Source organism: Nerophis lumbriciformis, linkage group LG29 (assembly GCF_033978685.3).
Source record: "Nerophis lumbriciformis linkage group LG29, RoL_Nlum_v2.1, whole genome shotgun sequence".
Classification (NCBI taxonomy): Eukaryota; Metazoa; Chordata; class Actinopteri; order Syngnathiformes; family Syngnathidae; genus Nerophis; species Nerophis lumbriciformis.
Genome location: NC_084576.2, coordinates 25,939,234 through 26,011,322, shown reverse-complemented (window position 1 = coordinate 26,011,322; position 72,089 = coordinate 25,939,234). Strand labels below are relative to the sequence as shown.

General features: G+C 38.6%; 2 protein-coding genes across 2 annotated transcripts in view; both read right to left on the bottom strand.

The window, feature by feature from the left end:
- Nucleotides 1–17,511: 17,511 nt before the first annotated feature.
- taf3 (TAF3 RNA polymerase II, TATA box binding protein (TBP)-associated facto) lies at nt 17,512–46,898 on the bottom strand. The gene is made up of 7 exons (XM_061924625.2): nt 46,213–46,898; nt 36,841–37,083; nt 31,195–33,071; nt 31,044–31,126; nt 28,515–28,779; nt 28,338–28,444; nt 17,512–18,589 (listed from the first exon to the last, which is right to left on the bottom strand). Exons 1-7 carry the CDS (start codon nt 46,376–46,378, stop codon nt 18,475–18,477), a joined length of 2,856 nt encoding a protein of 951 aa, XP_061780609.1. The 5' UTR covers nt 46,379–46,898; the 3' UTR covers nt 17,512–18,474.
- Nucleotides 46,899–56,922: 10,024 nt separating this feature from the next.
- Nucleotides 56,923–72,089, bottom strand: part of tasor2 (transcription activation suppressor family member 2) — a 21,210-nt gene continuing 6,043 nt past the window's right edge. Inside the window, exons 4-17 of the mRNA XM_061924626.1 lie at nt 70,684–70,779; nt 70,538–70,610; nt 65,972–66,063; nt 64,295–64,432; nt 64,073–64,215; nt 60,647–62,367; nt 59,911–60,571; nt 59,486–59,831; nt 58,313–59,407; nt 58,119–58,241; nt 57,894–58,047; nt 57,711–57,816; nt 57,467–57,648; nt 56,923–57,384 (exon numbers count right to left, since the gene is read on the bottom strand). Coding sequence (XP_061780610.1) covers nt 57,308–57,384; nt 57,467–57,648; nt 57,711–57,816; nt 57,894–58,047; nt 58,119–58,241; nt 58,313–59,407; nt 59,486–59,831; nt 59,911–60,571; nt 60,647–62,367; nt 64,073–64,215; nt 64,295–64,432; nt 65,972–66,063; nt 70,538–70,610; nt 70,684–70,779 — 5,007 coding nt within the window. The 3' untranslated portion in view covers nt 56,923–57,307. The remainder of the gene's footprint in view (nt 57,385–57,466; nt 57,649–57,710; nt 57,817–57,893; nt 58,048–58,118; nt 58,242–58,312; nt 59,408–59,485; nt 59,832–59,910; nt 60,572–60,646; nt 62,368–64,072; nt 64,216–64,294; nt 64,433–65,971; nt 66,064–70,537; nt 70,611–70,683; nt 70,780–72,089) is intronic.

Genomic DNA, 72,089 nt, shown 5'->3' with positions numbered 1-72,089 from the left:
TTCATGAAGTCACATTAATGTGTGTTCCTACATTTGTGTTCCACGTCTTAGATGAAGAGAGCAGTTATGATTTTGGTCTACATAGTAAACGACTAAAAACTAACGTTTTGTTTTCTCTAAACACATACATTTGTCTGAATATGGCCAAGGACACGCATTATTGTGGGTTTCCTTCATCAGTAAAGGAAAAATCTAATCGACGGGAGAGAATTCCTCTGACATTTTCAAGTATTTTTCTTTTTTTTTGAGTGGTCAGCTTGAAGCGTCCCTCTGTCTCTGACTCCCTCGTCGTCATGTGACATTTTGCTTACTAGTTTGGTTAATGTTTCTCCCTAACCTTAGCCAATTGTGACTCATCATAGGAACACCAACCAATCATTATGGATGTTCTCATTCATCCAGCTCTTTGGATTTCATACATATTTTCTTTTGGCTTGGATTCACAGTCCATTTTCTCTCTTTGTAGCTTTGATGTAAGCTTCCTCGCTACACGGCTTTACATGGGATCGCGCTGGAGCCTACCCCAGCTGCACTCGAGGGTGGAAGGCGGTGTACACCCTGGACAAGTGGCCACCTCATCGCAGGTCCAACACAGATAGACAACATTCACCCACTAGGGTCAATTTAGTGTTGCCAAGCAACCTATCATCAGTTTGCCCTGCGGAGCGGAAAGCTTCTCCGAGATGTTGTCCAGGTCTTTGGAGGTGGGAGGAAGCCAGAGTACCCGCAGGGAACCCACGCAGTCACGGGGAGACAATGCAAACCGCCGAGCCCGGGTTCGAACCCAGGACCTTGGTATTGTGAGACACACTCACCACCGTGCTGCCAATTTCACCGCATATATATTATTTTTTGGCAACATTAGCACCGGTTTTTATTTACACGCTAGTAATCGGACCGAAAAAAAGAGGAAGCTAACGGTGCTTTATTCCCATGCGAAGCGGCTCGTCCACCTGCAACAAGAGCAAGTGTTTGTTTTTTTGTCAATGTAGCATTCTTATAAGTAATATAGCGACCCACAGAAGCGTATTTCTTTACATTTTAATGCCAACACCAGCTTTCATAACATCACCGTTAGCACCACAGAGCTAGCCTAGCCTGTAGCCACAACAACACAGCACTTCCGTATTGTGCACCAATCACGGTGCCGGCGAGTGAGGTTGCGTTCAGGAACAGACGGAATTATTGTTATCGGCAAACTTTCCGACCGCAGTGGTTTATTAAACATACTGTATGTTCTATCTTGCTGCAATATTTATTAAAATTGGTTGCAGATTTTATTTCTTATTTTTGAATGCCGTACTTAATTATAATTTCCTTTATATCACTGTAGTATTTACATAAATGACTAATCTAAACTAAAATGTGCATTTTTTTAAAGCACCGGCATCGTTTTTAAAGTACTGATTTGGTACTAGTATCAGTTAAAATCTACACGATACCCATCCCTTGTTGTACCTGACTTTTTGAATTTATACATTTTATATTTGCATTTATCTTACAAGAAAGGTTCACTACTAGGGGTGTGACGAGACGAGATCTCGCAAGATTACAAATGTGACATTCCTCGTTAGAGAAAAGCTATTTCAATCATGAATGTTTTTTTGGTTTTTTTTGATAGTCAGAAGCGTATTCGTTGGCAAGGCGCGAGGGATTGGAACCGCACACTACAAACCAAAAGATAGCATTTCTTGCTTGCTCTCGCTGAAGGCAGACGCTCCTCTCTACCTTATCTTTTCCCTGCCTGGCTTCTTCGTCTCGTCCTGACTCTCTAAGAGACTCTTTTTGCACGAAATTTAAACCTGATCAACTGGTCTCTCAACGCAATTGACAAGATCTTCTCCACGAGAACTTCTGGTTCGGGGGGAACCTGGATACGCGACGGACTCGTGGGAGAAGTGGCGGGTCGTGTGCCTGGCGATGAGGACATTGAAGATGTCTATCTATTTGGAACTGCGATAACACGTCATCTGCTGATTGGATTGAGTGTTGCTCGGGTCCATCGAAATGTTCGGAAGACAATGGCAGCCGTACAAGGAGCCCAGAGGGTGCCCGTCAGGATTGATGGGATGGGCACTGAGACTTTGGGGATTCCTCAACTGAATCGCAAAACTGGACAACATCTTGGAGAAACTTCCTGCTCTGCAAGGCAAAAAGGATGAAACAGTTTGATAGCCAGAATGGACAACTATGGTAGACGGACCTGTTGGAATGCGTCTGCTCCAATTCCGCTCCCTTTGCAATGTCCTTGGCAAGGTCATGCTGTAAACACACCATTGCGGCGAAAGATGCTCTGCAATATCTTCCCCCTTCCTTCAAGTACACCTGGGATGTGTTTTTTGACACTGTTAGGCGATACCTGGAAACGCCTCCATAGCAACAAGCTGTGTTATTGTTAAATTTGACAGCACTATTGATTCATTAGTATCGCGGTACTATACTAGTACCAGTATACCGTACAACCCTAGTACATTTAGTATGTTCATAATGAATAAAAAATATAATTAAAACATGAATAAATAAATAAAATGTTTTTTTTTAATAATTTTTTTTTTTTTTAATTTATTGGACAATTATATATATATATATATATATATATATATATATATATATATATATATATATATATATATATATATATATATATATATATATATATATATATAATTGTCATATTTATATATGTGTATATATATATATATATATATATATATATATATATATATATATATATATATATATATATATATATATATATATATATATATAAAATTGTCAGGACATAAAGGACATTTTATTTATTGGACAATTATATATATATTATATATATATATATATATATATATATATATATATATATATATATATATATATATATATATATATAATATAATATAATTGTCCAATAAATAAAAAAATATAATAATTATAAAAAACAAACATTTTATTTATTTATTCATGTTTTAATTATATTTTTTATTCATTATGAACATACTAAATGTACTAGGGTTGTGCGGTATACCGGTACTAGTATAGTACCGCGATACTAATGAATCATATTCAGTACTATACCGCCTCTAAAAAGTACCGGCCCCCCTCAACGCCCCGCCCTCCCCGTCATCGTCACGTCCTGTCGTTGCTGGTCTATGAGCAGAGGAGCATGTTCGGCAGCGCACACACACGGAGTACTTACAAGCAGACACAGTGTGGAGGCAGAAAAGGGAGAATGGACGCATTTTGTCTTAAAAACTAAAGATAAGGGTGAAGTTATAACACTGAATCGCAGTGGGCAGTGTTGTAGCTACTTCTAAATCACTAATCCTCGTCTCCATGGCGACAAATAAAGTAAGTTTCTTACAAGTACCATTATCACTGGAGGACGAGGAATAGCTAAACATGCTTCACTACACACCGCAGCTCACCGGCGTCAAAATGTAAACAAACGCCATTGGTGGATCTACATCTAACAAACACTGTAATGATACCAAGTACAGGAGCGTATCTAGTGGATACTACTATCGATATTTTTTTATCTTCTTTCATTTAAAAAAAATATATTATGTGTATGAACACAGGAAATACGTCCCTGGACACATGAGGACTTTGAATATGACCAATGTATGATCCTGTAACGACTTGGTATCGGATCGATACCTAAATGTGTGGTATCATCCAAAACTAATGTAAAGTATCCAAACAACAGAAGAATAAGTGATTATTACATTTTAACAGAAGTGTATATAGAACATGTTAAAAGAGAAAGTAAGCAGATATTAACAGTAAATGAACAAGTAGATTAATAATTTATTTTCTACCGCTTGTCCTTAATAATGTAGACAAAATAAAAGGTGTATAAATGACACAATATGTTACTGCATATGTCAGCAGACTAATTAGGAGTCTTTGTTTGTTTACTTACTACTAAAAGACAAGTTGTCTTGTATGTTCACTATTTTATTTAAGGACAAATGTCTTCTTTAATTGCGGTAAGAAATGTGTGTTTATTGTTTCTGGTAAAATAAAGGCAATAACGACATTTTTTTGTGGTCCCCTTTATTTTGAAAAGTATCGAAATACATTTTCTGGTACCAAATTATTGGTGTAGGGCAGGGGTCGGCAACCCAAAACATTGAAAGAGCCATATTGGACCAACAAATCTGTCTGGAGCCAGAAAAAATTAAAAGCCTTATATAAGTGTTATAATGAAGGCAACACATGACATAAGTGTCTATATTAACTATATTAGCCTACTATCAAAATGACTTTAAAAGTCTGATATAAGTGTTATAATGAAGGCAACACATGATGTAAGTGTCTATGTTAGTTATATTAGTCTACTATCAAAATGACTTTAAAAGTCTTATATAACTGTTATAATGAAGACAACACATGACGTAAGTGTCTATATTAGCTATATTAGCCTACTATTAAAATGACCTTAAAAGTCTTATATAAGTGTTATAATAAGGGCAACACATGACGTAAGTGCCTATATTAGTTATATTAGCCTACTATCAAAATGACTTTAAAAGTCTTATATAAGTGTTATAATGAAGACAACACATGATGTAAGTGTCTATATTAGTTATATTAGCCTACCATCAAAATGACTTTAAAAGTCTTATATAAGTGTTATAATGAAGACAACACATGACGTAAGTGTCTATATTAGTTATATTAGCCCACTATCAAAATGACTTTAAAAGTCTTATATAAGTGTTATAATGAAGACAACACATGACGTAAGTGTCTATATTAGTTATATTAGCCCACTATCAAAATGACTTTAAAAGTCTTATATAAGTGTTATAATGAGGACAACACATGACGTAAGTGCCTATATTAGTTATATTAGCCTACTATCAAAATGACTTTAAAAGTCTTATATAAGTGTTATAATGAAGACAACACATGACGTAAGTGTCTATATTAGTTATATTAGCCCACTATCAAAATGACTTTAAAAGTCTTATATAAGTGTTATAATGAGGACAACACATGACGTAAGTGCCTATATTAGTTATATTAGCCTACTATCAAAATGACTTTAAAAGTCTTATATAAGTGTTATAATGAAGACAACACATGATGTAAGTGTCTATATTAGTTATATTAGCCTACCATCAAAATGACTTTAAAAGTCTTATATAAGTGTTATAATGAAGACAACACATGACGTAAGTGTCTATATTAGTTATATTAGCCTACTATCAAAATGACTTTAAATGTCTTATATAAGTGTTATAATGAGGACAACACATGATGTAAGTGTCTACATTAGCTATAATAGCCTACTATCAAAATGACTTTAAAGGTCTTATATAAGTGTTATAAGGAAGGCAACACATGATGTAAGTGTCTACATTAGCTATCTTAGCCTACTATCAAAATTACTTTAAAAGTCTTATATAAGTGTTACAATGAAGGCAACACATGATGTAAGTGTCTATATTAGTTATATTAGCCTACTATCAAAATGACTTTAAAGGTCTTATATAAGTGTTATAAGGAAGGCAACACATGATGTAAGTGTCTACATTAGCTATCTTAGCCTACTATCAAAATGACTTTAAAAGTCTTATATAAGTGTTATATTGAAGACAACACATGACATAAGTGTCTATATTAGTTATATTAGCCTACTATCAAAATTACTTTAAAAGTCTTATATAAGTGTTATAATGAGGACAACACATGACGTAAGTGCCTATATTAGTTATATTAGCCTACTATCAAAATGACTTTAAAAGTCTTATATAAGTGTTATAATGAAGACAACACATGATGTAAGTGTCTATATTAGTTATATTAGCCTACTATCAAAATGACTTTAAAAGTCTTATATAAGTGTTATAATGAAGACAACACGTGATGTAAGTGTCTATATTAGTTATATTAGCCTACTATCAAAATGACTTTAAAAGTCTTATATAAGTGTTATAATGAGGACAACACATGATGTAAGTGTCTACATTAGCTATAATAGCCTACTATCAAAATTACTTTAAAAGTCTTATATAAGTGTTATAATGAAGGCAACACATGATGTAAGTGTCTATATTAGTTATATTAGCCTACTATCAAAATGACTTTAAAAGTCTTATATAAGTGTTATAATGAGGACAACACATGATGTAAGTGTCTACATTAGCTATAATAGCCTACTATCAAAATGACTTTAAAAGTCTTATATAAGTGTTATAATGAAGGCAACACAATAATGCCATTTTTTGTGGTCTCCTTTATTGGGAAAAGTATCGAAATACATCTTTGGTACCGGTACCAAAATATTGGTATGGGGACAACACTAAAATCTACTCTGCATAACTGACAAGCACATTGACTAGCGTTGAAGCCAACGACTACTATTACTAAAACGTAATTGCGAGCCTGTCATGGATGAATCCGTATCTCCGGGGACAAAAGTGGGCATTATTACACGTGTGGATAAATTTGCAGGGCGTAAAGCTTATCCGAGATGTTGTCTGGGTCTTTGGAGGTGGGAGGAAGCCGGAGTACCTATAGGGAACCCACGCAGTCACGGGGAGAAAATGCAAACCGCCGAGCCCGGGATTGAACCCAGGACCTTGGTATTGTGAGGCACACGCAACAACCCCTGGCACCACTGTGTGGCCTATTTCACCTATTTCGACTTAAACAAGTTGAAAAACTTATTGGGGTGTTACCATTTAGTGGTCAATTGTACGGAATATGTACTGTACTGTGCAATCTACTAATACAAGTTTAGATCATTCAATCAAAAACGTCTTGGTTCCTCCTCGCATAACCAACTTTTTGCAGTCATTGCAAATTGCCAGTTTTTTTTTTTTAATCCGTCAGAGACACTTTAAAATAATCCCGAACCATAGACGTGGTGTCGTTAGTTAGTCACCGAGCGAGCTCGCTTGTTAGCCACGGCTACAGCACCGGCAACAACACTCTCTTGTTGTTGTTGCGGTTGGGGACATCTCTGCGCTGCTGACCCGTCTCCGCTCGAGATGGTCTCCTGCTGGCCCCACCATGGACTGGACTCTCACTATTATGTTAGATCCACTATGGACTGGATTTTCATAATATTATGCTAGACCCACTCGACGTCCATTGCATCCGGTCTCCCCTAGAAGGGGGGGGGGGTTACCCACATCTTCGGTCCTCTCCAAGGTTTCTCATAGTCATTCTCGTCGACGTCCCACTGGGTTGTGAGTTTTTCCTTGCCCTTATGTGGTTGCTGAACCACGGATGTCGTTGTGGCTTGTGCAGACCTTTGAGACACTTGTGATTTCGGGCTATATAAATAAACATTGATTGATTGATTGATTGATTGATGATTCTTGAAGAGAATTGCTCGTATTAAAAGGAAGATGTCCTCGCGTAACCAACTTTTTGCAGTCATTGCAAATTGCCAGTTTTTGGGGCGGTATAGCTCGGTTGGTAGAGCGGCCTTGCCAGCAAATTGAGGGTTCCGGGTTCGATCCCCGCTTCCGCCATCCTAGTCACTGCCGTTGTGTCCTTGTGCAAGACACTTCACCCACCTTCTCCCAGTGCCACCCACACTGGTTTAAATGTAACTTAGATATTGGGGTTCACTATGTAAAAAAGCGCTTTGAGTCACTAGAGAAAAGCGCTATATAAATATAATTCACTTCACTTCTTTATCCGTCAGAGACACTTTAAAATAATCCCGAACCATAGACGTGGCGTCGTTAGTCAGTCACCGAGCGAGCGGGCTTGTTAGCCACGGCTACAGCACCGGCAACAATACACTCCTGTTGTTGCGGTTGGAGACATCTCTGCGCTGCTGACCCGTCTCCGCTCGAGATGGTCTCCTGCTGGCCCCACCATGGACTGGACTCTCACTATTATGTTAGATCCACTATGGACTGGATTTTCATAATATTATGCTAGACCCACTCGACGTCCATTGCATCCGGTCTCCCCTAGAAGGCTCCCGTCCAAAGGCAAAACCCAGTAACTCAATTTTTGTCAAAACTGAGCTGATAATAATTTTGGAGTTACTAGGTGATATGCTGAACATTCTGAACGAAAATTGCAGGCTGGAATTGCGGATACCAATTAACATCAACAAAGCAGAAATCAAATCTCTGTGAATGGATGGGACTTTAATATAAAATAGATTGGTTTTCGTTTGTTTTATCAAAATCAGCTAGAAGTGAGTTACTAGGTTCTGCTTTTGGACGGGAGAAGGTGGGGGTTACCCACATCTTCGGTCCTCTCCAAGGTTTCTCATAGTCATTCTCGTCGACGTCCCACTGGGTTGTGAGTTTTTCCTGGCCCTTATGTGGTTGCTGAACCACGGATGTTGTTGTGGCTTGTGCAGCCCTTTGAGACACTTGTGATTTCGGGCTATATAAATAAACATTGATTGATTGATTGATGATTCTTGAAGAGAATTGCTCGTATTAAAAGGAAGACGTCCTCGCATAACCAACTTTTTGCAGTCATTGCAAATTGCCAGTTTTTGGGGCGGTATAGCTCGGTCGGTTGAGCGGCCTTGCCAGCAAATTGAGGGTTCCGGGTTCGATCCCCGCTTCCGCCATCCTAGTCACTGCCGTTGTGTCCTTGTGCAAGACACTTTACCCACCTTCTCCCAGTGCCACCCACACTGGTTTAAATGTAACGTAGATATTGGGGTTCACTATGTAAAAAAGCGCTTTGAGTCACTAGAGAAAAGCGCTATATAAATATAATTCCCTTCACTTCTTTATCCGTCAGAGACACTTTAAAATAATCCCGAACCATAGACGTGGCGTCGTTAGTCAGTCACAGAGCGAGCGGGCTTGTTAGCCACGGCTACAGCACCGGCAACAATACTCTCCTGTTGTTGCGGTTGGGGACATCTCTGCGCTGCTGACCCGTCTCCGCTCGAGATGGTCTCCTGCTGGCCCCACTATGGACTGGACTCTCACTGTTATGTTAGATCCACTATGGACTGGATTTTCATAATATTATGCTAGACCCACTCGACGTCCATTGCATCCGGTCTCCCCTAGAGGGGGAGGGGTCACCCACATCTGCGGTCCTCTCCAAGGTTTCTCATAGTCATTCTCATCGACGTCCCACTGGGTTGTGAGTTTTTCCTTGCCCTTATGTGGGCTCTGAACCGTGGATGTCGTTGTGGCTTGTGCAGCCCTTTGAGACACTTGTGATTTCGGGCTATATAAATAAACATTGATTGATTGATTGATGATTCTTGAAGAGAATTGCTCGTATTAAAAGGAAGACGTCCTCGCATAACCAACTTTTTGCAGTCATTGCAAATTGCCAGTTTTTGGGGCGGTATAGCTCGGTCGGTAGAGCGGCCTTGCCAGCAAATTGAGGGTTCCGGGTTCGATCCCCGCTTCCGCCATCCTAGTCACTGCCGTTGTGTCCTTGTGCAAGACACTTTACCCACCTTCTCCCAGTGCCACCCACACTGGTTTAAATGTAACGTAGATATTGGGGTTCACTATGTAAAAAAGCGCTTTGAGTCACTAGAGAAAAGCGCTATATAAATATAATTCACTTCACTTCTTTATCCGTCAGAGACACTTTAAAATAATCCCAAACCATAGATGTGGCGTCGTTAGTCAGTCACCGAGCGAGCGGGCTTGTTAGCCACGGCTACAGCACCGGCAACAATACACTCTTGTTGTTGTTATGCTGCGCTCGCTGCGATTTAATGAGGTCATCAGGCGTCGCTGGTAAGCATCTCATGCTGCAGTCGTCAACTCCTGTGTTGAGTGTGGGAGAGGGGGGAGAGGGGAGGGGCTGCTGACTGGGATATGTACAGCGGCGTTTTAAAAAGTCGTTAATTTTACTTTTTGATACCGATAATTTCCAATATTACATTTTAAGCATTTATCGGCCGATAATATCGGACATCTCTAGTACTAACCCACCTAAACGCCCTTTGGTGACTTTTTATTATCCCTCCCACCCCCTCCTCCGACGAGCACACACACACAATAAATCCCAGTAGAAATTAAACTCCTGAGTGCGAGTACAGCGCGACATGAATTCATTAGAAAAAGGGTCACGAGCGCCATGCACCGCCGCTGCTGCTCCACTTCCTCTGATCACCGAGCTTCCTTTCTGCTTTTTTTTTTTTTTTTTTTTTTTTTTTTTTGCTGACATGAATATTTTAGAGAGCGATGTCGAAACCTTGTTGCCTGCCGCCGCTTCGTATGAACGTCAGGCCCTCGGCGCCGCTCACAGGGACGTCGCTTTTAAGATGCACGGCGTGCGAGGCCGACATGCACTGGGAACCGTGGTGGATGGGTTCTTGCCGTCTGATCGTTTGATCCTCTTAAAGGTGAAACGTGATACAATACAGCGAGGCTACTTCCTGTCAGGCCGCGCCCACAGGAAGTGGAAATGTTGTTATTGCCTCGGAGGCCACATTATATGATGCTTCACAGAGAGAGATGCTAAAGGTGTCATTTAACTACAAAAACCCAAAACCAGTGAAGTTGTCACGTTGTGTAAATGGTAAATAAAAACAATGATTTACAAATCCTTTTCAACTTATATTCAATTGAATAGACTGCAAAGACAAGATATATTATTCTTTTTTTTGGGGGGCAAATAATCATTAACTTAGAATTTAATGGCAGCAACACATTGGAAAAAAGGGGCATTTTTACCACTGTGTTACATGGCCTTTCCTTTTAACAACACTCAGTAAACGTTTGGGAACTGAGGAGACACATTTTTGAAGCTTTCCAGGTGGAATTCTTTCCCATTCTTGCTTGATGTACAGCTTAAGTTGTTCAACAGTCCGGGGGTCTCCGTTGTGGTATTTTAGGCTTCATAATGCGCCACACATTTTCAATGGGAGACTACAGGCAGGCCAGTCTAGTACCCGCACTCTTTTACTATGAAGCCACGCTGTTGAAACACACTGAAATAAGCAGGGGCGTCCATGATGACGTTGCTTGGATGGCAACATATGTTGCTCCAAAACCTGTATGTACCTTTCAGCATTAATGGTGCCTTCACAGATGTGTAAGTTACCCATGTCTTGGGCACTAATACACCCCCATACCATCACACATGCTGGCTTTTCAACTTTGCGCCTAGAACAATCCGGATGGTTCTTTTTCTCGACGTACACAGTTTCCAAATACAATTTGATATGTGGACTCGTCAGACCACAGAACACTTTTCCACTTTGCATCAGTCCATCTTAGATGAGCTCGGGCCCAGCGAAGCCAGCGGCGTTTCTGGGTGTTGTTGATAAATGGCTTTGGCTTTGCATAGTAGAGTTTTAACTTGCACTTACAGATGTAGCGACCAATTGAAGTTAGCGACCAATTGAAGTTACTGACAGTGGTTTTCTGAAGTGTTTCTGAGCCCGTGTGGTGATATCCTTTACACACTGATGTCGCTTTTTGATGCAGGGATCGAAGGTCTGTAATATCATCGCTTACGTGCAGTGATTTCTCCAGATTCTCTGAACTTTTTGATGATATAACGGACCGTAGATGGCGAAATCCCTAAATTCCTTGCAATAGCTGGTTGAGAAATGTTGTTCTTAAACAATTTGCTCAGGCATTTGTTGACAAAGTGGTGACCCTCGCCCTGTCCTTGTTTGTGAACGACTGAGCATTTCATGGAAGCTGCTTTTATACCCAATCATGGCACCCACCTGTTCCTAATTAGCCTGTTCCAAATAAGTGTTTGATGAGCGTTCCTCAACTTTCTCAGTCTTTTTTGCCACTCGTGCCAGCTTTTTGAAACATGTTGCAGGCATCAAATTCCAAATGAGCTAATATTTGCAAAAAACAACAAAGTTTACCAGTTGGAACATTAAATATCTTGTCTTTGCAGTCTATTCAATTGAATATAAGTTGAAAAGGATTTGCCAATCATTGTATTCTGTTTTTATTTACCATTTACACAAAGTGACAACTTCACTGGTTTTGGGGTTTGTATTACATGAAGGGTCATAAGGGTAAGTGGTCACATTTTTAAAACTATTATTAACATTCTTGAGAATACTTAACATAATAGGAAAAGAGCTAAAGGACAAAAAAAGTCCTCTGGGAGTTAAAAGTGTATCAAAAAAAGGTGGTGTAATTCCTTTAGCTCAAATCTTTCAATCAACTTCAGCCCTAAATAAAAATAGCAAACATGTCATGTTTATTTTATTTTAACTCTTTCAATGCCAATTTGATCACATTATGACTGTTTTGTTTTTTTTAATTTGGAAAGATTAAATAAACTGGGTTATCATCCATAGAGTACATGTTTAAGTTGATTGACAAATTTGAGCAAAAATAAATAAAAATAAAAATAACTGAGCATTTTCTTATCTTTAGGCTCCTCCATTGGGCTACAATTATTTCCCAGTGCTTTGAAAATATGAAAATATTAAAATAAAATATGAAAAAAATAATTTCAGGAAAAAAAGACTTCAAATGACAAATAAATCCATAATATATCCCCCCCGTAATTTTACATTTCATTTTAATGTTTTTTAAATATAACAATTTAGATCAGGACTGCAGCCGCTTTTAGAGCTCGGGTCACGTGTGCTGCCAGGTGGCCACCCTATGCGCTAGGTGGCGCTGTGGCGTGACGCGACTCTGACTGCACCCTAAATTTAGGCGGCGAGCCAGCAAGTGTCGACTTGATCCTTTTTGTTTTTGTTTGGCTTTGAGGTTTAAAAGGCGAATATTGTTCAAACTTGTCGTGTTTTTTGTGCATGAATCTTGTCTTTGCAGTTTATTGTTGCAATAGCTCGATAAAAGTGTGTTTTTGCTGCCCGTGTACAGCGTTTGTTCGTATTATTTTTTATGAATTTAAGGGTTTTTACAGGTATTTACTTTTTAAGAACAAAAAACATGGATATTAACATTAATATTTATAGACCTTTAATAACTATTTTGTGTGTGTTTTTATTTACTATATATATATTTTTAACTTTCCTTCCATTATTTCAATCTGGTCATAGGAAAACATCATTGCATTTATTTTAATATTCCAAGATAACATTGAAGAAGTGTGACTTCATTCCATAATGGACGACAGTGGGTTTTTTTTTTTAGCACCACTTTTTTAAATATTTATTGTCAAGTAGGTGTGCAAACTTAAAAAAAAAAAAAAAAAAAATATATATATATATATATATGTATATATATAGGTATATATAATTTATTTTTATTTTTTTTTAAATATTTTTTTTAAGTTTGCACACCCACTGACAAGAAATATTTTTAAATTGGTGCTAAAGCTAAAACATAAAAAAAATGTATGTATATATATATATATATATATATATATATATATATAATTTATTCTTTGTATTTTTAAAAATAATTTTTTTAAGTTTGCACACCCACTGACAAGAAATATTTTTAAAGTGGTGCTAAAATTAAAAAAATAAAATAAATACAATACAATATATATATCAATCAATCAATCAATCTTTATTTATATAGCCCTAAATCACAAGTGTCTCAAAGGGCTGCACAAGCCACAACGACATCCTCGGTACAAAGCCCACATACGGGCAAGGAAAAACTCACCCCAGTGGGACGTCGATGTGAATGACTATGAGAAACCTTGGAGAGGACCGCATATGTGGGTAACCCCCCCCCCTCTAGGGGAGACCGAAAGCAATGGATGTCGAGTGGGTCTGACATAATATTGTGAGAGTCCAGTACATAGTGGATCCAACATAATAGTAAGAGTCCAGTCCATAGTGGGGCCAGCAGGACACCATCCCGAGCGGAGACGGGTCAGCAGCGCAGAGATGTTCCCAGCCGATGCACAGGCGAGCGGTCCACCCCGGGTCCCGACTCTGGACAGCCAGCACTTCATCCATGGCCACCGGACCTATGCCCCCCCCCCCTCAAGGAAAAGGGGAGCAGAGGAGAAAAGAAAAGAAACGGCAGATCAACTGGTCTAACAGGGGGTCTATTTAAAGGCTAGAGTATACAAATGAGTTTTAAGATGGGACTTAAATGCTTCTACTGAGGTAGCATCTCTAATTGTTACCGGGAGGGCATTCCATAGTGCTGGAGCCCGAATAGAAAACGCTCTATAGCCCGCAGACTTTTTTTGGGCTCTGGGAATCACTAATAAGCCGGAGTTCTTTGAACGCAGATTTCTTGCCGGGACATATGGTACAATGCAATCGACAAGATAGGACGGAGCTAGACCGTGTAGTATTTTATACGTAAGTAGTAAAACCTTCAAGTCACATCTTAAGTGCACAGGAAGCCAGTGCAGGTGAGCCAGTATAGGCGTAATATGATCAAACTTTCTTGTTCTTGTCAAAAGTCTAGCAGCCGCATTTTGTACCAACTGTAATTTTTTAATGCTAGACATAGGGAGACCCGAAAATAATACGTTACAGTAGTCGAGACGAGACGTAACGAACGCATGAATAATGATCTCAGCGTCGCTAGTGGATAAAATAGAACGAATTTTAGCTATATTACGGAGATGAAAGAAGGCCGTTTTAGTAACACTCTTAATGTGTGATTCAAAGGAGAGAGTTGGGTCGAAGATAATACCCAGATTCTTTACTGATTCGCCTTGTGTAAATGTTTGGTTGTCAAATGTTAAGGTGGTATTATTAAATAAATGTCGGTGTTTAGCAGGACCGATAATCAGCATTTCCGTTTTCTTGGCGTTGAGTTGCAAGAAGTTAGCGGACATCCATTGTTTAATTTCATTAAGACATAAAAATAAAAATTATATATATATATATATATATATATATATATATATATATATATATATATATATATATATATATATATAATTTTTATTTTTTTAAATTATATATATAATATTATATATATATATAATATTATATATATATATATATATATATATATACACATTATTTTTATTTTTTTTATCTTTAGCACCACTTTTTAAAATATTTCTTGTCAGTGGGTGTGCAAACTTAAAAAAAAAAAAAAAAAAGATATATATATATATATAATATAATTATATATATATATATACTTATATATATATATATACTTATCTATATATTTATATAAACCTTTTTTAAAAATGTTTATCTTTAGCACCACTTTTTAAAATATTTCTTGTCAGTGGGTGTGCAAACTTAAAAAAATAAAATAAAAAATAAATTTTTTTTGGGTTGATGCACTAGTTGAAAGTGTATCGTGTGTTTTTTTCTATGTTGATTTAATAAAAATAAATAAATAAATAAATAAAATAATAAAATAAAATAAATGATTTATATATATATATATATATATATATATATATATATATATATATATATATATATATATATAAACATTTATTTTGTATCTTTAGCACCACTTTTTAAAACATTTTCTTGTCAGTGGGTGTGCAAACTTTAAAAAATAATAATAATAAAAAAAAAAAATATATATATATATACGTATATATATATATATATATATACATATTTAAAAAATAAAGGATGCAAGGGCCTCTCTTGCTATTTGTAAATTAAATACACTATATAATAGAATGTAGGTCAATATATGCTAAACTATCTGAGTGAAACATCCCTGTTTAGCTTTGTGTTAGACAATTAGTGTACAAATCTAATCAAACCTCCTTGATATTTTACATCTCATTGTTTTGTTCTCTATTTTTTTTTTCTTTTTGTGTAAAGTTCTAATCTGAGACATTATTTTGTTTTTTTCAATGTGTCACGGGACAATTAAAAAAGAGTTTTGGACACCACTGATTTGGGTGAATGAAAAAAAAAAAAACCTTTAGCAGCGCTTAAAAGTTGGGGGGACAAGTGCAAGGAGAAAACCCTACGCATGCACGGCGAGAACGTGCAGAAATAATTTCCGCTTCTGAAACCAGGTTTGTCCAAATTATTTATATTTTTGTATACGTATAATTTATCCAAAAAAAGGATGCAAAGGCCACTTTTGCATTTCGCACATGAAATATACTAAAAATAATAGAATTTAGGTCAATATATGCTAAACTATCTGAGCAAAACATCCCTGTTTTAGCTTTGTGTTAGACAATTAGTGTGCAAATCTAATTAAACCCCCTTGAGATTTTACATCTCTTATTGTTGTTGCGGCACAATTAAAAACAAGCTTTGGAAACCCCTTTAGTAGCGCTTAAAAGTTGGGGGACAAGTGCAAGGAGAAATCCTACGCATGCACGGCGAGAACATGCAGTAAAAAAAGTCAGCTTCTGAAACCAGGTTTGTCAAAAATCATTTCTATTTTTGTGTTCAGCAAATGCAAAAAAGGGTGAAGACAAGGATGAGTACAATTGTGATGGTCGTGCGTTAACCTGTGCGTTATATAGAGGATCTTTGACTAGCTTTTTTGCATTAGGTCCTAAAATAAGCCAAGTGCTCCTGTAATATAGAGGATCTTTGACTAGCGTTTTTGCAGGATGTTTTACAATCAGCCAAGTGCCTTTGCATATAAAGAATCTTTGATTATTGTTTTTGTCCTAGGTCTTTAAATAAGCAAAGTGCTCCTGTCACTTAGAGGATCTTTGACTTGCAATTTTTCACAAGATCTTAAGACAAGTGCGTTATATAGAGGATCTTTGACTAGCTATTTTGCACTAGGTCCTAAAATAAGCCAAGTGCTTCTGTCATATAGAGGATCTTTGACTAGCCTTTCCCCCCACGAGCTCTTAAATAAGCAAGGGGCTTCTGTCATATAGAGGATCTTTGACTAGTTGTTTTTTTTGCAATAGGTCCTAAAATAAGCAAAGTGCTTCTGTCATATAGAGGATCTTTGACAAGTGTTTTTGCAATAGGTCTAAAATAAGCAAAGTCCTTCTGTCATATAGAGGATCTTTGACTGTTTTTTCCCCCATTGGCTCTTAAATAGGCAAAGTGCTTCTGTCATATGGAGGATCTTTGACTAGCGTCCCCCCCCCCCCCATTGGCTCTTACATAGGCAAAGTGCTTCTGTCATATGGAGGATCTTTGACTCGTTTTTTTTCCCATTAGCTATAAAATAGGCAAAGTACTTCTGTCATATAAAGGATCTTTGACTAGAGTTTTTTTTCATTGGCTATTAAATAAACAAAGTGCTTCTGTCATATTTATTTATTTATTTATTTATATAGAGGATCTTTGACTAGCATTTTTTCCCCATTAGCTCTTAAAAAGGCAAATTATTTCTGTCATATAGAGGATCTTTGACTAGCGTTTTTCCCCCCCCATTGGCTCTTAAATAGGCAAAATACTCCTGTCACATAAAGGATCTTTGACTAGTTTTTTCCCCATTGGCTCTTAAATAGGGAAAGTACTCCTGTCATGTATAGGATCTTTGACTAGTGTTTTTGCAATAGGTCCTAAAATAAGCAAAGTGTTTTTGTCATATAGAGGATCTTTGACTAGTGTTTTTGCAATAGGTCCTAAAATAAGCAACATGCTTCTGTCATATAGAGGATCTTTGACTAGAGCTATTTTTTCATTGGCTCTTAAATAGGCAAAGTGCTTCTGCCATTTAGAGGATCTTTGACTAATGTTTTTTTTTCCCCCCATTAGCTCTTAAAAAGGCAAAGTTCTTCTGTCATATAGAAGATCTTTGACGGGCGTTTTTTGCAGCAGGTCCTTTAAAACAGGAGCGCATGCTTGTCATATACAGGATCTTCGACTGGTGATTTCTATTTTGTTTTTGTGTCGCGGGACAATCAAAAAGGAGTGTTCATTTGGGTGAATGAAAAAAAACAACCTTTAGCAGCGCTTAAAAGTTGGGGGACAAGTGCTAGGAGAAAACCCTACGCATGCACGGCGAGAACATGCAGAAATAAAGTCAGCTTCTGAAACCAGGTTTGTCAAAATAATTTCTATTTTTGTGTCCAGCAAATGCAAAAAAGGCTTTGAGGGTGAAGAAAAGGATGAGTACAATTGTGATGGTCGGGAGATTTCCGTCTTAAAGTCTGCGTGAGCGCACAGACTGTTTTCACCTTTAATGTAGAAACATGACTGAAATGATTCATATCACAAGCTGCAGTACGACTGCGGGGCACACACACACGCACACACACACACACACACACACACACGCACGCACACACACAAAACATGAGGGGGGGAGAAATAAAATACAAATTTTCAATTTTAAAAAAATGTACAGAAATGACACGGGCTTCATTTGGGGTTAAAAAGCGATGCAAAGTTGGATTGATGGAGTTATTTGCTGTGGGCGTGGTGATATTTACACGTTTATACGTTATTATGTACATGACGGGGAGGAAGACGGGAGAGCAGGGAAAAAAGACGATGGATGCTCGGAGTCGTCTTCGTGCACAGAAGCGCTCACGTCGCCTTTCAGCCAGCACTTTTTTGTTTTTTGCTGCCTCATCGATAAAAATCACCCCCCAGTTTCTTCCTCTGAGTGGCAACACAAGTCCCGCCTTCACCTTCCATGTGCCTTCTTGTTGTTTGCATGACTTCAATGCAGCTCACACAAGTCCCTGCCTTCACCTTCCATGTGCCTTCTTCTTGTTTGCATGACTTCAATGCAGTTTGTGTTTCCTCTTCTTGTGTTTTTTGTCCTTCTTCTTGCTGGCACATTTGATACAAAACCACTGCTGGTCTGCAGGGGGCGCCGTGAGGATGCCCACGCACAGCCTGGGGGGGAGAACACAGCGTTGGCAAAAAGGCTTTTATTTTGGAGAGACTTTTAAAGTGTGTGCAGGCATATAGAGGATCTTTGACGGGTGTTTTTTTTTGTTTTGTTTTTTGCAGGTCCTTTAAAACAGGATCATGTACAGGATCTTCGACTGGTGACTTTGCACTAGGTCCTAAGCTAAACATATTGCTCCTGTCTAATAGAGGATCTTTGACTAGCTCCCCCCCCACCCACTAGCTCTTACATAACCAAGGTGCTTCTGTAATATAGAGGATCTTTGACTTGTATTTTTTGCAATAGGTCCTCAAAAAAGGAAAGTGCTCTTGTTGTACTGAGGGTCTTTGACTATTTTTTTTGGATAAATGTCTTTAAAAAAAATACTTCTGTCATATAGAGGATCTTTGATTTTTTTTTGCAGCAGGTCCTTTGAAACAGACGCACACTCCTGTCAAATACAGGATCTTCGACGGGTGACTTTGCACTAGGTCTTAAGATAAACATATTGCTCTTGTCAAATAGAGGATCTTTGATGTGCGTCATTGCAGTATGTCTTAAAATAAGCAACGTGCCTCTACATATAAAGGATCTTTGATTATTGTTTTTGCCCTAGGTCTTAAAAGGAAAAAATTAGAGGATCTTTGACTAGGGATTTTTCACGAGATCTTACGATAAACCAAGTGCTCCTGTCATAGAGAGGATCTTTGATTAGCCCTTCCCTCCCACTAGCTCTTAAATAAACAAGTGGCTTCTGTCATTTAGAGGATCTTTGACTATTGTTTTTGGAATAGGTCTTAATATAAGCAAAGTGCTCCTGTTATATAGAGGATCTTTGACTAGCCTTTCCCCCCCACAAGCTCTTACATAAGCAAAGTGCTTCTGTCATATAGAGGATCTTTGACTATTGTTTTTGCAATAGGTCTTAAAAAGAGCAAAGCACTCCTGTTATTTAGAGGATCTTTGACAAGCCTTTCCCCCCCACTAGTTCTTAAATAAGCAAGGTGCGTCTGTCATTTAGAGGATCTTTGACTATTGTTTTTGCAATAGGTCTTAAAATAAGCAAAGCGCTCCTGTTATAAAGAGGATCTTTGACTAGTATTTCCCCCCCACTAACTCTTAAATAAGCAAAGTGCTTCTGTTATATAGAGGATCTTCGACTATTGTTTTTGCTATAGGTCCTAAAAAAAGGAGCGTGCTCTTGTTGTACCGAGGGTCTTTGACTATATTTTTTTGGCTAAAGGTCTTAAAAAATAAATACTAATAATAAAAGGGGGTCTTTGATGGGACGTTTTTGCAGCATGTTAATGTTTTAAAATAAGCAAAGTGCCTCTGCATATCAAGGATCTTTGAATATTGTATTTGCTCTAGGTCTTAAAATAAGCAAAGCGCTCCAGTCATATAGAGGATCTTTGACTAGCTATTTTGCACTAGGTCCTAAAATAAGCCAAGTGCTCCTGTCATATAGAGGATCTTTGACGGGCTTTTTTCTGCAGCACGTCCTTTAAAATAGGATCATGTACAGGATCTTCGACTGGTGACTTTACACTAGGTCCTAAGCTAAACATATTGCTCCTGTCTTATAGAGGATCTTTGATGTTGCAGTATGTTTTAAAATAAGCAAAGTGCCTCTGCATATAAAATGATCTTTGACTATTGTTTTTTTCCCCTAGGTCTTAAAAGAAGCAAAGTGCTCCTGTCAATTAGAGGATCTTTGACTAGGGATTTTTCACGAGATCGTAAGATAAGCTAAATGCGTTATATAGAGGATCTTTGACTAGCTATTTTGCCCAAGGTCCTAAAATAAGCCAAGTGCTTCTGGCATTTGGAGGATCTTTGACGGGCATTTTTTTTGCTGCAGGTCCTTTAAAACAGGATCATGTATAGGATCTTTGACTTGTGACTTTGCACTAGGTCTTAAGCTCAACATATTGTTCCTGTCCAATAGAGGATCTTTGATGTGCATTGTTGCAGTAAGTTTTAAAATAAGAAAAGTGCCTCTGCAATTCCATATAAAGGATCTTTGATTGTTTTTTGCCCCAGGTCTTAAAATAAGCAAAGTGCTCCTGTCAATTAGAGGATCTTTGACTAGGGATTTTTCACGAGATCTTAAGATAAGCTAAATGCGTTATATAGAGGATCTTTGACTAGCTATTTTGCACTAGGTCCTAAAATAAGCCAAGTGCTTCTGGCATATAGAGGATCTTTGACTAGCCTTTCCCCCCGCAAGCTCTTAAATAAGCACGATGCTTCTGTCATGTAGAGGATCTTTGACTAGTGTTTTTGCAATAGGTCTTAAAATAAGCAAAGCGCTCCATTAATTTAGAGGATCTTTGACTAGCCTTTTTCCCCACTAGCTCTTAAATAAGCAAATAGCTTCTGTCACATAGAGGATCTTTGACTAGTGTTTTTGCAATAGGTCCTAAAATAAGCAAAGTGCTCTTGTTATATAGAGGATCTTTGGCTAGCAATTTTGTACTAGCTCTTATAATAAGCAAAGTGCTTTTGTCATATATGTTATTGTCATTTATTATTATTATTATTATTATAGAGGCTCTTTGACTATTTTTTGTAATAAGTCCTAAAGTTAAATTTTTTTCTCCTTTCATATAGTGTGGATCTTTAGCTAGTGCTTTTGCAGTAGTTCTTAAAACAAGCAACATGCTCCTGTCATATAGAGGATCTTTGACTAGCGTATTTTTTTTCCATTGACTCTTAAATAGGCATAGTGCCTCTGTCATATAGAGGATCTTTGACTATTTTTTTTACATGTCCTAAAGTAAAAACGAATGCTCCAATCATATAGTGTGGATCTTGAGCTAGTGTTTTTGCAGTCGGTCTTAAAATAAGCAAAGTGCTCCTGTATTGTAGAGGATCTTTGACTCGTGTTTATTTTCCCTCAAAGTCTTAAAATAAAGAAAGTGATTCTTTTAAATAAAATATCTTTGACTAGTGTTTTTGCAATGAGTCCCAAAAAAAGAATGTACCGGTACTCTTGTTGTACCGAGGATCTTTGATTATTTGTTTTGGAATAGGTCCTAAAGTAAAAAACAAGGGCTCTTATCATATAGAGGATCTTTAGCTAGTGTTTTTGCAATAGGTCCTAAAATAAGGACAGTGCTCCTCTCATATAGAGCATCTTTGACTATAGTTTTTTTTCATTGGCTCTTAAATAGGCAAAGTGCCTCTGTCATATAGAAGATCTTTGACTGTTTTTTTCGTAATAGGTCCAAAAGTAAAAAAAAAAAAAAAAGTGTTCCTTTTATCTTTAGCTAGTGCTTTTGCAGTAAGTCTTAAAACATGCAAAGTGCTCCTGTCACATAAAGGATCTTTGACTAGCGTTTTTTTTCTTCCATTGGCTCTTAAATTGGCAATGTGCTTCTGTCATATAGAGGATCTTTGACTATTTTTTTTGTCATAGGCCTTAAAAAAAAAAAAAAAAAGTGCTCCTATCATATAGTGGATCTTTAGCTCGTGTTTTTGCAGTAGGTGTTAAAATAAGCAAAGTGCTCCAGTCACATAGAGGATCTTTGACTAGCGTTTTCTTCTTCTTTTTCCATTAGCTCTTAAATTGGCAAAGTGCTTCTGTCATATAGAGGATCTTGACAATTTTTTTTAAAATCAAATAAAAAAAGTGCTCCTATCATATAGTGGATCTTTGACTATTTTTTTGTAATAGGCCTCAAAATAAAATAAAATAGTGCTCCTAGCATATAGTGGATCTTTGACTTTTTTTGTAATAGGCCTTAAAATAAAATAAAAAAGTGCTCCTATCATATAGTGGATCTTTGACTATTTTTTTTGGTAATAGGCCTTAAAATAAAATAAAAAAGTGCTCCTATCATATAGTGGATCTTTGACTATTTTTTTTGGTAATAGGCCTTAAAATAAAATAAAAAAGTGGTCCTATCATGTAGTGGATCTTTGACTATTTTTTTTTGTAATAGGCCTTAAATTAAAATTAAAAAAGTGCTAATATCATATAGTGGATCTTTAGCTAGTGTTTTTGCAGTAGGTGTTAAAATAAGCAAAGTGCTCCTGTCACAGAGGATCTTTGAATAGCTTTTTTTCATTGGCTCTTTAAATTGGCAAAGTACTTCTGTCATATAGAGGATCTTTGACTATTTATTTGTAATAGGCCTTAAAATAAAATAAAAAGTGCTAATATCATATAGTGGATCTTTGACTATTTTTTGTAATAGGCCTTAAAATAAAATTTTAAAAAAAGTGCTCCTATCATATAGTGGAACTTTGACTATTTTTTTGTAATAGGCCTTAAAATAAAATAAAATAGTGCTCCTATCATATAGTGGATCTTTGACTTTTTTTGTAATGGGCCTTAAAATAAAATTAAAAAAAAGTGCTCCTATCATATAGTGGATCTTTGACTATTTTTTTTGGTAATAGGCCTTAAAATAAAATAAAAAAGTGCTCCTATCATATAGTGGATCTTTGACTATTTTTTTTGGTAATAGGCCTTAAAATAAAACAAAAAAGTGGTCCTATCATGTAGTGGATCTTTGACTATTTTTTTTTGTAATAGGCCTTAAATTAAAATTAAAAAAGTGCTAATATCATATAGTGGATCTTTAGCTAGTGTTTTTGCAGTAGGTGTTAAAATAAGCAAAGTGCTCCTGTCACAGAGGATCTTTGAATAGCTTTTTTTCATTGGCTCTTTAAATTGGCAAAGTACTTCTGTCATATAGAGGATCTTTGACTATTTATTTGTAATAGGCCTTAAAATAAAATAAAAAGTGCTAATATCATATAGTGGATCTTTGACAATTTTTTTGTAATAGGCCTTAAAATAAAATAAAATAGTGCTCCTATCATATAGTGGATCTTTGACTTTTTTTGTAATGGGCCTTAAAATAAAATTAAAAAAAAGTGCTCCTATCATATAGTGGATCTTTGACTATTTTTTTGTAATAGGCCTTAAAATAAAAAAATAAAAAAAGTGCTCTATCATATAGTGGATCTTTGACTATTTTTTTTGTCATAGGCCTTAAAATAAAATAAAAAAAAGTGCTCCTATCATATAGTGGATCTTTGACTATTTTTGTAATAGGCCTTAAAATAAAATAAAAAAGTGCTCCTATCATATGGTAGATCTTTGACTATTTTTTTTGTAATAGGCCTTGAAATAAAATAAAAATGTGCTCCTATCATATAGTGGATCTTTGACTATTTTTTTTGGTAATAGGCCTTAAAATACAATAAAAAAGTGGTCCTATCATGTAGTGGATCTTTGACTATTTTCTTTGTAGTAGGCCTTAAAATAAAATAAAATAATGCTCCTATCATATAGTGGATCTTTGACTATTTTTTTGTAATAAGCCTTAAAAAACAAAAACAAAAAAGTGCTCCTATCATATAGTGGATCTTTTACTATTTTTTTGTCATAGGCCTTAAAATAAAATAAAAAAGTGCTCCTATCATATAGTGGATCTTTGACTATTTTTTTGTAATAGGCCTTAAAATAAAAAAATAAAAAAAGTGCTCTATCATATAGTGGATCTTTGACTATTTTTTTTGTCATAGGCCTTAAAATAAAATAAAAAAAGTGCTCCTATCATATAGTGGATCTTTGACAATTTTTTTGTAATAGGCCTTAAAATAAAATAAAAAAGTGGTCCTATCATGTAGTGGATCTTTGACTATTTTTTTTGTCATAGGCCTTAAAATAAAATAAAAAAAAGTGCTCCTATCATATAGTGGATCTTTGACAATTTTTTTGTAATAGGCCTTAAAATTAAATAAAAAAGTGCTCCTATCATATAGTGGATCTTTGACTATTGTTTTGTAACAGGCCTTAAAATAAAATAAAAAAGTGCTCCTATCATATAGTGGATCTTTAGCTAGTGTTTTTGCAGTAGGTGTTAAAATAAGAAAAGTGCTCCGGTCACAGAGGATCTTTGAATAGCTTTTTTTCATTGGCTCTTAAATTGGCAAAGTACTTCTGTCATATAGAGGATCTTTGACTATTTTTTTGTAATAGGCCTTAAAATAAAATTTAAAAAGTGCTAATATCATATAGTGGATCTTTGACTATTTTTTTGTAATAGGCCTTAAATAAAATTTTAAAAAAGTGCTCCTATCATATAGTGGATCTTTGACTATTTTTTTGTAATAGGCCTTAAAATAAAATAAAATAGTGCTCCTATCATATAGTGGATCTTTGACTATTTTTGTAATAGGCCTTAAAATAAAATAAAAAAGTGCTCCTATCATATGGTGGATCTTTGACTATTTTTTTTGTAATAGGCCTTGAAATAAAATAAAAATGTGCTCCTATCATATAGTGGATCTTTGACTATTTTTTTGTAATAAGCCTTAAAATAAAATAAAATAATGCTCCTATCATATAGTGGATCTTTGACTATTTTTTTGTAATAAGCCTTAAAATAAAAAAATAAAAAAGTGCTCCTATCATATAGTGGATCTTTGACAATTTTTTTTGTAGTAGGCCTTAAAATAAAATAAAAAAGTGCTCCTATCATATAGTGGATCTTTAGCTAGTGTTTTTGCAGTAGGTGTTAAAATAAGCAAAGTGCTCCGGTCACAGAGGATCTTTGAATAGCTTTTTTTCATTGGCTCTTAAATTGGCAAAGTACTTCTGTCATATAGAGGATCTTTGACTATTTTTTTGTAATAGGCCTTAAAATAAAATTTAAAAAGTGCTAATATCATATAGTGGATCTTTGACTATTTTTTTGTAATAGGCCTTAAATAAAATTTTAAAAAAGTGCTCCTATCATATAGTGGATCTTTGACTATTTTTTTTGTGTAATAGGCCTTAAAATAAAATAAAAAAGTGGTCCTATCATGTAGTGGATCTTTGACTATTTTTTTTTGTAATAGGCCTTAAATTAAAATAAAAAAAAGTGCTCCTATCATATAGTGGATCTTTAGCTAGTGTTTTTGCAGTAGGTGTTAAAATAAGCAAAGTGCTCCTGTCACAGAGGATCTTTGAATAGCTTTTTTTCATTGGCTCTTAAATTGGCAAAGTGCTTCTGTCATATAGTGGATCTTTGACTATTTTTTTGTCATAGGCCTTAAAATAAAATAAAAAAGTGCTAATATCATATAGTGGATCTTTGACTATTTTTTTTTGTAATTTGCCTTAAAATAAAATAAAAAAAGTACTAATATCATATAGTGGATCTTTGACTATTGTTTTGTAATAGGCCTTAAAATAAAATAAAAAAGTGCTCCTATCATCTAGTGGATCTTTGACTATTGTTTTGTAATAGGCCTTAAAATAAAATAAAATAGTGCTCCTATCATATAGTGGATCTTTGACTATTGTTTTGTAATAGGCCTTAAAATAAAATAAAATAGTGCTCCTATCATATAGTGGATCTTTGACTTTTTTTGTAATAGGCCTTAAAATAAAATAAAAAAGTGCTCCTATTATATGGTGGATCTTTGACTATTTTTTTTGTAATAGGCCTTGAAATAAAATAAAAAAGTGCTCCTATCATATAGTGGATCTTTGACTATTTTTTTTGGTAATAGGCCTTAAAATAAAATAAAAAAGTGGTCCTATCATGTAGTGGATATTTGACTATTTTTTTTTGTAGTAGGCCTTAAAATAAAATAAAAATAATGCTCCTATCATATAGTGGATCTTTGACTATTTTTTTGTAATAAGCCTTAAAATAAAAATAAAAAAAAGTGCTCCTATCATATAGTGGATCTTTGACTATTTTTTTTGTGTAATAGGCCTTAAAATAAAATAAAAAAGTGGTCCTATCATGTAGTGGATCTTTGACTATTTTTTTTTGTAATAGGCCTTAAATTAAAATAAAAAAAAGTGCTCCTATCATATAGTGGATCTTTAGCTAGTGTTTTTGCAGTAGGTGTTAAAATAAGCAAAGTGCTCCTGTCACAGAGGATCTTTGAATAGCTTTTTTTCATTGGCTCTTAAATTGGCAAAGTGCTTCTGTCATATAGTGGATCTTTGACTATTTTTTTGTCATAGGCCTTAAAATAAAATAAAAAAGTGCTAATATCATATAGTGGATCTTTGACTATTTTTTTTTGTAATTTGCCTTAAAATAAAATAAAAAAAGTACTAATATCATATAGTGGATCTTTGACTATTGTTTTGTAATAGGCCTTAAAATAAAATAAAAAAGTGCTCCTATCATCTAGTGGATCTTTGACTATTTTTTTTGTAATAGGCCTTGAAATAAAATAAAAAATTGCTCCTATCATATAGTGGATCTTTGACTATTTTTTTGTAATAGGCCTTAAAATAAAAAAATAAAAAAAAGTGCTCCCATCATATAGTGGATCTTTGACTATTTTTTTTGGTAATAGGCCTTAAAATAAAATAAAAAGGTGCTCCTATCATATAGTGGATCTTTGACAATTTTTTTTGTAATAGGCCTTAAAATAAAATAAAAAAGTGCTCCTATCATATAGTGGATCTTTGACTAGTGTTTTTGCAGTAGGTGATAAAATAAGCAAAATGCTCCTGTCACAGAGGATCTTTGAATAGCTTTTTTTTTTCATTGGCTCTTAAATCGGCAAAGCACTTCTGTCATATAGTGGATCTTTGACAAATTTTTTGTAATAGGCCTTAAAATAAAAATAAAAAAAGTGCTAATATCATATAGTGGATCTTTGACTATTTTTTTGTAATAGGCCTTAAAATAAAATTTAAAAAAAGTGCTCCTATCATATAGTGGATCTTTGACTATTTTTTTGTAATAGGCCTTAAAATAAAATTTAAAAAAAGTGCTCCTATCATATAGTGGATCTTTGACTATTTTTTTGTAATAGGCCTTAAAATAAAATTTTAAAAAAGTGCTCCTATCATATAGTGGATCTTTGACTATTGTTTTGTAATAGGCCTTAAAATAAAACAAAATAGTGCTCCTATCATATAGTGGATCTTTGACTATTTTTTTGTGTAACAGGCCTTAAAATAAAATAAAAAAGTGCTCCTATCATATAGTGGATCTTTAGCTAGTGTTTTTGCAGTAGGTGTTAAAATAAGCAAAGTGCTCCTGTCACAGAGGATCTTTGAATAGCTTTTTTTCATTGGCTCTTAAATTGGCAAAGTGCTTCTGTCATATAGTGGATCTTTGACTATTTTTTTGTCATAGGCCTTAAAATAAAATAAAAAAGTGCTCCTATCATATAGTGGATCTTTGACTATTTTTTTTGTAATTTGCCTTAAAACAAAATAAAAAAGTGCTCCTATCATATAGTGGATCTTTGACAATTTTTTTTGTAATAGGCCTTAAAATAAAATAAAAAAGTGCTCCTATCATATAGTGGATTTTTGACATTTTTTTGTAATAGGCCCTAAAATAAAATAAAAAAGTGCTCCTTTCATATAGTGGATCTTTGACAATTTTGTTTGTAGTAGGCCTTAAAATAAAATTAAAAAGTGCTCCTATCATATAGTGGATCTTTGACTATTTTTTTTGTAATATGCCTTAAAATAAAATAAAAAAGTGCTCCTATCATATAGTGGATCTTTGACAGTTTTTTTTGTAGTAGGCCTTAAAATAAAATCAAAAAGTGCTCCTATCATATAGTGGATCTTTAGCTAGTGTTTTTGCAGTAGGTGTTAAAATAAGCAAAGTGCTCCTGTCACAGAGGATCTTGTACCCAATTAAGTGTAACTTGGAAAAAAAAATGCAAATACATGGATGCACATTGGAACGATAACCACTAGGGGGCAGAAGGCAGCAGTACTGTTGGATGGAGGTCATGAGGCGGTAACAGTGTTCTCACCAGTGATACCAGTCGTCGCAGTCGTCACATCCTATCATGGGGCTGCCGTCGTCTGGTTTGTCGCATCCAGGACAGATCCAGATCTGGTTGCCCCACTCGTCTCGGATCTAACGGGGACGACACGCAGCGTTCACATGCGGTCTCTCACGGCGTCACCACGCCCACCTGTGAACTCACCACGTAGGTGCTGACCGTCTCCGTCACCACGCTGCGAACGGGCGTTTTCAGCGAGGCGGCGGGGGACAGCAGAGGGGACGGAGAGAGCAACGAGGGCACCGGGGGCGGAGGCAGCGGCGAGGGCGGAGGCGGCAGAAGAGGCATGACCGGGGAGAGGATGGGGGGCGGCGGAGGCGACCGAGGACGACTGGGTGTGGACTTGGTGGCGGGGGTCTTGGGCGCTGGCGTCTTTGGCTCCGAGTTGGGAACCACTTTGCTGATAACACTGGAGAAAAAAAAAGAAAAGAAAAAAGTACACCATGATCACATGTTATGGACAGAATTATGTACATATACATTATATATATATATATATATATATATACATAAGATATATATATATGTATATATATATATATATACATACATACATAAGATATATATATATATATATGTATATATATATATATATATATATACATACATAAGATATATATATATATATATACATACATAAGATATATATATATATATATATATATATATACACATACATTATATATATATATATATATATATATATATATACACACACATACATACATTATATATGTATATATACATATACATACATACATACATATATATACATACACATATATATAAACATATACATATATATATACAGTATATATACACATATAGCTCTATATATAGAGTGGCCGTGCCAGCAACTTGAGGGTTCCAGGTTCGATCCCCGCCTCTGCCATCCTAGTCACTGCCGTTGTGTCCTTGGGCAGGACACTTTACCCACCTGCTCCCAGTGCCACCCACATTGGTTTAAATGTAACTTGGATATTGGGTTTCACTATGTAAAGCGCTTTCTCACTAGAGAAAAAGCGCTATATAAATATAATTCACTTCACTTCACTGGGAGGGAACATCTCCAGAGCAAAGTCCACGTAGTTGGCGCCATTTTTTCTCGAGTCTAACGGCTGGTCGCTTCCGTTCCCAGGAAGTAAGCAGTGTTGCCTAAAAAGCATTAATAACTGACGGTTTTTCGGTAATTAAAAATTTAAACGCTGTTACTCACCATCTGGAATTTTACCGCGGTTTATCATTATACTGTTACATCCCTACCAACATGTCATGATTGTACGAGCACACACCATGTCTTTAATCAATGTGCTCATTTCTCCCACCTCTTAATGATAACCACCACGTTTCATTTTGGAAATAAACAAGACTTGGAACAATCGGTCACACCAAAGCCCTCAATGGGATGTGCTCATGCACGGCGGGCACACATGGCTATGCGTTAAAGACGAAGAAATAGGATCGTACTAGGGGTGTAACGGTACGTGTATTTGTATTGAATCGTTTCGGTACGGGGGTTTCGGTTCGGTTCGGAGGTGTAACGAACGAGTTTCCACACAAACATATTAAGTAGCCCCCTCCGCTTCCTTCTACCTCTGTCAGGACTCTACACAACACCCACATAACCATCTGATTGGTTACAAACAGAGCGGAAACAGCCAATCAGCAGTGTGTATTCAGAGCTCATGTAGTCAGTGCTTAGCGTTTAGCAGGTAATCATCAGGCAGCGGACTCTCCCCAAATTATAATAAACACCTCCCAGTCAACTACTAGTAACATCACTATGAGCCCGTTGACCTTCTAGAAATATAAAAGGCAGCTCGGCTCACTCGCAGTCCTGGCTTGAGGTGAAGGCTGATTCGCTTTTAGTGTAACGTTAGCTCATTTTGCGGTGTGTGTGTTACGGACAGCAAAGCCCTGTCTGTCTGTTATTTCACTTTACCTTTTTCTGTGCTGTGCTGAAGCAGGACAATATGTTAAATGAAGAGTTTATGTCTCTGATAGTTGATATAATAATGTAAGTGCATCATTAAGCCTACATGAACTCCATGGTGTTCAGGGATGAATAGTCTCTCCTATTGCTATTGTACCATTTTTTCAGCTATAGTTACATTAATCATTAGTAATGGAGCAGCCTAGTTTTGAATGGCAGGGTCCCTGCTATCACATGTTGATAAAAATATAACATTTACATAATAAAAATCAACTACAGGCTTCCCAAATGCTGTAATAAATTAAGCATGATGAGTTGACTTGGGACTGTTTAATGTTGCACTTTTTACATGTAGAAGAAAAGTTTTGTCATTTTATTTAATCCGAGCAACAACTTGAGGCAGTTGAATGTTGATTAACTTGGGCAGAATTATTATAGTGTTCCCAATGTTAAAAGGATAAAGCTATTGTTTACAAACTTAGTAAATAAATAAACCAAAAATGTATATTTTGTTGTTTTCTTACTGTACCGAAAATGAACCGAACCGTGACCTCTAAACCGAGGTACGTACTGAACCGGAATTTTTGTGTACCGTTACACCCCTAGATCGTACCTTGCACTAGTTATTCATGAAAAGCACCACCTTTCACGATAGGAAAGGAACACTACGTCCTAACTGTTAACTTTTTTAAGATGTGGTAGAAAAACAGTGTGGGGGTGGATTGGGTGTAAAAGCTTACATTTTGTCTTGTCCAGCACCGACTCGAAGCGTCAATCTGGGGATGACAGGAGAAGGAGCAGCGACCGGAGCCTCCACCTTCACCTGTGGAACCACAGAGGACCGTAAAGTCTCCTACAAAAACACACAAATCCCCCGCCCAAATAACAAACCTTCTCCAATCGAATCCGCTCCTTCTCTCTCTCCTTTTCCTTCTCCCGCTTTTCCTTCTCCCTCTCCTTTTCTTTCCTCTTTTCCTCCTTCTCCCGCTCCTTCTCCTTGGCCTTCTCCCGCTCCTTGTCCTTCTCCTTGTCCTTCTTCTTCTTCTTCTCCTTCTTGTCTTTCTTCTTGTCCTTCTCCTTGCTCTTGGCATCCTTGCCGTCCTGAAGGATGGGCACCAGGGAGGGCATGCGCAGGCAGGAGGAGGGACTGAAGAGGGCCGAGACCTCCCCCAGGGCGACGGGGTCGAGGGCCGCTTGTTTCTGCCGCTCGTCCTTGCTCTTGTCCTTGCCCTTGTCTTTCTTCTCCTTGTCTCGCTTATTCTTGTCCTTGTCCTTCTTCTTGTCCTTGTGCTTCTCCTTCTCTTTCTTGGGGCCCTCCCCGTCTCTGGTCTTGATCTTGATGGAGCCCTCGGGCAGAGTGAAGTCCCGCTGACTGAAGTGCTCGTCGTCCTTCATGCCGAACTCCTTCCACAGAAGCTTGCTGTCCTTGGAAAAGTCCTTGTTCTTCTCCCGGTTCTTGTCCTTGTTCTTCTCTTTCCCCTTGCTCTTGTCCTTCTCCCGCTCTTTGTCTTTGGGCTTGTCTTTCTCCTTCTTCTTCAGTTTCGTCTTGAGCTCCTTCTTCAGCTTCTTCTTGACGTCCGCCGGCGACACAAACATGCTCTTCTCCTCCAACATCTTCAGCAGGGGTTCGGGCGTCGGAGGCGACGCCGATCCGGACGAGACGTATTCCTCGTGATTGGGCGGCTGGTGCACCTTTCGGATCACCTCGTCGATGGAGTCGTCCATGGTCCACTTTCCCTGGCCGGGGTGCAGCTGAAGCTGAAGCGGCGTCGACGTGTCTCTGGCGGATATTCCGGCGGATATGCCGGCGGATATGCCGGCGGATATGCCGGCGGATATGCCGGCGGATATGCCGGCGGAAATGCCGGCGGCCCCCGGTGGCGCTTTGGGCGTCGCCGCCTCCATAATAGTCAGTCTCCTCGGGCTGGAGAAGCCGTTGCTGTCCGAATCGGAGCCCGAAGAAAAGGCGAAAGGATCGGGCTCCCGTTCGGAGCACGCTCTGGCGATCACGGCGCTGATGGAATCTTCGATGGCCGCGTTGTCGGGCTCCAATTTGATGAAGGAGCCCTCGGCCAAGTCCTTGTCCTCCACGTTCTGACGCATGTGGATGTTTTCTTTCCCCATCCTCTCGCTCAGTACGGACAACGGCACCTTGTGCACGTTTTCCACCTTGACCGGAGGCGGAGGCGCTTTCCCCGGAACCATCTTGGGACTCCTGGGACTTTTCGGACTCTTCGTCCGGCCTGGAGATTTCTTCCTCTCCTTCGAATGTTTCGGAGAGTGGATGGGACTGCCGGCCCCCGGGGCGGCAATGACCCCCTTAGGGGACTTAGTCCTTTGTCTACCAGGCGATGAGACTTTAGGCTTTCTTCCAGGGGTGGCGAGGGCCTTCTGATCGGGGTATTTTGGAATCATAGGCTGAGGTCTGAAGGAGGGCATGGCTCCTGAGGGTGCTTCGGGTGACATGGGGTCAAGGCTATCGTGAGAGGGCAGTATGCCCGGAGGTACACGCTGAGAGTTGAGGGAGGTAAGGGGCTCCCTGGGCTCCACGCCCCATTCGGGGCTCAGGCCGGGGAGCATCCGTGGCCGTTTGGACGTCGGCATCATGCCCAAGTCTGCATCGGGGCTGTCCAGGGGCCTCTTCAGGGGGTAGTTCTCATCATTGACAGTCTCGTCGTCCTCGAACTCCTCCCCCTCCTCCTCCAGCGCCACCTGCATAGCTTCGGCAGAGGTGCCCATGTCGGGAAGGACTTCTTCCTCCTCCTCTTCTGGAAGACAAAAGGTGTGATTATGTAATTTCACCTAATTGGGTTAAAAAATATTTTTTTGCAAAACCAGTAATTATAATCCGCAAATAGGCCGTTGTTGATTGTCTGTGTTGTGTAGAACTCGGCAGAGTAACCGTGTAATACTCTTCCACATCAGTAGGTGGCAGCAGGTAGCTAATTGTTTTGTAGATGTAGTTTGTCGTGATCACAATATGCAGACAACAGCGGGAGGCAGTGTGCAGGTAAAAAGGTATCTAATGCGTTAAACCAAAAATAAACGAAAGGCAAGTGCCGCTAAGAAAAGGCATTGAAGCTTAGGAATGGCTATGCAAAACGAAGCTAAAATTGAATTGGCTGCAAAGTAAACAAAAACAGAATGCTGGACAACAGCAAAGACTTACAGCGTGCGGAGCAGCAGACGGCGTCCACAAAGTGCATCCGTACATGACATGACAATCAACAACAAACTAAAACACTACACACAGGAAAATGCCAAAAAAACTCCAAATAAGTCACAGCGTGATGTGACAGGTGGTGACAGTACACCTACTTTGAGACAAGAGCTATAGTGGCACATGCTTGGTTATGGTTTGAAGTCATATCCAACAATTGCGAGAACGACTTTTTACTGCCAATATCGGCTGCTGAGTTGAATTTTTTTATGTTTTCTGCTGGTGGTGTGCCTCGGGATTTTTTCTATGGAAAAAAATGTGCCTTGGCTCAGAAAAGGTTGAAAAACACTCGTCTAGAGATCGGCAGAGTAACCGTGTAATACTCTTCCACATCAGTAGGTGGCAGCAGGTAGCTAATTGCTTTGTCGTGATCACAATATGCAGACTACAGCGGGAGGCAGCGTGGAGGTAAAAAAGGTATCGAACGCTTAAACCAAAAATAAACAAAATGCAAGTGCCGCTAAGAAAAGGCATTGAAGCTTAGGGATGGCTATGCAAAACGAAGCTAAAACTGAACTAGCTGCATAGTAAACAAAAACAGAATGCTGGACGACAGCAAAGACTTACAGCGTGCGGAGCAGCAGACGGCGACCACAAAGCAATGATTGTCCCTGAGATCGGTAGGTTGTGGGTTCAAACCCCAGCCGAGTCATACCAAAGACTATAAAAATGGGACCCATTACCTCCCTGCTTGGCACTCAGCATCAAGGGTTGGAATTGGGGGTTAAATCACCAAAAATGATTCCCGGGCGCGGCCACCGCTGCTGCCCACTGCTCCCCTCACCTCCCAGGGGGGTGAACAAGGGTGATGGGTCAAATGCAGAGAATAATTTCGCCACACCTAGTGTGTATACATGTAACGACTGATTGATACATGGATAGTAGACGTTGGAATCTTTGGGCACTTCAAGATTCAGGAAGCTATGATTTGAATAAAAATCGATTATTGATGCATCTTTAATTTATGTATATTGATGCAGTTTTACATTTCTTAAGCGTTTATCACTTGCAACTTTTAAAAACAGTGCATTTGTAAGAAACAGTTCAATTAATTCCCATTGCATTTGTTAAATTACCCTATTTTCCGGACTATAAGGCGCACTTAAAATCCTTTTATTTCTCAAAACTCGACAGTTCGCCTAATGTCCAATAGTCTATTCCCACTATTGCTATGTTGCCTATTACCATTGTTGGTATATTCATTATTCCTACATTGTTGATACAAATGATTGTTACAGTGTAATAATTATTGTTGCCTGTGGTAATGCCACTATGATACAACATGTGTATTATAATCCTTGAACAAAGTAAGAGTGAAACTCATGTGAATAATCACTGAATGGAGAACTGGGGGTGGGATTAAATAAATTATCTTCTTCCCAACTCCCTTTCAGGCAAAACTGGACAATCATGCATTACCTTTTGCACTATATTAATTTATATTATGTGTTGTCAACTTTGTACTTTTTTATGTCATTGCCTGAAATAAATAAATAAATGAAAAAATTAAATAATTATGCTTTTGCTTACAGGCGACCTCGAAGCAATTTTATTTGGTACATGGCGTAATGGTAATTGTGACCAGTAGATGGCAATCAAACATAACAGATACGTGTAGACTGCACTATAATGGCAATATGACGCAAGTAAACAACACCAACATTTTATATGTTCCAACAAAAATATAGAAAATTACACATGGTGCTCAAAAATCTATCAAAATATTTTTTTGTACAACTTTGGTAAGCTATGAAGCCGCACCGCTTGATTGTCGGCGCATTGAACATTGGAGTATTATTATGGTGTGTGTATATAAGGTAAGACATATTATCTGCCGTTTTGTTTCGCAATATTATGCAAAAGCAACTTTTCTTACCTTCTGGTACCTGCTGATCTGTATTTGGGATCTGCATAAATCCTGAAAAATTGCGTGCATCCGCCTAAGTAGTCGATAAGGTTCTTTTTCTCTATCTTCTTGTTATAGGACATTCATCCTCCGCTGTTGCCATTTGTAATATAAAGTAGTGTAAAGTTCTTACTTATATCTGTCAGTAAACTCGCCATGAAAGCGCTAAAACCTACCGGTGTAGTGACTTTACATTATTCACCCAAGGAACTTTAGTTATTAGAGTTACGGTCGGACGTTTTTCACGGCACACATTTCCGGTGTTGTTGTTTCCGGATGAGGAGATGCTGCTCCGTTATTGATTGAAGTAAAGTCTGAATGTCATTAAAACAGTTAGCGCCATCTTTTGACACTTCTTCCACTCCCGTCCTTACACGCTACACCGCTACAACAAAGATGACGGGGAGAAGACGCTGCCGAAGGTGAGCCACGTAAATAAGACCCGCCCACAAAACGGCGCATCCGGAAGCGACTGTCAGAAAGCGGCTTGAAGATGATCTGTAAAACATCATCTATGCAACATTTTGACCAAAGAACCACCATTACATGTTATGTAGACCACAAGGAAGTCTTTTCCATTTAGAAAAAAAATAAAAATATGACTCCTTTAATGCGCCCTATAATCCGGTGCGCCTTATATATGAAAAAATATATATTTTTTTTTAAATAGACCATTCATCGGCAGTGCCCCCTATAGTCCGGTGCGCGTTGTATAGGAAAAAAGATTTAAAAAATAGACCATTCATCGGCAGTGCGCCTTACAGTCCGGTGCGCCTTATATATGAAAAAAGATTTAAAAATATACCATTCATCGGCAGTGTGCCTTATAGTCCGGTGCGCCTTATATATGAAAACAGATAAAAAATAGACCATTCATCGGCAGTGCGCCTTATAGTCCGGTTCGCGTTGTATAGGAAAAAAAGATTTAAAAAAATAGACCATTCATCGGCAGTGCGCCTTATATATGAAAAAAGATTAAAAAATATAACATTCATCGGCAGTGCGCCTTATAGTCCGGTGCGCCTTATATATGAAAACAGATTAAAAAAATAGACCATTCATCGGCAGTGCGCCTTATATATGAAAAACGATTTAAAAATATGCCATTCATCGGCAGTGCGCCTTATAGTCCGGTGCACCATATATATGAAAAAAGATTTTTAAAAATATACCATTCATCGGCAGTGCGCCTTATAGTCCGGTGCGCCTTATATATGAAAAGAGATTTAAAAAATATACCATTCATCGGCAGTGCGCCTTATAGTCCGGTGCGCCTTATATGTGAAAAAAGATTAGAAAAATATACCATTCATCGGCAGTGCGCCTTATAATCCGGTGCGCCCCATGGTCCATAAAATACGGTTGATACATAAGTCGCTCCTTCTCTTCCTATCGACTCAACACAACTCACCTTCTTGTAAGGAGACCAGGGGTGGCATGTAATCAGGAACATAGTCTTTCCTTTCGTCCGCGTCATGGGCGCCGGGCGGAGGAAACTGCAGGACATTGTTCTTGCTGACGGGAAAGGTTGGCAACTGATTGGGGAAGGCCACGGGTTCCAGATTGTTGACATAATCGTCCAGTTCGTTCAGACTCACTCCCAGCAGCCTGAAAGCCTGGCTCACATCCTCCAGGACTGGGTCTGTCCTCCCATCTGGGAAGAGAGTTTAAAACATACATAATACACGGAACGTACTATATATATATATATATAATACAGAGGGCACATGTTAATTTAAAGATGTGTCAATGTTGTCAGTAGGGAAACATGTAAACATGCTGTGCTCATATACTGCAGTGTTTTTCAACCACTGTGCCGCGGCACACTAGTGTACCGTGAGATATTGTCTGGTGTGATTATGTAATTTCACTTAATTGGGTTAAAAAATATTTTTTGCAAACCAGTAATTATAATCCGCAAATGGGCCGTTGTTGATTGTCTGTGTTGTGTAGGGCTCGGCAGAGTAACCGTGTAATACTCTTCCACATCAGTAGGTGGCAGCAGGTAGCTAATTGCTTTGTAGATGTCGGGAACATGGTTTGTCGTGATCACAATATGCAGACGACAGCGGGAGGCAGAGTGCAGGTAAAAAATGTATCTAACGCTTACACCAAAAATAAACAAAAGGCGAGTGCCGCTAAGAAAAGGCATTGAAGCTTAGGGATGGCTATGCAAAACGAAGCTAAAACTGAACTGTCCGCAAAGTAAACAAAAAGAGAATACTGGACGACAGCAAAGACTTACAGCGTGCGGAGCAGCAGACGACGACCACAAAGCGCATCCGTACATGACATGACAATCAACAACAAACTAAAACACTACACACAGGAAAACACCAAAAAACTCTAAATAAGTAAGGGCGTGATGTGACAGGTGGTGACAGTACACCTACTTTGAGACAAGAGCTATAGTGACGCATGCTTGGTTATGGTTTGAATTCATATCCAACAAAATTTGCGAGAACGACTTTTTACTGTCAATATTGGCTGCTGAATTTTATTTTTTAATGTTTTCTGCCTCAAGATTTTTTATATGGAAAAAAATGTGTTTTGGCTCAGAAAAGGTTGAAAAACACTGTTACACTGTCCCTTTTTTTTTTTTTTTACAGGTCAACTTCTGCTAGGCGCCACTAGTCTGCGAACAACAACGTGATCGTCTACTCAAGTAAAGACATCGGCAGAGTAACCGTGTAATACTCTTCCATATCGGTAGGTGGCAGCAGGTAGATAACTGCTTTGTGGATGTCGGGAACATGGTTTGTCGTGATCACAATATGCAGACGACAGCGGGAGGCAGAGTGCAGGTAAAAAATGTATCTAACGCTTAAACCAAAAATAAACAAAAGGCGAGTGTCGCTAAGAAAAGGCATTGAAGCTATGCAAAACGAAGCTAAAACTGAATTGTCTGCAAAGTAAACAAAAACAGAATGCTGGACGACAGCAAAGACTTACAGCGTGCGGAGCAGCAGACGGCGTCCACAAAGTGCATCCGTACATGACATGACAATCAACAACAAACTAAAACACCACACACAGGAAAACAGCAAAAAACTCCAAATAAGTCACGGCGTGATGTGACAGGTGGTGACAGTACACCTACTTTGAGACAAGAGCTATAGTGACACATGCTTGGTTATGGTTTGAATTCATATCCAACGAAATTTGCAAGAACGACTTTTTACTGTCAATATTGGCTGCTGAATTTTATTTTTTAATGTTTTCTGCCTCAAGATTTTTTATATGGAAAAAATGTGTTTTGGCTCAGAAAAGGTTGAAAAACACTGTTACACTGTCCTTTTTTTTTTTTACACGTCAACTTCCGCTAGGTCACTAGTCGGCGAACCACAATGTGATCGTCTACTCAAGTAAAGAGATCGGCAGAGTAACCGTGTAATACTCTTCCATATCGGTAGGTGGCAGCAGGTAGATAACTGCTTTGTGGATGTGGGGAACATGGTTTGTCGTGATCACAATATGCAGACGACAGCGGGAGGCAGAGTGCAGGTAAAAAATGTATCTAACGCTTAAACCAAAAATAAACAAAAGGCGAGTGCCGCTAAGAAAAGGCATTGAAGCTATGCAAAACAAAGCTAAAACTGAATTGTCCGCAAAGTAAACAAAAACAGAATGCTGGACGACAGCAAAGACTGACAGCGTGTGGAGCAGCAGACAGCGTCCACAAAGCACATCAGTACATGACATGACAATCAACAAAAAAACTAAAACACTACACACAGGAAAACACCAAAAAACTCAAAATAAGTCACGGCGTGATGTGACAGGTCGTGACAGTACACCTACTTTGAGACAAGAGCTATAGTGATGCATGCTTGGTTATGGTTTGAATTCATATCCAACAAAATTTGCGAGAACGACTTTTTACTGTCAATATTGGCTGCTGAATTTTATTTTTTAATGTTTTCTGCTTTAAGATTTTTTATATGGAAAAAAATGTGTTTAGGCTCAGAAAAGGTTGAAAGGTTGTTTTTTTTACACGTCAACTTCCGCTAGGCGCCACTAGTCCGCGAACAACAACGTGATCGTCTACTCAAGTAAAGAGATCGGCAGAGTAACCGTGTATAACTCTTCCATATCAGTAGGTGGCAGCAGGTAGATAACTGCTTTGTGGATGTCGGGAACATGGTTTGTCGTGATCACAATATGCAGACGACAGCGGGAGGCAGCGTGCAGGTAAAAAAGTTATTTAACGCTTAAACCAAAAATAAACAAAATGCGAGTGCCGCTACGAAAAAGGCATTGAAGCTTAGGGATGGCTATGCAAAACGAAGCTAAAACAGAATACTGGACGACAGCAAAGACTTACAGCGTGTGGAGCAGCGGACGGCGTCCACAAAGCGCATCCGTGACAATCAACAACAAACTAAAACACCACACAGAGGAAAACACCAAAAAAACTCCAAATAAATCAGGGCGTGATGTGACAGGTTGTGACAGTACACCTACCTTGAGACAAGAGCTATAGTGATGCATGCTTGGTTATGGTTTGAAGTCATATCCAACAATTGCGAGAACAACTTTTTACTGTCAATATTGGCTGCTGAGTTTTGATTTTTAATGTTTTCCGCTGGTGGTGTACCTTGAGATTTTTTCTATGGAAAAAAATGTGCCTTGGCTCAGAAAAGGTTGAAAAACACTGGTCTAAAGATCGGCAGAGTAATTATGAAATACTCTTCCACATCAGTAGGTGGCAGCAGGTAGCTAATTGCTTTGTCGTGGTCACAATATGCAGACGACAGCGTGCAGGTAAAAAAGTTATCTAATACTTAAACCAGAAATAAACAAAAGGCGAGTTCCGCTAAGAAAAGGCACTGAAGCTTAGGGATGGCTTTGCAAAACGAAGCTAAAACTGAATTGTCCGCAAAGTACACAAAAAGAGAATGCTGGACGACAGCAAAGACTTACAGCGTGCGGAGTAGCGGACGGCGTCCACAAAGCGCATCCGTACATGACATGACAATCAACAACAAACTAAAACACTACACACAGGAAAACACCAAAAAACACCAAATAAGTCAGGGCGTGATGTGACAGGTGGTGACAGTACACTTACTTTGAGACAAGAGCTATAGTGACGCATGCTTGGTTATGGTTTGAATTCATATCCAACAAAATTTGCGAGAACGACTTTTTACTGTCAATATTGGCTGCTGAATTTTATTTTTTAATGTTTTCTGCCTCGAGATTTTTTATATGGAAAAAAATGTGTTTTGGCTCAGAAAAGGTTGAAAAACACTGTTACACTGTCCTTTTTTTTTTCTTTTTTTTTTTTTACACGTCAACTTCTGCTAGTCGCCACTAGTCCGCGAACAACAACGTGATCGTCTACTCAAGTAAAGAGATCGGCAGAGTAACAGTGCAATACTCTTCCACATCAGTAGGTGGCAGCAGGTAGCTAATTGCTTTGTAGATGTCGGGAACATGGTTTGTCGTGATCACAATATGCAGACGACAGCGGGAGGCAGAGTGAAGGTAAAAAATGTATCTAACGCTTACACCAAAAATAAACAAAAGGCGAGTGCCGCTAAGAAAAGGCATTGAAGCTTAGTGATGACTATGCAAAACTAAGCTAAAACAGAATTGTCCACAAAGTAAACAAAAACAGAATGCTGGACAACAGCAAAGACTTACAGCGTGCGGAGCAGCAGACGGCGTCCACAAAGCGCATCCGTACATGACATGAAAATCAACAACAAACAAAAACACTACACACAGGAAAACACCAAAAAACTCCAAATAAGTCAGGGCCTGATGTGACAGGTGGTGACAGTACACCTACTTTGAGACAAAAGCTATAGTGACACATGCTTTGTTATGGTTTGAATTCATATCCAACAAAATTTGCGAGAACGACTTTTTACTGTCAATATTGGCTGCTGAATTTTATTTTTTAATGTTTTCTGCCTCGAGATTTTTTATATGGAAAAAAATGTGTTTTGGCTCAGAAAAGGTTGAAAAACACTGTTACACTGTCCTTTTTTTTTTTTTACACGTCAACTTCCGCTAGGCGCCACTAGTCCGCGAACAACAACGTGATCGTCTACTCAAGTAAAGACATCGGCAGAGTAACCGTGTAATACTCTTCCATATCGGTAGGTGGCAGCAGGTAGATAACTGCTTTGTGGATGTCGGGAACATGGTTTGTCGTGATCACAATATGCAGACGACAGCGGGAGGCAGAGTGCAGGTAAAAAATGTATCTAACGCTTACACCAAAAATAAACAAAAGGCGAGTGCCGCTAAGAAAAGGCATTGAAGCTTAGGGATGGCTATGCAAAACGAAGCTAAAACAGAATACTGGACGACAGCAAAGACTTACAGCGTGTGGAGCAGCGAACGGCGTCCACAAAGCGCATCCGTACATGACATGACAATCAACAACAAACTAAAACACTACACACAGGAAAAAACCAAAAAAACTCCAAATAAATCAGGGCGTGATATGACAGGTCGTGACAGTACACCTACTTTGAGACAAGAGCTATAGTGATGCATGCTTGGTTATGGTTTGAAGTCATATCCAACAATTGTGAGAACAACTTTTTACTGTCAATATTGGCTGCTGAGTTTTGATTTTTAATGTTTTCCGCTGGTGGTTTTTTCTATGGAAAAAAATGTGCCTTGGCTCAGAAAAGGTTGATAAACACTGGTCTAGAGATCGGCAGAGTAACCGTGAAATACTCTTCCACATCAGTAGGTGGCAGCAGGTAGCTAATTGCTTTGTCGTGATCACAATATGCAGACGACAGCGGTAAAAATGTATCTAATGCTTGAACCAAAAATAAACAAAAGGCGAGTGCCACTAAGAAAAGGCAGTGAAGCTGACGGATGGCTTTGCAAAACGAAGCTAAAACTGAACTGTCCGCAAAGTAAACAAAAACAGAATCCTGGACGACAGCAAAGACTTACAGCGTGCGGAGCAGCGGACGGCGTCCACAAAGCGCATCCGTACATGACATGACAATCAACAACAAACTAAAACACTACACACAGGAAAACACCAAAAAAACCTCCAAATAAGTCACGGCGTGATGTGACAGGTGGTGACAGTACACCTACTTTGAGACAAGATCTATAGTGACGCATGCTTGGTTATGGTTTGAATTCATATCCAACAAAATTTGCGAGAACGACTTTTTACTGTCAATAAAATATTTTATTTTTTAATGTTTTCTGCCTCAAGATTTTTTATATGGAAAAAAATGTGTTTTGGCTCAGAAAAGGTTGAAAAACACTTGTCATACTGTACTTTTTTTGGTCAACTTCCGCTAGGCGCCACTAGTCCGCGAACAACAACGTGATCGTCTACTCAAGTAAAGAGATCGGCAGAGCAACCGTGTAATACTCTTCCATATCAGTAGGTGGCAGCAGGTAGATAACTGCTTTGTGGATGTCGGGAACATGGTTTGTCGTGATCACAATATGCAGATGACAGCGGGAGGCAGAATGCAGGTAAAAAATGCATCTAACGCTTACACCAAAAATAAACAAAAGGCGAGTGCCGCTAAGAAAAGGCATTGAAGCTATGTAAAACGAAGCTAAAACTGAATTGTCCGCAAAGTAAACAAAAACAGAATGCTGGACGACAGCAAAGACTTGCAGCAGACGGCGTCCACAAAGCGCATCCGTACATGACATGACAATCAACAACAAACTAAAACACTACACACAGGAAAACACCAAAAAACTCAAAATAAGTAAAGGCGTGATGTGACAGGTGGTGACAGTACACCTACTTTGAGACAAGAGCTATAGTGATGCATGCTTGGTTATGGTTTGAATTCATATCCAACGAAATTTGCGAGAACGACTTTTTACTGTCAATATTGGCTGCTGAATTTTATTTTTTAATGTTTTCTGCCTAGAGATTTTTTCTATGGAAAAAAATGTGCCTTGGCTCAGAAAAGGTTGTAAAACACTGTCATACTGTACTTTTTTTCGTCAACTTCCGCTAGGCGGCACTAGTCCGCGAACAACAACGTGATCGTCTACTCAAGTAAAGAGACCGGCAGAGTAACCGTGTAATACTCTCCCATATGAGTAGGTGGCAGCAGGTAGCCAATTGCTTTATAGATGTCGGGAACACGGTTTGTCGTGATCACAATATGCAGGTAAAAAATTTATCTAACGCTTAAACCAAAAATAAACAAAAGGCAAGTGCCGCTAAGAAAAGGCATTGAAGCTATGCAAAACGAAGCTAAAACTGAATTGTCCGCAAAGTAAACAAAAACAGAATGCTGGACGACAGCAAAGACTTACAGGGTGTGGAGCAGCAGACAGCGTCCACAAAGCACATCAGTACATGACATGACAATCAACAACAAACTAAAACACTACACACAGGAAAACACCAAAAAACTCCAAATAAGTCACGGCGTGATGTGACAGGTGGTGACAGTACACCTACTTTGAGACAAGAGCTATAGTGACGCATGCTTGGTTATGGTTTGAATTCATATCCAACAAAATTTGCGAGAACGACTTTTTACTGTCAATATTGGCTGCTGAATTTTATTTTTTAATGTTTTCTGACTCAAGATTTTTTATATGGAAAAAAATGTGTTTTGGCTCAGAAAAAGTTGAAAAACACTGTTACACTGTCCTTTTTTTTTTTTACACGTCAACTTCCGCTAGGCGCCTAGCAGCCACTAGTCCGCGAACAACGTGATCGTCTACTCAAGTAAAGAGATCGGCAGAGTAACCGTGTAATACTGTTCCATATCAGTAGGTGGCAGCAGGTAGATAACTGCTTTGTGGATGTCGGGAACATGGTTTGTCGTGATCACAATATGCAGACGACAGCGGGAGGCAGAGTGCAGGTAAAAAATGTATCTAACGCTTACACCAAAAATAAACAAAAGGCGAGTGCCGCTAAGAAAAGGCATTGAAGCGATGCAAAACGAAGCTAAAACTGAATTGTCCGCAAAGTAAACAAAAACAGAATGCTGGACAACAGCAAAGACTTACAGCGTGTGGAGCAGCAGACAGCATCCACAAAGCACATCAGTACATGACATGACAATCAACAACAAACTATAACACTACACACAGGAAAACCACCAAAAAACTCCAAATAAGTTACGGCGTGATGTGACAGGTCGTGACAGTACACCTACTTTGAGACAAGAGCTATAGTGATGCATGTTTGGTTATGGTTTGAAGTCATATCCAACAATTGCGAGAACAACTTTTTACTGTCAATATTGGCTGCTGAATTTTATTTTTTAATGTTTTCTGCCTAGAGATTTTTTCTATGGAAAAAAATGTGCCTTGGCTCAGAAAAGGTTGAAAAACACTGTCATACTGTACTTTTTTTCGTCAACTTCCGCTAGGCGGCACTACTCCGCGAACAACAACGTGATCGTCTACTCAAGTAAAGAGACTGGCAGAGTAACCGTGTAATACTCTCCCATAACAGTAGGTGGCAGCAGGTAGCCAATTGCTTTATAGATGTCGGGAACACGGTTTGTCGTGATTACAATATGCAGGTAAAAAATGTATCTAACGCTTAAACCAAAAATAAACAAAAGGCAAGTGCCGCTAAGAAAAGGCATTGAAGCTATGCAAAACAAAGCTAAAACTGAATTGTCCGCAAAGTAAACAAAAACAGAATGCTGGACGACAGCAAAGACTTACAGCGTGTGGAGCAGCAGACAGCGTCCACAAAGCACATCAGTACATGACATGACAATCAACAACAAACTAAAACACTACACACAGGAAAACACCAAAAAACTCCAAATAAGTCACGGCGTGATGTGACAGGTCGTGACAGTACACCTACTTTGAGACAAGAGCTATAGTGACGCATGCTTGGTTATTGTTTGAAGTCATATCCAACAATTGCGACTTTTTACTGTCAATATCGGCTACTGAGTTTCATTTTTTTAATGTTTTCTGCTAGTGGTGTGCTTCAAGATGGAAAAAAAATGTGCCGTGGCTCAGAAAATGTTGAAAAACACTTGTCATACTGTACTTTTTTTGGTCAACTTCCGCTAGGCGGCACTAGTCCGCGAACAACAACGTGATCGTCTACTCAAGTAAAGAGACCGGCAGAGTAACCGTGTAATACTCTCCCATATGAGTAGGTGGCAGCAGGTAGCCAATTGCTTTATAGATGTCGGGAACACGGTTTGTCGTGATCACAATATGCAGGTAAAAAATGTATCTAACGCTTACACCAAAAATAAACAAAAGGCGAGTGCCGCTAAGAAAAGGCATTGAAGCTATGCAAAACGAAGCTAAAACTGAATTGTCCGCAAAGTAAACAAAAACAGAATGCTGGACGACAGCAAAGACTTACAGTGTGTGGAGCAGCAGACAGCGTCCACAAAGCGCATCCATACATGACATGACAATCAACAACAAACTAAAACACTACACACAGGAAAACACCAAAAAAAAACTCCAAATAAGTCAGGGCGTGATGTGACAGGTCGTGACAGTACACCTACTTTGAGACAAGAGCTATAGTGACGCATGCTTGGTTATGGTTTGAATTCATATCCAACAAAATTTGCGAGAACGACTTTTTACTGTCAATATTGGCTGCTGAATTTTATTTTTTAATGTTTTCTGCCTCAAGATTTTTTATATGGAAAAAAATGTGTTTAGGCTCAGAAAATGTTGAAAAACACTTGTCATACTGTACTTTTTTTGGTCAACTTCCACTAGGCGGCACTAGTCCGCGAACAACAACGTGATCGTCTACTCAAGTAAACGAGCAAAAAAACATGTAATCGGGGAATATTTGAGATGCACTTACAGAGCTCAGAGTATCGATGACACACTCTGCCCATCTGCTGAATGTACCGATGCAGCACATCGGACAGCAGATCGCACGCAGTGAGTTGAACCGCATCCCAGCCGAGAGCCTGGCAGATCTGCGCCACCGAAACACGCAGCAGCGAGCGGGCATAGCTCTCGCACATCTCGCTGACTTGTTCGCGGGACTTAAATCCCGGTCAATCCCGCCTCCAAATGACGCCCGAGGTCTTCATGTTTCGCCAGACCCCCGGTGGGGCGCGAAGAAACCCCGCTGGAGCGGTCAACTTTGCTCGGCTACTTCAGTATGTGCCTTGGCGCTTTTGCCAGAGTCGCCATCTTGATTTCATTCGATAGACCCATCCCCGAAATGCGGACTGCGCATGCGCACAGGCCCGCGTCGACCCCTGCGCAGCGCCTGCTGGTTTTGAGTCGGTCGGTGTCATGCCGCGTTCCAGGACAACTGGGAAGACAGACATTTCATAGTGAAACGTTCCTTAAATGCACGGAAGAAATATTCCATTAAAACTACACAATAAAAGTGTAGAATTGTCTCTATAAACGAATACTATCTTATCGTGGTCGTCCTCGTGTTTTTGTACATGTCCGACATATGTGTTGCTCTCTAAACAAAATAATGATAACAATAAACAAAAAAAATAATTTCCCGAGACTTCAATGTAACGAAGGCATCCATCTTGGTTTTCAACTGGTTGTGACGAGTTCATTCCCGAGGCAACCTGAACGCAGCATACAAATCACGTGCTATACAAACGGCCACCAAACACCCCCCAGTCTACGAACCTGTTTTCGTATTAATGGCGACGGCAACGACAAAGACGACGCGCCAAGTGATAACAAAAATATTCACATCTGTTGCCCTGAGATGAGAAGAAACCGCCAACTTTATCTGTATTGCAACACAAATCAGTTTGCGTCCATTTTTCGCTTCTCCCCCGCCAAGTGACGTGATAGGCTGACGTCATCGAGTTAAGTGAAACCGGAAGTACCGCTGAACATTTGTATATATTTTAATTTGCACACACAAACTACAACAAACATGCTCAATTAGAACAATTGTGTGTGAACGGTTGAGATACTCTTTAGGTATTGTAAAGCCACCTCCAATGAAGGCGGGAGGGGACATCTTGGAGCTTCCGGTCTCAAGCGTTGTCGCTGCCAAATTAAAATAATAAATTATACATTCTTTTTTTTACAATGTAATTTATAGTATTATAATGATTGTATTATGACTAAACAGAAACACAACATTGAAACAACATGCTTTTTGACAACGTTTAATCAATGTTGGGTTCGGACGTTGATTTGACCATTGCATTTTGGCATACTTGCCAACCTTGAGACCTCCGATTTCGGGAGGTGGGGGTGGGGTGGGGGGGGGGGGGGCGTGGTTGGGGGCGTGGCTAATAGGGGAAGAATATATTTACAGCTAGAATTCACCTAGTCAAGTATTTCATATATATATATATATATATATGAAATATTTGAGTAAGTAAGTCAAGTATTTCATATATATATATATATATATATATATGTATATATATATATATATGTGTATATATATATATATATATATATATATATATATATATATATATATATATATATATATATATATGTATATATATATATAAATAAAATAAATACTTGACTTTCAGTGAATTCTAGCTATATATATATATATATATATATATATATATATATATATATATATTTATATTTTATTACACACACATAACACTCATCTACTCATTGTTGAGTTAAGGGTTGAACTGTCCATCCTTGTTCTATTCTCTGTCACTATTTTTCTAACCATGCTGAACACCCTCTCTGATGATGCATTCTGCTTCGTCTCCTTGTTGTGTGCGCAGTTGTGCACTGCACTCTCTAAAATAACTAGATGTTATTGTCAAATATGCATGTACAGTAGATGGCAGTATTGTCCTGTTTAAGAGTGTCACAACATTACTGTTTACGGCAGACAAACTGCTTTATGGTAGACAAAAACGTGACTGCTGTTGTTGTGTGTTGTTGCCGCGCTGGGAGGACGTTAATGAAACTGCCTAACAATAAACCCACATAAGAAACCAAGAACTCGCCCTCCATCATTCTACAGTTATAACGGGATTGGGCAGGCACGCTGTTTATATTGTGGGAAAGCGGACGTGAATACAAGCTGTCCTCACTCAGGTCCGCATGGAGCTGGAAGGGGCGTGGCCTCCAGCCCCGCCGGAATTTCGGGAGATTTTCGGGAGAAAATTTGTCCTGGGGGGTTTTCGGGAGAGGCGCTGAATTTCGGGAGTCTCCCGGAAAATCCGGAAGGGTTGGCAAGTATCCATTTTGGTAATTTCCTAACCAATATTCTACAACACAAATACAACATTGAAACAACATGCTTTTTGACGACATTTAATCAATGTTGAGTTCTGACGTTGATTTGACCATTGAATTCCGGTCATTTCCCAACCAATATTATAAAACACAAATACAACATTGAAACAACATGCCTTTGGACGGTGTTTAATCAATGTTGGGTTCGGACGTTGAATTGACCATTGAATTTTGGTAATTTCCTAACCGATATTTTACAACATAAATATAACGTTGAAACAACAACCTTTTTGATTACTTTTAATCAATGTTGAGTTCTGACGTTGATTTGACCATTGAATGTTGGTCCTTTCCTAACCAATATTATAAAACACAAATACAACATTGAAACAACATGCCTTTGGACGGCGTTTAATCAATGTTGGGTTCGGACGTTGAATTGACCATTGAATTTGGGTCATTTCCCAACCAATATTTTACAACACAAATACAACATTGAAACAACATGCATTTTGACGACGTTTAATCAATGTGGAATTTTGAGGTTGATTTGACCATTGAATTTTGGTCATTTCCCAACCAATATTCTACAACACAAATACAACATTGAAACAACGTGCTTTTTGACGACGTTTAATCAATGTTGAGTTCTGACATTGATTTGAACATTGAATTTTGGTAATTTCCTAACCAATATTTTACAACACAAATATAACATTGAAACAACATGCTTTTTGACAACATTTAATCAATGTTGGGTTCTGAGGTTGATTTGACCATTGAATTTTGGTCATTTACCAACCCAATATTTTACAATACAAATACAACATGCTTTTTGACGACCTTTAATCAAGGCCAGGTTGTGATGTTGATTTGACCATTGAAATGTGGTCATTTCCTAACCAATATTCTACAACACAAATATAATATGCTTTTTGACTACGTTTAATTGATGTTGGGTTCTGACGTTGATTTGACCATTGAAATTTGGTCATTTCCTAACCAATATTCTACAACACAAATACAACATTGAAACATTGTGCTACTCAAACATACCGTTGAAACAACATGTATTTTGACGACGTTTAATCAATGTTGGGTTCTGACGTTGATTTGACCATTGAAATTGGGTCATTTCCTAACCAATATTCTACAACAAAAATACAACGTTGAAACAACATGCTTTTTGACAACGATTAATCAATGTCAGGTTCTGACATTGATTTGACCTTTGAATTTGGGTCATTTCCTGACCAATATTTTACAACACAAATACAACATTGAAACAACATGCTTTCTGACAATGTTAAATCAATGTTGGGTTCTGACGTTGATTTGACCATTAAAATTAGGTAATTTCCTAACCAATATTCTACAACACAAATATAACATGCTTTTTGACTACGTTTAATTGATGTTGGGTTCTGACGTAGATTTGACTGTTGAATTTTGGTCATTTCCTAACCAATATTCTACAACACAAATACAACATTGAAACATTGTGCTACTCAAACATACCGTTGAAAAAACATATATTTTGACGACGTTTAATCAATGTTGGGTTCTGACATTGATTTGACCATTGAAATTTGGTCATTTCCTAACCAATATTCTACAACACAAATACAACGTTGAAACAACATGCTTTTTGACAACGTTTATTCAATGTTGGGTTCTGAGGTTGATTTGACCATTGAGTTTTGGTCCTTTCCCAACCAAAGTTTTACAACACAAATGTAACATTAAAACAACATGCTTTTTGACGACGTTTAATCAATGTTGAGTTGTGATGTTGATTTGACCATTGAATTTTGGTCATTTCCTTACCAATATTTTGCAACACAAATACAACATTGAAACAACATGCTTTTTGATGACGTTTAATCAATGTTGGGTTCTGACGTTGATTTGACCATTGAATTTTGGTCATTTCCCAACCAATATTTTACAACACAAATATTACATGATTTTTGACGACATTTAATCAATGTGGAATTTTGAGGTTGATTTGACCATTGAATTTGGGTAATTTCCTAACCAATATTCTACAACACAAATACAACATTGAAACAACATGATTTTGACGACGTTTATTCAATGTTGGGTTCTGACGTTGATTTGACCAGTGAATTTTGGTCCTTTCCCAACCAAAATTTTACAACACAAATACAACATTGAAACAACATGCTTTTTGACGACGTTTAATCAATGTGGAATTTTGAGGTTGATTTGACCATTGAATTTTGGTCATTTCCTAACCAATATTCTACAACACAAATACAACGTTGAAACAACATGCTTTTTGACGACGTTTACTCTATGTTGGGTTCTGACGTTGATTTAACCATTGAATTTTGGTCATTTCCCAACCAATATTTTACAACACAAATATAACATGATTTTTGACGACGTTTAATCAATGTGGAATTTTGAGGTTGATTTGACCATTGAATTTTGGTCATATCCTAACCAATATTCTACAACACAAATACAACATTGAAACAACATGCTTTTTGACGACGTTTATTCAATGTTGGGTTCTGACGTTGATTTGACCATTGAGTTTTGGTCCTTTCCCAACCAAAGTTTTACAACACAAATGTAACATTAAAACAACATGCTTTTTGACGACGTTTAATCAATGTTGAGTTGTGATGTTGATTTGACCATTGAATTTTGGTCATTTACCAACCCAATATTTTGCAACACAAATACAACATTGAAACAACATGCTTTTTGATGACGTTTAATCAATGTTGGGTTCTGACGTTGATTTGACCATTGAATTTTGGTCATTTCCCAACCAATATTTTACAACACAAATATTACATGATTTTTGACGACATTTAATCAATGTGGAATTTTGAGGTTGATTTGACCATTGAATTTGGGTAATTTCCTAACCAATATTCTACAACACAAATACAACATTGAAACAACATGATTTTGACGACGTTTATTCAATGTTGGGTTCTGACGTTGATTTGACCAGTGAATTTTGGTCCTTTCCCAACCAAAATTTTACAACACAAATACAACATTGAAACAACATGCTTTTTGACAACGTTTAATCAATGTAGGGTTCTGACGTTGATTTGACCATTTAAATTTGGTCATTTCCCAACCAATATTTTACAACACAAATACAACATTGAAACAACATGCTTTTTGACGACGTTTAATCAATGTGGAATTTTGAGGTTGATTTGACCATTGAATTTTGGTCATTTCCTAACCAATATTCTACAACACAAATACAACGTTGAAACAACATGCTTTTTGACGACGTTTACTCTATGTTGGGTTCTGACGTTGATTTAACCATTGAATTTTGGTCATTTCCCAACCAATATTTTACAACACAAATATAACATGATTTTTGACGACGTTTAATCAATGTGGAATTTTGAGGTTGATTTGACCATTGAATTTTGGTCATTTCCTAACCAATATTCTACAACACAAATACAACATTGAAACAACATGCTTTTTGACGGCGTTTATTCAATGTTGGGTTCTGACGTTGATTTGACCAGTGAATTTTGGTCCTTTCCCAACCAAAATTTTACAACATTGAAACAACATGCTTTTTGACAACGTTTAATAAATAAATGGTAAATGGGTTGTACTTGTATAGCGCTTTTCTACCTTCAAGGTACTCAAAGCGCTTTGACACTACTTCCACATTTACCCATTCACACACACATTCACACACTGATGGAGGGAGCTGCCATGCAAGGCGCTAACCAGCACCCATCAGGAGCAAGGGTGAAGTGTCTTGCTCAGGACACAACGGACATGACAAGATTGGTACTAGGTGGGGATTGAACCAGGGACCCTCGGGTCGCGCACGGCCACTCTTCCACTGCGCCACGCCGTCCCAATCAATGTTGGGTTCTGACGTTGATTTGACCAGAGCCGGCCCAAGGCATAAGCGTACTAAGCGCTTGCTTAGGGCCCCGCGGCCACCAGGGGGCCCCCAAAAGCAATTAACAAAAACTTCTTATTTTATTTTTTTTGCATGTACTAGTCTGACTGATGATTTCTAAATGATCAAAGATATATTATTGTACAAAAACACAATTTTAGGTCAACAGAGTGCTGCTGCTGATCTAGGCCTAGTGATTCTTCCTGCCTCTCTTTAAATGTAAAGCTGCCTCTGCTGCACCTGTGACGTTTGCCGCCTGCCGTGCAATGCCAGTGCGCACTGGGCATCAAAAGCGCAGATAGAGGCAAAACAATGTCACAAAAAAGGACATATCCTTCAGGTGCAGAAAAAAGGAAGAAGAAGAAAGTGGAAGAGGAGAAAAAATGCCATGATAAAGGTATGTTTGCATGACTTGGTAATAAAATGTTTATCAAAGAGATTTGTAGCTGTAATTAGCTTTAGCTAGGTGACGTTAGCCAGTCCACATCCTCAGGCTCAACTTTTCCTCACCTGAATCAGGTGAGGAAAAGACTGTCACCATACAGTATACATTTAATTTCTTAGTATAAACATTACACCTGAAGGGAAATTAATATAGTCAAAGTATCTCATTAATATGTGTGCCTATATGTATGTATTTCATCTTAGGTCCATCTCCATCCTCTACAGTGCTCTCTCACACACCTCCACCCTCTGTGCCCACTGTCCCCTCCATGTCTGAAACCACAGCTGATTTATCTAGTAAGTTAACTGCAAAACACCCTTTATAATTGCTCATTGTACTGCAGAACATTCTGAGATTATTAATTATGTCCAACAGTGCAATTTAATGACCTTATAGGTCCTTCTTTTTTAGTCATTGTCTTTCTTTGGTCACTTCCTCAGCAACTTCCACCACAACGTCCCCTTCACACCATGGACCATCATCAGCTCCGCCAGTTGACCCAGCTGTGTGGCCTTCTTTCCTCTCAGATTCAGACAGGACTGAGCAGGTGATCAGAGGACCACTGTCTATTAAGGAGACCTTTTTATTCCCCAAACGGCATAATGGCCGAAGTTTTCATTATCATTATACCTACAAACAGCTAGTCAATGGGGAAAAAGTCAAGCGTAGCTGGCTGACTTATTCAAGAAGTAAAGATGCAGTCTATTGCTTTTGCTGCAAATTATTTTCCAAAAAGTCCTTAAAACTGGCAGCCGAGGGACAGCGGGATTGGGTCAACATAGGTGCACTGCTGAAACAGCATGAAAACAGTGAAGATCATTGTAGCAACATGGTGAAATGGAAGGAATTTGCCTTGCGTCTTTCAAAGGGGAAAACTATTGATGAATTTAACTTCAGTAGACTGCGCTCTCTTTGTACAAAGTAAACATTAAATATGAACAATTAACTAAAAATATAAACTAGTAATTAAAGACTAATATGTACAAGACTGATGAGACAAGATGACACTTTTACTGTAAATACAAAGCTTTATCACTTGGACTGTTCAACCCCAGGCCACTCTTGTAGCTGAATGTTTTCTACATTTTAAGATTAGGAACCATATGTGGCACTCTGGACAGCATTCGTTCATTCATTGGTATTATTTATGTTCTTAACTGGGCCACCCCCATATCTTTATAAATGACATGTCATTTGTAAAGACATGCCAGGCTGACAATAGGATAATGTAAACAACACTGCCAGAGCCACAAAGAGTTTATAGTAGGTGTGTGAATGATCAACAATCAATATTATTGGCAGAAATAGAGGGCCCCAAAATCAAATTTTGCTTAGGGCCTCATGGAGGCTTGGGCCGGCACTGGATTTGACCATTGAATTTTGGTCCTTTCCCAACCAAAATTTTACAACACAAATACAACACTGAAACAACATGCTTTTTGACAACGTTTAATCAATGTTGGGTTCTGACGTTGATTTGACCATTGAAATTTGGTCATTTCCTAACCAATATTCTACAACACACTAAAATATTTATTTTCTTTTCTACTTTTGATTATTCAATTTGAACAAATGTACCTAATACATTCTCTACAACATGTGTTTTCTGTAAAATTCAAGTGTTACAGCTGTGAGACACACCAAATGTGCTGTTATTGGAGAAACTTCAAACATTTTAACCAACAAGCATATCATCGTGTCCCTGATTAACTGGATGAATATATAAAGGATACCGAAAGAACTTCTCCGTTCTAACATTAAATATCCTGTCTTTGCAGTCTATTCAATTGAATATAAGTTGAAAAGGATTTGCAAATCATTGTATTCTGTTTTTATTTACCATTTACACAATGAGCCAACTTCACTGTTTTTTTACATAAAGCCCTCAAAGCTCTTAAATATATTAAGAAATGTTTGGTAAGAAATCAAAGTCATCATTTTTGAGGTGTGTTGCCCAGAAGAGGATCAGGGAATAAAACAATAGCAATGGTCAAAACAAGGTTTCAATCCATCAAATATCACAAAAAAACGCTGACTATGCATATTGCAGAATCAACAAATGAATCAAATATGTTGATAAAAGTCCTATTACTAATAAAAAGTGACAGAAGTATAAAATCGCGAGCATAAAAAAGAGTCTTCAGTGGCTCTTGACAGTATTTATGCTGTAGAAGTTTAGATTTCTCGTTACAAGTCAGCTCTAAAGAGACTTCAGACTGTACAGACCTTTGACCGGTGCACCCACATAACCCCCATTCTATTTAGTCTTCACTGGCTTCCAGTCAAAGTCCGCACGGAGTTAAGATTTTAGTCCTGACTTTCCGTGGAAATGCATGCTGGGGCCCCCCAAATATGTCACTGATTTGTTGTGCCCCTAGACTTCAGGACGCAGTCTTCGATCTTCAGATCTCCAAAAGATGCCAAAAACTCATTTCAACACTTCGCTTTTTAGTAAAGCTTTTAGTTAAAGGACTTAAAAAAAAATCCTTTTTGTGTGGCCACTTAAAAAAAAAAAAGGTTCAATTCCCCCATGTTTTGTACAGCACTTTGTGATTTGTATCTGTGAAACAAGCTTTATAAACAACATTTACTGACTTAAGGTCCGCCTATTGGATGTAGTGTTGTCCCGATACCAATATTTTAATACGGGTACCGGTACCAAAATGTATTTTGATACTTTTCTAAATAAGGGGACCACAAAAAAGGGCATTATTGGCTTTATTTGAACAAAAAATCTTAGGGTACATTAAAGATATGTTTATTATTGCAATTTAGTCCATATTTGCCAACCCTCCTGGATTTTCCGGGAGACTCCCGAAATTCAGCGCCTCTCCCGAAAACCTCCCGGGACAAATTTTCTCCCGAAAATCTCCCGAAATTCAGGCGGAGCTGGAAGCCACGCCCCCTCCAGCTTCATGCGGACCTGAGTGACGTGTCAACAGCCTGTATTCACGCCCGCTTTCCCACAATATAAACAGGGTGCCTGCCCAAACACGTTATAACTGTAGAATGATCGAGGGCGAGTTCTTGGTTTCTTATGTGGGTTTATTGTTAGGCAGTTTCATTAACGTCCTCCCAGCGCGGTACCAACACACAACAACAGCAGTCGTGTTTTATTCTACCGTAAAGCAGTTCGTCTGCCGTAAACAGCAATGTTGTTGTAATATATTGGGTTGGAGGCAATAAACAGGCGAGGTGATGAAGTACGTCTCTTTACTGTAGACTTCAGAACAGACTCACACACTTGAGGTCAGGTGCGCAACACCACGTAAATCGTTGGCCAACCAAAAAGTAACCCCAGTACGCTATAGCCAACCTTCACCAGGAGATGGCAACAGACAAACATACATCACTCTATTACATTCCTCCCCTTTTCGAAATGTAGACATTACTCAAAATAAATAAACAACCCAACCAAAAAATGCAGCAGCTCAATTAAAAAACTGTACTTAAGCCACTTTTTTTTTTTTAGTACTGAACTCTTAACCCTCATTTGTAAACAATAACATGCTTATTATACAAACAGTATTTGTACACCTTTAACACAGATTTTTATACTGTCTTCAGAGATTCAGTTTTTTTGGTGGTACTCGAAACCTTTCTGGGTACCTGCGAAAGGGTGTTCAGCATGGTTAGAAAAATAGTGACCGAGAATAGAACAAGGATGGACAATTCAACCCTTAACTCAACAATGAGTGTTATGTGTGTGTATATGTGTAAATAAATGAACACTGAAATTCAAGTATTTCTTTTATTTATATATATATATATATATATATGAAATACTTGACTTGGAGGGGGCGTGCCTTGTCCGGCTGGAAATCGGGAGAAATTCGTGAGAATGGTTGTCCCGGGAGATTGAAATTCGGGAGTCTCCCGAAAAATTTGGGAGGGTTGGCAAGTATGGTATGCATTTCTTAAATACTGTAAGATTTGTTCTGTGAGCGTTCCTCCATATATTGTGTAAGAACATGTGACTCAAATACTTTACATTGCATGGAAAACTTTATTACACCGAAGGCACATTTTGTCATTTCATGGAAACAGAATCTTTTATGTATATACTAATGATTTTAAATAAATGACCAACCAAAAAAAAAAGTAATAAAAACATGACACTTTTGAAACAAATCATTTAAAATAAATCTATATATATATAAATTGCTCAAACGCAGCTGCACTTTTGTATGACTGACGAGTTATTGCTTTGGTTCCAAAAAATGAACCACGGGAACGGAAAGAACAAACATGACAGCAACAATTTTTTTTCCCCCCAGTCCATAAAGGGAAAAACTCTTGAAACCTTAAACAGTATTAACGGAGGTGGATTAGTGTAGTTGTGTGGCACAAAAGACTACGGCTGTAAGCATATCACCGAAAACTCATCAGAAAAGACCCGATCGTGGTCGTCAAAATCCCGCTCGCTTCAAAGTCACCGGCTCCTGTGTCTGTGAGGAAGAAAAACACCTTGAATTTGTGTTGAGGGTTCAAGAGTCTCCAAATTTCAAATGCACTGCAGTAGATTCTCACCAGTTATGAAGACAGGAAACCGGTATGATATATTCTGGGCCTGCAAGTGCACCAGACATGCAAGATAGTCCGGGTGAGCTCTTGATTTGATATCGCAATCGTGGTAAGGCAAGACCGTTGCTAGCCCTGCATCTTCTGCCCATCCTAAGAAATGCTTCTTCTCCTCAGCATCCGTACTGAACCTGAGGATCGGAGTAGAATCAGTGGAACTCGTGAACAGATGAAAATATAATAGGACCCCTACCTCGCGTTCTCTTTGATTCGCCGGCTGTCTCTGTAGTGCAAAAACCACTTCCATTTCCCCGTTTTGTTAAGGTCTTGCAAGATCTCCATGAATCTTCTCATGTCGTCTGCACGTTAAAGAAAGGCGACACCGTGAATTAGACTGGGACGCGTTCGGAGAGGTTTCCGTCGTAGGGGTACGTACAGAGGCTGAGGGATTCCAGCGTTCCCCCGTCAAACATCACAAAGCCTCCGTTGACAAAAAGCTCCTGATAGGTACGGTTCATCACGTCGCTCGGCTCGTCGATGCCGACAAACTGCACACCCAGCGACTTCTTCAGCTCGAGGAGGTGCGGAACCTGAGCAAAGGAGAGTTCTGAGACACGGGGGTCAGAAATGTGGACAAGACTTGCCACCGTTCACTGCTTACCTCGCAAATGCTTGCTGCTATGTCCTCATTCCTGACAACGATGAGCAAAGGCGACTTGTCCTCACCGGCGAGAAAGAACCGGGACAGTTGCACCGCTGTATGTCCTTCTGACTCTAGCTGGGACTTTGGAAAGTTTGAAGCAAAGTTGTAGTTGAACCATGGAATGTTTTTGGAATCAGTGGGTATTTGTTTACCTTTGTTTCCGCATAGAAGGAATCCTCCGATTTTTCTAGTATATAGAATCTGTATTTTGTTTGATTGGATTTCAAGGTGTTCTGAACGCTCTCCCCGTTGTCTTGCCTCAGTGGATCCAGGAACTGGAATGGATCACCTGGATCGTTCCTTGGATCATTCCTCTCGTCCATTTGGAAGTCACTCGGACCGCACTGAAGCGTTATGTCCGTGCTCATTATTGCACTTTCTGCAATCGCAATTCTGCTGGTTCTCTGAGATATTTCGTCCACCTCCATCAGGACATTTATATCAGACGTGTCTTCTGTGATTAAGTGATTCACCTTTGATTTATTGTTTAACGGAAGTGCCACTGGATCCTCTGACGATTCAGAGGATTGCGGACTTTGTGAGGTAGATGCTGCCTGGATTGGCTGTGCATTCTTGTTTTTCGTGCAATCACTTACGGCCGGAAAGGTAGATGCGTACTTGTTCGTTTCTGAAGGTTGATCAAGAGTATGTTCTACGTCGGTTGTCTTAATCTCACCGAGTCTGTCATCTGTGTTTGACGTTGGGAGGACTGTGTCAATGCCCTGTTGAACACTGAAACTTGTTGAAATTAAGATATCGTTCTTGACAAAATAATCCCTTTTGTCATTGAGGTTGTCAACCTGCACATCTTCAGGATCATCCCTTGGCAACAGTCTTTCAGTCGCCAAAATACTGTCTTTGCAGAATGTATCCGATTCTTTGTCATCTTCTATTTGAGGCACTGGATTAACCACATCTTTGTCGACCTCGTTTTCTGCCCCAGGTGAATCTTCTCCATGTTTCAACGCCACACTCAATACTTTGGCTCCTGAATTTTCGAATTCACCTTCCAAATCCATCCTGTCACTGTTGGATTCATGCAACCCATGATCCATTCTGATAACATCGTGATTGTCATTATTTTCCAGCTGTGCTTGTAGGTGATTGTCAGTTACATCTTCATGTAGAGAAGGTTCACCCTCGTCTTTCAGGTAGCTATCTTCTTGTAAATTTGTCCTACTGCACTCGCTGCTGACATCATTGCACTTATTTAAAGTTTCTGCGGGGAGAATCGTTGTTTGGCATTCCTGGGAAAAGAGAGAAGAATGATGTTGACCCAGAACAAGAACATGTTATCTGAAAACATCTGTAATATCAGAACAAACCACAAATGTTGGTCCAGGAGTAAGACTCTCTACATTGGGGTTCTTCAGTGACAAGTCCAGAATTTCAGATTCTTGATCCAAATTGGTCTCCTTCTGGCTGAGGTCCAAAGAGTTAGAAATGGAAGATTCTGCAGTGTCTACCACACCTGGTGGTAATAAAAAGGGATTCTCCTTGAGGTCAGACTGGGCTGGCATTGTCTCCAAACAATCCATTTCTTCCAAGTTTTCAAGATCCAAGTCAACATCGAAGAACCTCGCTGTGGAGCGGCTATAAAAGAGACCAATCCACATGTGGACAACAAGCTGTATGTCTTTGTTGGTGTCTTGAATAGAGATATCCCACGGGCTGTAAAAATGAAAGATGAGATCATTATCATCACGAAAAAAGCAGCCGAACTCAACCAATCCACATCTAGCGCACATACCCATGTAAGGCTCGTATGATGCTTCTGTTCATAAACCCAACTGAAAACCTGCTGTCTCCACCGAAGTCATACATCTCTTGCCACTGCCGTGTCACTTTGATAGACCCACTTTCCTCAACAAAACTGCGATAACGTTGGAACCTTGCCATGCATTTGCTTGCATGTTTTGAAGTCACCTGACTGTTTTCACTTTGATCATCAGACAAGTGTAGTGTTTGACCACTACACATTGTCTGGTGATGGTGCAGCAGTCCAGTGGAACCACTCAAAGGAGACACCTGGAATTCTTTGCCTGGTAAAGCCAAGGGCACAAACTGATATATAGAGTAGGCATGTTCTTCACGCAACAAACTGACCAAGTCCATGTCTTCCGCAAGAACGCTTTGTGACTCAAGGGGCTGAGTGGGCTTAAAGACAGGCTTCCCGAGAAGAGCATAAAGAAGTGACACTTGATCAGTACTAGCAACACCTTTAGCATCGTCATTCATTAGTTCTTGGCCTGGTTGTGAAAGAACTTGCTCATTGGTGGCCCCCAGTGCCAGATCAGCAAGTAAGTTCAAAGCATCTGTAGATGTGTTAGAGATGTTCTTCTTGCAGATAGTGTCCTCCCCAGCGCTCTGTTTGCCAGTTTCTTCCAATGAGGTTTGAAAATGCAACCGCCCTGTGAAGACAACGTGAAGTTTAATTCGGAGTAATAGTTTGTGTGGCAACAAATTGAGAAATCACATTGACTCACATTTCTTTTTAATGTGTAGTTTAGAGATGGCTTGCTGCTTTTTGAGCTTTTTAAACTGCTTCCACTTTGGGAAAATTGATGAAGGGCTACGCTTGATAGTCGCCGCTTGCGTCGAATCTTGAGTATCCAGAACGTCGGTGTCCTTCGTCGCAGACGGCGCTTCGTCAGCTACATTTGGGTTTACCTCGGTGTGACTTTTGCTTTTCTTCAAAGGAAGCTCTGTCTCAGTAGTTTGATCTTCAGTAGTGACATTTAAACTGAGGTGGTGTTTTGTGCGAGCTCTGTTTGACAGGATGCATTTTGGTTCAACTTCTTCGACAAGCCGATCAGAAGAAGTGGTAGTACTGCGTTCCTGAATGTCTTCTGCTGGAAGAGCATCTTCCCCGTAGCCTGAATCGTGCACAGTGCTTTGCTCCGGACTAACGTTTTCCGGATAATTGGCTACGGTCTTGGATTCCACCACCTCAGTCTCACCTGTTCCCGATCCTGGGGGAGTGATGGACTGCTGCTCTGTCTCTCCAACTGCATCAGATGCCTTGTTAGGACGACTACGGAACACATTTTGTTCCGGTAAAGACTTCATCATATGTGCAGCCTTCCTCCTTGAGCCATGAGGGACTAAGGTTCTTCCACACTCGCTGATGACTGGCTTTAAGTTCCAACGCTCACATTTTGGAGTTTCCCGGTCCGTTACAGTGCTCCCCATTGTCTGTACTTCCGCGTCTGATGTCTCTCGTTCGACAGTAACAGGTCTGACTTTTTTATTTCTTGATGAACATTTGCCGAAAGTATGTCCTGGGAAGGTCTTACGATCTTTATTTGATGTTGCATTTTGGTGCAATTTATTGGATGATTCCGTTTCCCGGTCCGTTACAGTGCTCCCTATTGTCTGTACTTCCGCGTCTGATGTCTCTCGTTCGACAGTAACAGGTCTGACTTTTTTATTTCTTGATGAACATTTGCCGAAAGTATGTCCTGGGAAGGTCTTACGATCTTTATTTGATGTTGCATTTTGGTGCAATTTATTGGATGATTCCGTTTTTTGGTCACTCTGACTATTAAGCGTATCGTCTTCTGATGCTATCTGAACTTTTTCCAATGCAGGCGTCTCAATAAATGCCTTAGTTGTCTTTTTCTGACCTTTAGTGGAATACTTTTGTTGCTCTATTGTGACATTAGCTATCTTTGGACATTCCAAAGTCCTCTTGTGTTCGTCGGACAAAGGCTTCTTTGTTGACACGGGACTGATTGAGCTCTTCTTAGGCACAGATTGCTCGGATGTAATGCTCACAATCAGCTCGGAAGGAACGTCATCGGATGTCGAAGGAGTCGGGAGTTTTTTTAGTTCGGGATCATCCGCTTCGTTCGGCACTGGCGGTTCATTCGGGGCAAGAGTTTGCGGAGCTGTAACACCAACTTCATCCTTAACACACTCCATTTCACAGTTTGGCGGTTTTTCTGATCCCATTTGTACAGGACTGGCTTGTACTGGCTCAGGAGATGATAGAGCAATGTACCGAACCCCAGGTCCCGCAGGAGGACATGGTTGCATCACCGGATTTAGCAGCACTGTGTAAGTCCGTAAGGGGTGTGTCACGACATTGTACACTCCTTTGTTCGGGTCAGTGTTTGTTTTCTCAACATCACCTCCTGCATAGCCCAAGACCGGCAGAACTCTGAGAATCTTAGAAGCGATGAGATCACGAGGTTGTGTGTCCACTCTGAAAAAGGTAAAATACAGATTTAGTTAACTGAATTGAAGTATCCCTGTTAAGTGAAACTTCTAAAACAGTGGTTCTCACAGTTATTTCACCATCTGAAAAAACAAGTATCACCATAATGACCAACATTAAAATACAGAGTAACTTAGTAGGTCTACATTTTCATTAAAAACAAGGTGGATGCATGAGTGTATGTATTGTATATGTACAGTATGTGTATATGTATGTTTGTACAGGGAATGTGTATGTATGTACTGTATTTGTGTATGTATGTGGGAGCGGAGCTACCTATGTACAGTACAGGCCAAAAGTTTGGACACACCTTCTCATTCAATGCGTTTTGTTTATTTTCAGGACTATTTACATCATGGGTGTTGAAATCTGGCCCGCGGGCCAAATTGTAATTTCACTTGGCCCTTGAGGCGATATCAAATTAACACGAGAGTTGGCCCGCCGATTACATACAGCGGCGCCGCCGCGGTAACACCGCATTCACCGGGGTTTGGTGGTAGCGGGGGTGTATTTTGTAGCGTCCCGGAAGAGTTAATGCTGCAAAGGGTTCTGGGTATTTGTTCTGTTGTGCTTATGTTGTGTTACGGTGCGGATGTTCTCCCGAAATGCGTTTGTCATTCTTGTTTGGTGTGGATTCACAGTGTGGCGTATATTTCTAACAGTGTTTAAGTTGTTTATACGGCCACTCTCAGTGTAACCTGTATCGCTGTTGATCAAGTATGCTTTGCATTCACGTGTGTGCGCGTACAGAAACCGCACATATCTTGTGACTGGGCCGGCACGTTGTTAGAATGGATGAAAAGCGGACGTGATGACAGCTCGTAGAGGACGTTAAATGCAGTGCCTTTAAGGCACGCCCCCAAGACTGTGGTCCGGGTGGACTACGAGATATAATGACTGATGAACACCTTCGTTCGATAATGAAGGTTGCCTCAGCTCAAAGCCTGAGCCCCGACATTAATGAACTTGCATCCAAGAAAAGATGCCAGGTATCTGGCTTGGGCACATCAGATTAGATCAGTGTGTTGCAAACTGAGCAGTTTAAAGTCCTGAATGGTTGATTTATTCATTGTTATTTTATTTTCAAATTTATTAGCCTGTGGAAAAAGTTAATGTTGATATTTACCTCAGAAGGCTGCATATAGAAAAGAGGCATTCAATTTTTATTTAAATTGTATTTGATATGCCATGTAGATTGTCACTGAAGGCATCAAAACTATGAATGAACACGTGTGGAGTTATGTACTTAACAAAAAAAGGTGAAATAACTGAAAACATGTTTTATATTCTAGTATCTTCAAAATAGCCACCCTTTGCTCTGATTACTGTTTTGCAAACTCTTGGCATTCTCTGGATGAGCTTCAAGAGATAGTCACCTGAAATGGTTTTCACTTCACAGGTGTCATAGTTTTGATGCCTTTAGTGACAATCTACAATGTAAATAGTCATGAAAATAAAAGAAAACGCATTGAAATGGCCTGTACTGTATGCGTGTGAATACCTTTGTGTGCGCGTATATATGTATTAATGATTTAATGTATGTATGTATAATTGTGTGTATTCAATCAATTTATATTATCCTTATGAGAAAATGTTATCCTAAATTTGAATAAAATTCGGAGGTTGGGGTATTTTGGAAATTGCCCTGTTGCATAATGAAGTGGCATTCATATTTTTAATTTAGTTTACTCACTTTATTGCCAACGGAGTCCAACGTTTTCTCCTTCCTTTTCCTTTGATGCTGTATTTAAATGCCACAATACCAAAAGGGCAAGTGAAGCTGGGAGACTTCGCCGTTCCATTGCTTCCATCATCGAGCAGCTCATAAATGAAACACTGCAAAACAGAGACGACGGGCACTCCCTTAGCGAGGGGCTCATTTTTTAAGGAATTAGACTTTTCTTTTTTTTTTTACTTGGGTTCTCTTGAATGCCAGGGGCGAGCTGGTTTTGGGCGACACCAAGGCCAAGTTTTGAGACACGTGGCAGTCAAATCCCGAGGTGGGTGCCGGTACACTTTGGCCGTGGCTCTCGGAAATTCTTCTAACTCTCCCCTGCGGGACGGAGAATAGCGCGTCAATTGATTTTTCATTTCAATAAATACAAAACCCAAAACCAGTGAAGTTGGCACATTGTGTAATTCGTAAATAAAAACAGAATACAATGATTTGTAAATCCTTTTCAACTTATATTCAATTGAATAGACTGCAAAGACAAGATATTTAATGTTCCAACAGAGAAACTTGTTTTTTTTGTGCAAATAATCAATAACTTAGAATTTATTGGCAGCAACACATTGCAAAAAAGTTGGCACAGCTGCATTTTTACCACTGTGTTACATGGCCTTTCCTTTTAACAACACTCAGTAAACGTTTGGGAACTGAGGAAACCAATTTTGAAGCTTTTCAGGTGGAATTCTTTCCCATTCTTGCTTGATGTACAGCTTAAGTTGTTCAACAGTCCGGAGTCTCTGTTGTGGTATTTTAGGCTTCATAATGCGCCACACATTTTCAATAGGAGACAGGTCTGGACTACAGGCAGGCCAGTCTAGTACCCGCACTCTTTTACTATGAAGCCACACTGTTGTAACACGTGGCTTGGCATTGTCTGGCTGAAATAAGCAGGGGCGTCCATGATAACGTTGCTTGGATGGCAACATATGTTGCTCCAAAACCTGTATGTACCTTTCAGCATTAATGGCGCCTTCACAGATGTGCAAGTTACCCATGTCTTGGGCACTAATACACCCCCATACCATCACACATGCTGGCTTTTCAATATTGCGCCTATAACAATCCGGATGATTCTTGTTCTCTTTGTTCCGGAGGACACGACATCCACAGTTTCCAAAAACTATTTGAAATGTGGACTCGTCAGACCACAGAACACTTTTCCACTTTGCATCAGTCCATCTTAAATGAGCTCGGGCCCAGCGAAGCCGGCGGCGTTTCCGGGTGTTGTTGATAAATGGCTTTCGCTTTGCATAGTAGAGTTTTAACTTGCACTTACAGATGTAGCGACAAACTGTAGCTACTGACAGTGGTTTTCTGAAGTGTTCCTGAGCCAATGTGGTGATATCCTTTACACCTGGTTTCGCTTTGAAGTGCAGTACCGCCTGAAGGATCGAAGGTCCGTAATATCATCGCTTACGCGCAGTGATTTCTCTGAACCTTTTGATGACATTACGGACCGTAGATGGTGAAATCCCTAAATTCCTTGCAATAGCTCGTTGAGAAATGTTGTTCTTAAACTGTTGGACAATTTGCTCAGGCATTTGTTCACAAAGTGGTGACCCTCGCCCCATCCTGTTCCCAATTAGCCTGTTCACCCGTGGGATGCTCCAGATAAGTGTTTGATGAGCATTCCTCAACTTTTTCAGTCTTTTTTGCCACGTGTGCCAGCTTTTTTTAAAACATGTTGCAGGCATCAAATTCCAAATGAGCTAATATTTGCAAAAAATTACAAAGTTTTCCAGTTCGAATGTTAAGTATCTTGTTTTTGTCTTGAATATAGGTTGAAAAGGATTTGCAAATCATGGTATTCTGTTTTTATTTACGAATTACACAACGTGCCAAGGTACAATTTCCTATTACCGTTGTCAGCCTGATGATGGCGATGTAGCCCGACTCGGAATTTCTCCAGGGTTGCCGTTCCAAACAGTCAGAGTACATTGATATGTAAACACCTGAACACACAAAGAAAATGTTTTTAGTGGTAGATGGTGGTGGAGTTCTCCTTTTATAAAGAGGATCATTTCCTTTGAGGGAATCTGTCTTCTTCTTCGTGTTCAGTCTGACTTCCTGTCGGCTCGTCTCGTGTTTGTCATGTAAACAGCCTCGTTGGCCGAGTTTGAGCTCTACGAACTCTGCCTAGCAACAGGAAGCTAGACGAGTTGAACACAAGTTGTTATCCTCTATGTGTACTACTACTGTACTATATTGTTTAAATAAATAAAAAAAATCACTTATATTTATATGATTCAACACAATAATTAGTTTCATGTGTTTCGTCTTTAATATGGCAGTAAAAAAAAAATGCTTTCACCCCACAGTTGATTGCAAAACAAACCTGTCGAGTGGACTTTGAAAGCAATGTACCTTGACTTGCTCTTCTCATTTACAACTGGCTTAAAAAAAAAGTTTAGGTATGTTCAAATAATGTTTACTTTCGACAAATGAACTGGAATTGGCTTGTGCTGAATTATGACATTTTCTCCAAAGGCTGCAACGAACGACAACTTTTTTTATAGTCGACTAAACGGATCACAAAGCGCACACAAATTCAGTGGCTCTACTTTTAAATTCAGCTTGAGATATTTTAGGCATTTGCCTAATAACTAAATATGACTATTTATATTATACATAATTATTCATACTGTAACTGTGCTGTTACAAAAATAAAAAATAACTATTTAACTAATGTGCATTTAAAAACAAGGGCAGGCAAAGTGCTAAAAAAAACCTGTCATTTTTTAAAGTTAAAAAAAAAGGACATTAAAGAAGCCATATGTAATAATTTCATGTCAAGTCATTAAATGGCCCTGATATGTCAAAAGGCATTAAGAAATCACGTTCTTTTCCAATACCTCTATAACTGATAACAGTAGTTCAGACGGGATATGCTCATTTCAAAATGACATTTACAGCCCTGAAATCTTGTTATTGTTTTCATTTCGGTGTCCCGCCCCCCTACCATTTGACCTATTAGAAAGTCCGTGAGTGAGTCACATCCAGGTTGCCATTTTCGTCTGGCTACTGCCACTGGTAAGGTTACTAAACATGTCAGGCCTTAGTAAATCTAAAAGTTACCATTCTCAACTTATTCATGACAAAGCCAGGAACAAAATGAGAATTTGTATGGAGGATGCCTTTGAAAGATGGAGACGACTGAAGGCGGAGAATTTTTTTTTATATCTGAAACCAAACTTTCTAATTTCCTCCTTGATAGGTAAGTCAGGCATTTACGTTTTCTTATTATCGTATTTTTCGGAGTATAAGTCGCACCGGCCGAAAATGCATAAAAAGAAGGAAAAAAACACATAAGTCGCACTGGAGTATAAGTCACATTTTTTGGGGAAATTTATTTGATAAAATCCAACACCAAGAATAGACATTTGAAAGGCAATTTAAAATAAATAAAGAATAGTGAACAACAGGCTGAATAAGTGTACGTTATATGAGGCATAAATAACCAACTGAGAACGTGTTAACGTAACATATTATGGTAAGAGTATTCAAATAACTATAACATATAGAACATGCTATACGTTTACCAAACAATCTGTCACTCCTAATCTCTAAATCCCATGAAATCTTATACGTCTAGTCTCTTACGTGCATGAGCTAAATAATATTATTTGATATTTTACGGTAATGTGTTAATAATTTCACACGTAAGTCGCTCCTGAGTATAAGTCGCACCCCCGGCCAAACTATGAAAAAAACTGCGACTTATAGTCCGAAAAATACGGTATACATATTTATTCATACTGTAACTGTGCTGCTCATTCGCCTGTTACAAAAATAAAAATAACTATTAAACTAATGTCCATTTAAAAACAAGGACAGGCAAAGTGTTAAAAAAACTGTCATTTTTTAAAGTAAAAAAAGGACATTAAAGGAGCCAAATGTAATAATTTCATGTCAAGTCATCATTAAATGGCCCTGATATGTCAAAAGGCATTATAAATCATGTTCTTTTCCAATACCTCTATAACTGATAACAGTAGTTCAGACGGGATATGCTCATTTCAAAATGACATTTACAGCCCTGAAATCTTGTTATTGTTTTCATTTCGGTGTCCCGCCCCCCTACCATTTGACCAATTAGAAAGTCCGTGAGTGAGTCACATCTTCGTCTGGCTACTGCCACTGGTAAGGTTACTAAACATGTCAGGTCTTAGTAAATCTAAAAGTTACCATTCTCAACTTATTCATGACAAAGCCAGGAACAAAACGAGGATTTGTATCGAGGATACCTTTGAAAGATGGAGACGACTGAAGGCGGAGAAGATTTTTTTACCTTGCTAATTTCCTCCTTGATAGGTAAGTCAGGCATTTACGTTTTCTTATTACTTGTAATAAATGGAAATGGACATTTGGTATGTAAACTATATTGTCCAATACAGTCTATGATCTTGTCTAACACAACTAGTATATTCCTGCAACCAATGCTTAGTGTGATGGTGCTCAGCTCCTAGTGTAATGCTTAGCATGCTAGCCTGGTCAATGACAAATTGACATACATGCTAACGGGGGAAATATAAGCCCGTTAGCCTGTATGTCGATGTGTATTCCAAATGACAGGGCAAAATATATTTTCGACAAATAAAACCTATGTGGATATGGGTAGTTTCAGTGCCTATTTCCTTCTCAATATGCTGATACACTTGAGGAAATGGGTTCCAACATTAGCACAGCTGTCATCATGGCAATATGAAACGTATGCAGACAGCCAAATCACAGGATAAAATAATTCCTCATTGGTGTAGCCTATACGCATACCTTGGTAAAATGTCTCCTCTTTAGTTTTGGGCGTACATTAGGCTGCTAAGCATGCTCTACTTGTTTTCACCAGTATAACCATTACTAGTGTTGGTTTTATTTATTATATTTTTTTTAAAATTGAAAACACAAAATATCAATTTTTTCCCCACAAAAAAACATTTCAAAGTGCAATATTTGATGTGAAGTAATTGGAACCCTAAATTGGCCAATAAGTCATACCATTTTTTGATTTTGATTCATTATTATTTTTTTGAGCAATGACAGTTTTTTTGGTTTTGTTTTTTTAAAAAGAGGAAGCGCTTGATTTAGTTATTTGAAAACTTTTCCAAATAAAGTACAAATGGGTTGTACTTGTATAACGCTTTTGTACCTTTTTAAGGAACTCAAAGCGCTTTGACACTATTTCCACATTCACCCATTCACACACAAGTTATATCCGGTCTGAAAAGAACATTATAGAAGTAAGACGTAGTGTCTATGCGGTTTAATTTCAAACTACTAGTTTTTGATCAAATAAAAGCAAAACTTGTTTTGAAATATTTCTGTAAGTTTTTTTTAAAAAGCAGGAAAAAAAATCAAATTTTTGATGAAAAAAAAAAATCTGATTTTATTTTTAGGCTAACTTTTTAACCGAGTTGAGACCGCATCCTCAATTTCCCCGCTTTAAATGCTTCCGTATTACAGGGGTAGTGTCATAAAAACAAGATCTGCTTGGCAAAATGAGCTAAGTATTAGTCCTTTTAACAAAAATAAGAGGAAACGTTTCCACTAGAGATGTCCAATAATATCGGACTGCCGATATTATCGGCTGATAAATGCTTTAAAATGTAATATCGGTTTCAAAAAGTAAAATGTATGACTTTTTAACGGACGTAGGGAGAAGTACAGAGCGCCAATAAACCTTAAAAGGCACGGCCTTTGCGTGCCGGCACTATCACATAATATCTACGGCTTTTCACACACACACAAGTGAATGCAACTCATACTTGGTCAACAGCCATACAGGTCACACTGAGGGTGGCCGTATAAATAACTTTAACACTGTTACAAATATGCGCCACACTGTGAACCCACACCAAACAAGAATGACAAACACATTTCGGGAGAACATCCGCACCGTAACACAACAGAACAAATACCCAGAACCCCTTGCAGCACTAACTCTTCCGGGACGCTACAATATACACCCCCCGCGACCCCCAATCCCGCCCACCTCAACCTCCTCATGCTCTCTCAGGGAGAGCATGTCCCAAATTCCAAGCTGCTGTTTTGAGGCATGTTAAAAAAAAAAAAAAATGCACTTTGTGACTTCAATAATAAATATGGCAGTGCCATGTTGGCATTTTTTCCCATAACTTGAGTTGATTTATTTTGGAAAACCTTGTTACATTGTTTAATGCATCCAGCGGGGCATCACAACAAAATTAGGAATAATAATGTGTTAATTCCACGACTGTATATATCGGTTTCGGTTGATATCGAAATTGGTAATTAAGATTTGGACAATATCGGCAAAAAAGCCATTATTGGACATCTCTAGTTACCACACTTGATGTTTTTACTCGCGATTTTGTTCAGGTTTATTGTCGATATATGTCGACAATGTTGCACCCCTTATTTTGTACACACAATTAAAAAAAAAAATAATTTTACCTTTTGAGGGATCCCCCAAAAATGAATAGGATGTGGTCCCGGTGAGCACTCCCGTTTGGCCAAGTGCGTTAGCCTTGAAAAAGACAACCAGCAAAGTGATTTATCCAAACGGATCTTGACCTCGGTTGTGTCGCGTTTGCTTCTACCTTGTCGATGTCGTCAAACAGCATGAAGCCATACGTCTCCTCCAGATCCTCTTCCGTATACCCTGCTTGTTTTTTCTTCGCCCGAAAGGCAGCATACTGGAGAAACAAACAAACAAAAAAAAACACATTTCACCCTTGTAAATGTGTATAGGAGATTTCATGTTTCCTATTCAGTCATTTACTTGTGGCGGGTCCCCACAAGCTAAAAAAAGAAAATATTTTGTGAGACAAAACCCAAAAACAGAATACAAAGATTTGCAAGTCCTTTTCAACCTACCGTATATTCAATTGAATAGACTGCAAAGACAAGATATTTAATGTTCACACTGAGAAACTTTTTTTTTTTTGCAAATCACACTTTTTTTTTTTTTACTTTCAACACTCACATCTCTAAATATACTCAAGAGCTATCTGTTAGAAGTTTTCGTTGTCATTAAAAAAGTTGTTTTTATTGAAACTTTTCTGGGTGTTGTTGATAAATGGCTTTCGCTTTGCATCGTAGACTTTTAACTTGCACTTACAGATGTAGCGACCAACCGTAGTCACTGACAGTGGTTTTCTGAAGTGTTCCTGAGCCCATGTGGTGATATCCTTTACACACTGATGTCGCTTTTTGATGCTGAGGGATCCAAGGTCACTGGCATTCAATGTTACGTGCAGTGATTTCTCCAGATTCTCTGAACCTTTTGATTACATTACAGACCTTAGATGGTGAAATCCCTAAATTCCTTGCAATAGCTGGTTGAGAAATGTTGTTCTTAAACAATTTGGCTCAGGCATTTGTTGACAAAGTGGTGACCCTCACCCCATCTTTGTTTGTGAATGACTGAGCATTCATACGTTATATGTTCCCAGTTAGTCTGTTCACCTGTGGGATGATCCAAATAAGTGGTTTGATGAGCATTTCTCAACTTTCTCAGTCTTTTTTGCCACTCGTGCCAGCTTTTCTGAAACATGTGGCAGGCATCAAACTCCTGAGCTAATATTTGCAAAAAAAATAAAAGTTTCTCAGTTCGAACTTCAAGTATCTTGTCTTTGCAGTCTATTCAATTGAATATAATTGTATTCTGTTTTTGTTTAGGATTTACACACACTGGTTTTGGGTTTTGTACAAGCAGGTGATACTTCACTTTCCACAAAACATTGACTACATTATTTGTTTTCCGAATTTGGAGCAACAGGCTTCGTAGTCGCAGGCACAGTAACGAATACAGAAAGCAGCAGATTGGCCAAAGGTAGCACAAAGTTAGTAGTCTATATTCCTTTCCATGGAGTTTGGTGACCATATGCCTGTGAGAAGAAATACATGTGTTGTTTAATATTAAATTTGCTCCTTTAAAATCAATTAAATATTTGTACAGGTTTTAAACAACCGCAATGCTAAATTTAATTATTATTATTAAAGC

Excerpts from the sequence above, each read along its gene's own strand:
- taf3 (XM_061924625.2), bottom strand. The coding sequence starts at position 46,378 with ATGTGCGAGAGCTATGCCCGCTCGCTGCTGCGTGTTTCGGTGGCGCAG. Across the intron at positions 37,084-46,212 it reads TCATCGATACTCTGAGCTCT|ATGGGAGGACAGACCCAGTC; the intron begins GTAAGTGCATCT and ends CTCTCTTCCCAG. Across the intron at positions 28,445-28,514 it reads AGACGGTCAGCACCTACGTG|ATCCGAGACGAGTGGGGCAA; the intron begins GTGAGTTCACAG and ends CGTCCCCGTTAG.